This window comes from Epinephelus fuscoguttatus, linkage group LG11 (genome assembly GCF_011397635.1).
Source record: "Epinephelus fuscoguttatus linkage group LG11, E.fuscoguttatus.final_Chr_v1".
In the NCBI taxonomy this organism is placed as follows: Eukaryota; Metazoa; Chordata; class Actinopteri; order Perciformes; family Serranidae; genus Epinephelus; species Epinephelus fuscoguttatus.
In genome coordinates, this window is record NC_064762.1 from 10,747,681 (window position 1) to 10,819,769 (window position 72,089).

General features: G+C 42.0%; 2 protein-coding genes across 3 annotated transcripts; one reads left to right on the forward strand and one right to left on the reverse strand.

Annotated features, from left to right (window-relative positions):
- Nucleotides 1–532: 532 nt before the first annotated feature.
- On the reverse strand, nt 533–12,799 carry il20ra (interleukin 20 receptor, alpha). The gene is made up of 7 exons (XM_049589587.1): nt 12,199–12,799; nt 11,086–11,209; nt 9,005–9,213; nt 8,693–8,868; nt 8,464–8,608; nt 6,387–6,523; nt 533–5,265 (listed from the first exon to the last, which is right to left on the reverse strand). The coding sequence occupies exons 1-7, from the start codon at nt 12,245–12,247 to the stop codon at nt 4,156–4,158; spliced, it is 1,950 nt and encodes a 649-aa protein (XP_049445544.1). The 5' UTR covers nt 12,248–12,799; the 3' UTR covers nt 533–4,155.
- Nucleotides 12,800–16,434: 3,635 nt separating this feature from the next.
- Nucleotides 16,435–49,635, forward strand: med23 (mediator complex subunit 23). 2 transcript variants are annotated; one of them, XM_049589583.1, is made up of 31 exons: nt 16,435–16,606; nt 18,756–18,787; nt 19,269–19,356; nt 19,446–19,570; nt 21,567–21,678; nt 21,893–21,991; nt 22,102–22,203; nt 22,299–22,368; nt 22,717–22,829; nt 25,066–25,161; nt 25,928–25,945; nt 33,718–33,924; nt 34,723–34,866; nt 35,041–35,186; nt 35,317–35,562; nt 37,128–37,270; nt 37,580–37,754; nt 37,984–38,147; nt 38,264–38,388; nt 38,492–38,697; nt 39,984–40,164; nt 40,250–40,420; nt 41,696–41,912; nt 42,044–42,153; nt 42,304–42,430; nt 42,964–43,129; nt 43,216–43,288; nt 43,383–43,597; nt 43,713–43,833; nt 45,702–45,833; nt 48,294–49,635. In XM_049589583.1, exons 1-31 carry the CDS (start codon nt 16,556–16,558, stop codon nt 48,516–48,518), a joined length of 4,200 nt encoding a protein of 1,399 aa, XP_049445540.1. In that variant the 5' UTR covers nt 16,435–16,555; the 3' UTR covers nt 48,519–49,635. The 2 variants fall into 2 exon arrangements, with proteins under 2 accessions (XP_049445540.1, XP_049445541.1); XM_049589584.1 differs by lacking the exon at nt 25,928–25,945.
- The last annotated feature ends 22,454 nt before the right edge of the window (nt 49,636–72,089 follow it).

A 72,089-nucleotide genomic window follows, 5' to 3' on the forward strand; every position in this document is an offset into this window, starting at 1 on the left:
TTTATAATGTGGGTAGCACAAGTTTCACCTCGGCTTGCTACAACAGTAAAATGCTACTTAAACATGAATGTGTTATTGTTAAAGATGAATTAATGTGACATTTTACATATCATATAATACTCACGGGTATTTTTAAGCATAACAATTACTTTTACTTCTAAAACTTTGAGTATAAAATACTTGCAGACTTTTACTTAAGTAAGATTTTCATGCAGAGCTTTGCTTTTATAGTGTTGATCTCTATAGCAGTGATAACAATTACTCTGAGGCAGTCAGTATTGAATGAATTTTGATGTGAAAAGAAGCGTCCTTGCACTTGCCTTTACGGAAAATATAATGATAGCTGTTTAAACTTTGACCAGCAGATGTCTCTGTTCACCCTTTTGTTGCCTCTCATAGAAGTAGGTGTCAGGAATGAAAGTTAAAGTTTAACCTAGTGCTGTATACATTTCCTCAAATATATGAATGTTTTGAAGCTGTAGCTTCTGTTAAAGCTGGTAAGCACAGTACAAACCTTTGGTGAGAAAAGGAAAAGAGTCAACAAGTTGACTTTATTGTCGTTTGTTTGAATATACAACATTTCTGTCTTGCAACGTATAAAACTATAACAAAAATATCTCTGACTTCTCTCCCAGAGTAAAACCATTTAAAATGGGTTCAACTTCATGCACATCATCAAACTTATCTTCACATTGCAGATAACCTGAGTTGTGTAAATACATAAAACTGAAACTAAATGCATCTTTGGAGTTTCACAGCTCCCCCATACCTCTGGGTGCTTGCCAGTTAACAGGAAGAGATTTTATGATAATTAACTGCAGTAATTCCCCGGATTACACCATGACAGAGCACAGTGCCCGTAACTGCGTTGTGAAGACGATTAAAATCAAAGCGTCCTTCGTGTACAATTTAGAGTGTTTATACATTAATGCAGGTAGAACAACAAATAGAGAGATAAGAATGAGGGACAACACTGACAATTGATTTTCTCCATTATTACGTGATGAAACATGATTGACATGGTGTACTTCTGAATAACAAAGCTCATGTTAAAGGAATGCAGAAGTATTAGTCACATAACTTCTAGAAGAGACAGCATCTGATAGCATATCAGCATCTGATATGTTGAAAAGAAAGAAGATGATTGCAAATTAATGTTGATTTTCTTAGTAAAAAAAAAGCACAGATATGATAGACACGTACTGTGTGTCAGGCAGCTTCGTTATTTATAAAATCTCTGTATTAGGTAGAAAAAGAAAAAAGTTAAGTACTTTTGACTTCATCATATATGAACATATTCATCACAAAGATACACATCTTATTAATCAGAACAACAGTATTTCCTTCATATCATATATTCAGCATTGGTGGATTTGTGTTACAGTGATTCTGCAATCACTGACTGAGAAAATGGGGAATTACTTACATCATGATTCATCCCAATTTACCACAAACATTCAGTAAACAGATACCGTCCCAGGGTGTTTCAACGAGAACGGGTTAGTGCTTCACCTGGAACTAAAACAGGAACAAAGTAGTGCCATAAAAAACCTGAAACAACCCACAACTACCTCCGCTAGACAGCATTATCAAGTAAACATGAACATGTACAATTACAGAAGATCAACAGTTAACTGTTGTCACATAGAGTATCAAAACATACAGCTAAGTGAAAGGAAACACCAAAGTAGGGCTGGGTAGTATATCAATATTATATCAGTATCATCATATGAGACTAGATGTCGTCTCAGTGTTGGATATCATAATACAAGTGTCGTCTTTTCTTGGTTTTAAAGGCTTCATTACAGTAAGGGGATGTAATTTAATGAACTCACTAGACTGTTCTAGTAAGTCCACACTCAAGTAAATGATTTAGTCTATTTTGTCCGGTTTACATATTGAATTACGTATAAAAATTTCCATCTAACTGAGACAACTAAGTCTAACATATACCAAAGAATACCTTTTATATAATTAAATTAATTAAAACTGAGATGAATAGACTATGAGATTATGTAACCATATCTCATAGAATTTATTTTATTTACCGTAAAACAGTTTATATAATTACTGCTAATAATTTCTGTGTGCTTCAGATATTTTGATGTTCATCAACAAATTTGAAATACACAGAATTTATGAACGTTATTACATAAAATTTATTAAAGTAAATAAGGTTAATTCTATGATAAATAGTTACATAAATTCTCAAAGTCTCTTCATCTCAGTTTATTTGATTAAATTACATGAATAGTATTTTTTTGGTTTATGTTAGAATTACTTGACTCAATAGGATGGAAGTTTCTGAAATATGTAAACCTGACAAAAGACAGATAATCACATTACTGATGATTATTTATCAAAAAACGTATTGTGTTCTGTGAGAGTACCAATAGTCAATATTGTCGAAATATCAATATTGAGATATATGGTCAAAAACATTTTGAAATTTTATTTTCTACATATCGACCAGTACTACATTAAAGTGAGATTTGTTTATCAGGGTTTTTGTACTACCACTTAGTCACTGGAACTCACAAAGACTTTGCTGTCTGTCCACAAAAAAATCTGTAATTTATTTTTTGACGATGGTTTTGGAAGATCAATCTTTGTTGAGCTGAGATCTGATGAGAGTTGACCATGGTGTACATGGTTTACATTTGTATCACACAGTGTTTAATCAGGAAGAATACTTTGCCACAGGATGACAATTATCTGAGTAAGCCACATATGTACAGGTCACAAGCAAGTCTCAAGTCCTAAATTACTGTGGTAAGAATCAAGCAAGTCAAGTCAGGCAAGGACAAGTCAAGTCATAGAAGACTCTAATTATCTGGTCAAATGTTAGACTTCTAGCTAATGTCTGACCAGTCAATAAGCTAGTAAGTTAGCGAAAAAGCTTTCTTACCTTTTTACTACTGTCATCTACAACATAATATTTGAATTCTTATGGCCCTGACACATCAAGCCAATGGTTGGCTGGTAGTCAGTGTTGAGCCGTTGGTGAGCATCTGTCTGTTTTTGCGGTGTGTCCTGCGCTGTTGCCACTTGTCAGTTTTTTTTTTAGCCAATTCAACATGTTGAATGAAATAGAAACAACCTTGTAAGATTGTTTTTTTTAGCCATTGAGCTCTTTAGCAGAAACAGTTTGTAATTGTTTGTCTTATCGTTTACTAGCACACAGTAAATATGCTCTGTTCTTTCGACATTAGATTGTGTTGTTAATGTGCTATCTCGCTAACTAGCATCTTAAATCTGTCCTGTTGGTCTCCTGGTTTCCCATTTTGAATGACGAACACAGACTACCATTGCTTGCTAGCGTGGAGAGTCCTCTCTCACAAGTGTACAACGTACCTGCTAGTTGGCCATTGGCTGTAGTTTTTGTGATGTGTTCAGGTGCAACTTTTTGGCTGAGACAGGTAACGTTAGGGGACGCAACACTTGGCTTTCGTCACCACTAGTTCTTTGATGTCAGTTTGGTGTGTCTAGGCCTTTATATCCCAATTCATTTTTGACTAGCGCCCTCCATGATAGTCGCCCTGTGTGTTGGCCTCTGCTGGTCTGCCACGTCTTAGTAGATTGCTAGGTTTGCGAGCATTGCACTAGAAATCACCCAGTCATGTTTCAGAAACAAAATGTAACTACTCAGTATCTACAAAATGCAAATATTTAATTAAAAAAGTCTCAAGTCATGAATACCAAGTCAAAGTAAACGTCAAGTGTTTTATCAGTGTTGGTTGAGCAAATCTCAAGTCCTTGACTTTCTAACTCGAGTCAGACTCAAGTCATGTGACTCGATTCCCCCGTCTCTGGTTATCTCTAAGAACGTTGGTTCATATCAAGCACAAATATATACAGAAGATATTGATTAGTGTACTAAATTTTGATCAGAATCAAGGTGAGTACAGATAATTTCCTTCAGATCTGATCACAGTGTGATTTCTTCATAAGCATTCACATTGGTTAGTTCTGATAATATTAATAAAGCAGCACTATTCACAGGTATAAAAATACTCTGACTACAGTACTAAGTGCTCCTTGAAATTAGATTTTGTATAATGATACTTTCATTTCATGTTAAATTTAAGTGGACATTTTAAGTGCAGAGGAAGAGCTTTTTTGTAATAACGGGGTAAATATGTTGATGAATATCATCTACTCGTCCATCGAGATTACCAAGTTCCATCTAGTAAACAAATCATCCGCCTCCAACCCTGTTCCCCCACCTATCTCCTTCGCTCTCTCTGCCTCTGCCTTCTCCTCAGACCCTTGTCTTACAAACACATTTTCCAGCCTCAGCTTGCCCTTCATCGAATTCACCTCCTCCTCATCTCCTTCCATCCCGTTCTCCCTCCCTTTCTCTGCCTGCATCAACCTATCCAAACCGTCCCTCTTGCTGTACTCAAACGCCATCTCTGGCAACACTAGTTTCCTGGTCTGGGGATCCCAATCAACACAAATAGGTCCCTCCTCTTCCTCGTTATCATCTTGCTCTATTTCCTGTGCTGTAGCCAGTTTCACAGCACCATAGTCATCGGGTAAAGAAGCTGATTGGCCAGCGTAGGAGGAAGCCATGTTTGTGATATTCTGACAGGCATAAGCAGAAAGAAGGGGTAGTGCTTCACTCCCATTTCTTTCCTCCACACCTCCATCTATCTCTTCATCTGTTCTCACTCTCACCTTTGCATCCATCTCTTCCTCCACTCCTTCCTCATTTGTTTGTAGATTTAAAGGAATGCGGAAGAGGCCAGTTTGTGGGGTTGTGTTTAGAAATAAACCTGTAAACTCTCTTTCCTCCTCCTCCTCTCCATTCACCTCTAACGGAGGTGCTCCCTGAAAAGACAGTAATGGTGGTAACACCGGCTGTGACCATGCATGTGCTTGCAAAAGTGTGCTCGTCTCTGTCTGTGTGTGTCCGGGGAATAGGCTGTCTTCAACTTTCCAGTCTTTGTTCTCTGAATTTTCTCCTGCTGCGCATTTCTTGTGTTCACCTTTCAGATTATTCCCATTTTCTCGGCTGATTTCCATTTTAGGACCAACGCCAACAAACCCATAGTCGACGGACAAATCATCCCAGGGTTCCTCTGGGGCTGGTGGTGTTTCAGGCCTCTGGGAGGCGTATCCTGGTGGGGGTAGTGCACAGTGTTGTGGCCGCTTGGCTGATATGCTGCTTTCTGGTGGCAGCTCTTTGATGATGGTGATGAGGATGAGGTTGGGTTTCTCAGGTGGGAATGTCAGAGGGGGAGGATGAAAAGCAGGCAGGTCCTGGAGGTTGAAGGAAAATGAGTGTACTATTAGAAGATCGACCATTAACTTTTGAAACAATTTTTAAGTAAACTTCTGACATTTTGAGATGCCATACAATAGTCAAAACTGTTATTTAATTATCACATACCAATAAGTCACTCAAACAAAATGGACTGTTCCCCCCCAAAATCATAAATACACTTCCAAGCTCCCCTGTGCGCAATGATTAGAACTTCGATGTAGTCAAAAAAATCAGGCCTGACCCTACATGAACACACATAGTTTGTGTCCAAACCCAACCAGACGCCAAACCAGTGAAACACACAAGCAGTTTTGGGCCTGAGGCTCATTTCAAACACTTGAATTTTTACTGTAAAGAAAAACTACAATTACTGCTTTGTGGTTGTATGCCTCAGTGAACCAGTCAAGTTACACTTACAGTTCACATCCATGTCTGAAAACATGGATGCTTCACACACATCTTCCCTCCCAGCAGCACAGGAGATCTATACAATCAGCACAGCTTCAAGGTGGACACCCAAGATTAGTGTCACCAGTTCAGTATCTGACCAAATGTCTCCCTCTCTGTTCCTGAGATGTGACGTTGAGTAAGGGCTAGGATAGTGGGTTTTTTTTGCAGAACAATATGATGTCACAGTGAAGGTGACCTTTGACCTTTTAGACATAAAATGTCATAATTTTATCCTATTGGACATTTGTGTGAAATTTGGTCATAATTAGCGTATGAATTCTTGAGTTATGGCCAAAAACATGTTTTGTGAGGTCACAGTGACCTTGACGTTTGACCACCAAATTCTAATCAGCTCATGTACCAGATCTGAGGTAACTCCTTCAAGGTGTTCTTGAGATAGCATGTTCACAAGAATAGGATGATTGGACGGACCACCCAAAAACAAACAAATAAACAAAAAACAAAAAATTGTATTAAATTTGAATGCATATTCTGACATTCAGCAATTAAAGTACCAGCAATCAGTGAAAGTTCTACATCCTGCTGGTAGAACAGTGGGTGGTCAAAGGTTAAAAATCCAAGTCGACATGTTTTCACAACATTAAGGACAAAAAGTAGTTCAGTTGCTGGTGTGTGTTTTAAGTGTGTATGTGTGTGTTTGCATTACCAGTATATATGGGCTCTTCTGTCCTTTCCCCGACAGGTAGCAATAGAGAAGGTATCCAACCACCACCAGCACACAGATGCACACAGCTGGAACAACAATTCCCACAATCACCCACCGCAGCTGGCCAATCAAAGGGTCTAGAGGGAGACAAGGGTAAGAAACATCAAAGGGATAGTCCGGATTTTTTGAAGTGGGCTTGTATTAGGTATTTATGTAGCTTATGTTACTGACAGTTGATGACGGTCGGTGCACCCCTAATTTGGAGAAGTTACCAGAAGTGCCGACACGGAAGCTAAGCAATGTACTGCTTTAGATGGGTCACCAGCAAAACATATTTTAGCCATCTAAAACAGTCACAGCTAAAAAAGATCAATAATACATAAACTGTACACTATATTTAAAATATTTTCACTGCTTTACCTTGACACAGGCAGCCCCTTCCAACGAGGAGGCCATTAACGGCTTTAGTTCCCTATCTATGGTTTTGTCAAAGCCACCAGACTCAGACGCTTAACAAGGGAGCTGCTGGTCAACTGCTTCCTTGATCAGTTAGTGTGTTTGTGCTATTGTGTAACTCTGGTGAATCTGAACGAACCTTTTTAAACACCAAAGTTGCACAATTACATAAACAAACAAATCCATTGAGGCAGCGGCAGACCAGCAGCTCCTGTTTTAAGTGATGTTATATTACTGTTTTTCTCAGTGGAGTCTGGTGGCTTTGAGGGCATATATAATGACATATATAATGGCTTCAGTTCTTCATTGGAAATCACTTTGTGTGGTAAGGTAAAGCTGTGAACGTATTCTAAATAACTCACCATCCACTTAATTATGTACACCTGTTCAGCTGCCTGTTAGCTCATCATAGCACATCAGCCAATGACATGGCAGCAACTCAATACATGTAGGCATGTAGACATGGTCAAGACGACATGGTGAAGTTCAAACTGAGCATCAGAATGGGGAAGAAAGGTGATTTAAGTGACTTTGAACGTAGCATGGTTGTTGGTGCCAGACGGGCTGGTTTGAGTATTTACGGGGATTTTCACACACAACCATCTCTAGGGTTTACAGAGGATGGTCCCACAAAGAGAAAATATCCAGTGTTGATGCCAGAGGTCAGAGGAGAATGGCCAGACTGGTTCAAGATGATAGAAAGGCAACAGTAACTCAAATAAGCACTGGTTACAACCAGGGTCTGCAGAAGACCATCTCTGAACCAACAACACGTCCAACCTTGAAGCAGATGGGCTACAGCAGCAGAAGACCACACCAGGTGCCACTCCTGTCAGCTAACAACAGGAAACTGAGGCTACAGTTCACACAGGCTCACCAAAACTGGACAATAGAAGATTGGAAAAACGTTGCCTGGTCTGATGAGTCTGGATTTCTGATGCAACATTCAGATAGTAGGGTCAGAATTTGGTGTAAACAACATGAAAGCATGGATCCATCCTGCCTTGTATCACCGGTTCAGGCTGCTGGTGATGCTGCTTGGCACACTTTGGGCCCCTTAGTACCAACTGAGCATGGTTTAAACACCACAGCCTAACTGAGTATTGTTGCTGACCGTGTCCATCCCTTTATGATCACAGTGTACCCATCTTCTGATGGCTACTTCCAGCAGGATAATGCACCATGTCACAAAGCTCAAATCATCTCAAACTGGCTTCTGGAACATGACAATGAGTTCACTGTACTCCAGTGGCCTCCACAGTTACCAGATCTCACCAGTCACCAGGTGAGTGTACAGCATACACTTAAACAACTGATATTGTTTTTTTAAGGTAACTAAAATATGTTTTATTGCTGACCCCTCTCAAAGCAGCACACCAACTGATATCTACTGTATTAAATACACTGACAGTGGATAAGTACCTCATACAACCCCACTTCAAAAGATTTTTTTCCTTTAATACATACATACAGTACATATGCTTAAAGGTATTCACTGATAGAAGACGTCTCCAGCACAAACATCAGTCTCTCTTCTCTCGTCTGTATCATGTTTGGTCACATTCTGTTCTACCTGTCAAACGGAACAAAATATTCTCTTATACACACAGTATGGTTGTACCTTCAGGCGTCATTATGCACTGCCATCCTGAGGGCTGGCATATGGCAGGCATGGAGACGAAACTTGTCTTGGCAGAGAAGCAGTACTTTGTATTGTAGTCCATCAGGCGATATTTGTACGAACTGGAGACCACTGGGAAATGGTGCTACAAAAAAATAAACACATTTAGATTAATTAGTGCTATAGGAGAACTTGATGGGACAGTGCCAGAACTTTTAAATATACTCACCGTCTGGCCTTGACCGGTATTGTAGATGGAGAGGTTGTAAGTCATCTGGGGGTAAACTGTTGCCATGGAAACTGCTTTGGTGTGGTTATTAGGCGGATATCTCATTGGACCTTTCAGAGTGATGATGGCGTTGTTTTCCTCTAGTTCCACAGAAACCAGCGGAGGACCAAAATTCGCTATACAGACATACAAAATATGTTAGGTAGATTTTAAATACTTAGAGTTGAAATATCGTCTATGTCACCAAAGTTATCAGCCGTCCTCCGTGCGTGTCTGTTCGTATTAACGTCTCAGAATGTCACTTCAACTTACTGTCTGTCTTTGGATCGAATCTCCTCCCTGTCAAGGCCCATTTGGATGACGCTCTCCGGCTCACAGCACGCACCCTGGCATAGTATCCATGCTCTAGATCCCATGTCTCATTGCTCAGATCACACCAGCTCCGCACTATTTCTGTACACCGCCGCACCGGCCTCCACTGCACCCGTCTTCCTTTGCTGCCCTCAACACTGTCCCCGTAGCTGGGAAACACAGACGAGAAAAAAGTGAAGACGCGGACAGCACTCCAGTTTGACATTTTTAATATTGCCAGATGGATGTTTCGGGCAAGACACCCTTCTTCAGTGAATATTCTGGCAATACCACAAACAGTATACACTGGTGGGATTAACTATAGGTGACCTCAACAGGGTGGAAACCCAGACGAGACCACAAACTAGGACAGTAGAAATGGAGGGAGTGAGCTCAAAACACACTCCTTTTGTTGTGCAGCTTCCCCTTAAGCACAAAACTTCAGCTCACACAAGCTGTACGTTAGATCTAGTTACGTTTTTCTTTTGTGTCTGCATTCTTCTCTTTTCTCGGCTTCTAGTTGTTTCCTTTGAGACTTGCAGAAGAAAAGCTTATATAACTACATTAACCTCAGCTTCAACCAGGGGCGCCTTTACTCTCAAAACAGCGTGCACAGTTTTGCTAAGGTTTCCAGGTCCAGTGACAAGTTTCTTTTAAACGGTGTGCTGGGAAATGGGGTTCGAGGTATGTTTTTTCTCATTTGGTGGGTGTTACCTAATCAACAGCAACAATGCAAGTAAAGCCATTTGAATTGAAATGAATTAAACCCCACTGTACGAAAGGCAGTGCACTTGCATAACACAACAGGGTGTTCAACGCACCAACATTTTTGTTTGAATAAATGTTTTGCTACGTTTTGTCAGGGCTGACTGCATCCCAAGTAAAGTCCAAGGTAGTAACAGAACCAATGCACCTAAAAAGAAAGAACTATAGTGGCTTTCCAGTAGGTCACTACGTTGTTACTTGTCAATGGGATCTAATTTGCGCATGCTGTAGACATCAGCTGTTCTGCTCATTCATTGAGTCCACATGTCTCTCTTGCTTTTCGTGCTTTTATTACTTACATTCAACACAACTTGTATCCAGAGACCGTCAAGCAGAGTTAGGTCGCTAAATCGCATTGTTTACCACTTCACTATCTTCTTCCCTGATGCCGTGACCACGGTCTAGAAACTGTGTGCTTCCCAGGCATGCAACACACCTGGCTGCATTTCCCTGCCCACCTAAAGAATGCCCGATTTGTATGTGACAGTGTTCACAGGTGGTATTACAGGAAGACAAACAAAAGCAAACACAAGGAAAATTGTCTCTTACAGTTCCTTTAGTGTATAATCACCTGAAAATAAAAATCGTTACGTTAGAATGAGCCGTCTATGTCTAGATAGGGAGCAGATCCTCATCTATGCACATCACCATGTTGCCAAACCAAACACTGGCTCTGGATAGGGCCATTTACATTCTCACACTGGCCCCTCCACGACAACAGCATCATAAACACTTGCTTTATCCAGTGTTTTTATCTGTTTAAATCACCTGGTCTGTTGCTTTTGGAGAGGAGGAGACCTCTGTGAATAATTCAGCTCCTGGTTAAAACTGTCCTGAACGTCTGGATCTTATGTTATCAGAGAAAAAAGGTGAGCGCATAGTAGCAGATGCAAGGCTAACAGCCTGTCTCTGACATGCCAAACAGTGTTGGAGAAACACTGATTTGCAACATGAATCTGATTTATTCAGTGTTTTTACCTGCTTAAATCACTGAGTGTGTTTGTTTTGCAGGAGGAGACCTCTGCAAATAATTCGGCTCGTGGTAAAAACCTCCTGAACAAGGAACACTGAGGAGGTTATAACTGGGAGAAGTTTCAGCTGGTTGCATTCTGCAATCCTGACCCCTATATGCCACTAAAATCCCCTGAATCTTACACACTGGACCTTTATGTATTTGCAGCTTGAGGCCAATTACTTTGCTCCCGGGACCACTTAAGTTGAACAAACAAATTTGATTGTTCTCTTTTTTAAATCTAAAATTTAAAATCTTTACTTACATAGCATACTGCACTGTATAGTGCGTGTCATTCGGCGTGTCGTTTCCTGGAAGCCATTGCAACATATTCCTCAGGTTGACTGAGGTGAAGATCACATTGATGGGGCTGGGAGGAGAGGAGGAGACTGAGGGGAAAGAGAACAAGAATGACTAATGGCTCATTAAATATAAAGTCATGTTTGTTACTACATTTTCTTTAACCAGTTTCTGGTTGTGTTCATGTAGTGCAGTGTTGTTTTGGAGCAGATTTTTTTTGGCTCTGTTGTTGACTGACTCTTAATCTTCCTCTTGTATTTTATAGTATCACAAAAGTACCTGTTAATCCCTCACATTGTTGTGCAGCTGTTCTACAGGTGGCTGCTCATAAAACACAATAAAATACAACCAGAGTATCTGAATTGATTTAACTTCTCTATGTACATAACGTATTATAAAAAGGTGTGCATGGGTCACACACTGATGAAATCTGGTTTCATCCTGAGAACCAGTTTTGTAGGTTACAGACATCTGAATAAATTGAACTTAAATGCCACACTACATACTTTAATACCAAATATAGTACACACCCATATGACCCATTATTGGTCATACTTTACAAAGGCTGTGACACACAAGCACACAAACCGTACAGGAGAAGTTAATCATAGCCTTTACAACTGTGTGCGTAGTAACACTTACTGTTTGAGACTTTATATTTACTTTACATGAATAAATGACTTTTATGTGTAAAGCATGCAACAACACCTTTCCAGCACAGGTGCATAAAACACAATAAATGCACGTGTTTGCTGATAATATTTGCATGAAGCAGGTTGTAATGATGAAACAGTTTCATAGCCTATTTAATTTGGGTAAACACCATAAAACTACCTGGACAAAAAGAGAGCCAAGTAAATCAGATCTGCTCCACAGTTAGATTCAGATCAGTCTCTGATGTAATGAATCTGCACAATATCTCAACTTGTGCCCTATTAAAAGCCTAAAAAGTAACTTTATAATAGTTTAGTACACAGCTCATATAACGTTAGCTGTTACTTGTAGTCATGGGGATTGGTAAATAATTAATAAAGTAAGACAGAAAAGTACTCGTCATGTTAGTTGAATGCAGTCCTACCTGTGCAGTGTAGAGCCAACAGGTTCAGAAACAACACCACGGTCCACATATCTGTACGGAGCGCTCATGTTTTCACAAGTTCACATGAAACACCAACATCTCCGAACCTCCGGCACCGGCCTTTGGGCTCCGCTGGCTCCGTCACCTCCTCGGACAGATCACCTGTCAACGGGCCGATGTTTCCCCGTATGACTAAAATAAATCACCTGTTAAAGACACTCACGCTGGAGGAGGAAATAAACGAGAGTCGGAGTGATTGTATATCAGTGACAGAGGAGCGGTAAAGCCGAGACGACTTTAAAGTAAACAGCCCCTTGCGACAGGTTTCCGTGTAAGAGGGAAGGAATGTGACCTCACTTGTTTGTGCACATTACACCTGCGCAGGGGTGTGTGTGTGTGTGTTACGAGATATTACTAAGCCCTGCTCCCGCTGCTGTAGAGTGTAATCTAATTCTGTAATAAAGACAACACAGTGTATAAAACAAACAAAACTCTCAATTAAAATCACGCATTACAAAATATACTTAGGCTACTTAAAGGTACATCACCAAATCTCATCAAGTAAAATGACCCCTATATTGTTAGATTATTATTGAATTATAATCAATGTGTGATTATTACTGATTTTTACTCCCATTCTTCGTTATTTTTATTCAGTGTAGACACGTTTATCTCACCTTGAGCTTTTAGGGAGTGTTCGTTATTTATGAGGGGCGAAGGAGTGGTGCATAAAGGGGGAGGCATGTTCAACTTTTTTTTTTAAGTATTGGGGATGGTGTTTTGTTTTTTTGTTTTTAGCTGGGGGGGGGGCATACAATTTTAAATGTTTCTATTGCATATTTTTTTCAAAATGACCAAAATTACACCATTTGTCATAGCCTTAGAAATAAAATAAAAAAATAGAAATTATTTGTTGGATTTTCAAATTTCCAATGATCCTTGGACACATTGTGCGATGCATGTGCAAAAAACCCAAAAAAACAACAACCAACAACCAAAAAACAAAATCGAATCTTAGTTTAAAATATACATTTACATATTGTAGGAGCCATATGTGTGTGTGTCATGTTGGTAAGTCTGAATGTCTATGTGATGTGGGTGAGTACACGCCATTGGTGCTTGGGTGGTGGGCATGTCACTCTGTGGTGTCCTCTGTGATTGCGGATGATTATGCTCACCTGTTGTCAGTTCTGTGTTTGTCCACGAAGGAGGGTGAGTCAGGAGGGAAACTTTCTGTTGACCGTTAACGCTAGCGCTAACGCTTAAACCATCATGTTATTAATCCTGTTGCTTGTATCATGATCTAACCTTGCACTAGCGCATGTGTCAAATGCATAGCTTTGTGATATGCCATTAAAGAGAAATGAACCGAGTAAAGGTGAGAGTGTGAATCAGTTTGTGGGCGTGTCAAAGTTATCTCCCGTGCTTAGCCTCCTGCAGCGTGCCAGTTTTATAGTGATCGTCAGTCAGCCGCAATACATATACACTGAACAAAAATATAAACGCAACACTTTTGTTTTTGCTCCCATTTTTCATGAGCTGAACTCAAAGATCTAAAACATTTTCTATACACAAAAAAGACCATTTCCCTCAAATATTGTTCACAAATCTGTCTAAATCTGTGTTAGTGAGCACTTCTCCTTTGCCGCAATAATCCATCCCACCTCACAGGTGTGGCATATCAAGATGCTGATTAGACAGCATGAATATTGCACAGGTGTGCCTTAGGCTGGCCACAATAAAAGGCCACTCTAAAATATTCAGTTTAATCACACAGCACAATGCCACAGATGTCGGAAGTTTTGAGGGAGCGTGCGATTGGCATGCTGACTGCAGGAATGTCCACCAGAGCTGTTGCCTGTGAATTGAATGTTCATTTCTCTACCATAAGTCGTATCCAAAGGCGTTTCAGACAATTTGGCAGGACATCCAACCGGCCTCACAACCGCAGACTACGCGTAACCACACCAGCCCAGGACCTCCACATCCAGCATGTTCACCTCCAAGATCATCTGAGACCAGCCTCCCGGACAGCTGCTGCAACAATCGGTTTGCATAACCAAAGAATTTCTGCACAAACTGTCAGAAACCGTCTCAGGGAAGCTCATCTGCATGCTCGTCGTCCTCATCAGGGTCTCGACCTGACTGCAGTTCGTCATCGTAACCGACTTGAGTGGGCAAATGCTCACATTCGATGGTGTCTGGCACGTTGGAGAGATGTTCTCTTCACGGATGAATCCCAGTTTTCACTGTTCAGGGCAGATGGCAGACAGCGTGTGTGGCGTCGCTTGGGTGAGCGGTTTGCCGATATCAACGTTGTGGATCGAGTGGCCCATGGTGGCGGTGGGGTTATGGTATGGGCAGGCGTATGTTATGGACAACGAACACAGGTGCATTTTATTGATGGCATTTTGAATGCACAGAAATACCGTGACGAGATCCTGAGGCCCATTGTTGTGCCATTCATCCATGACCATCACCTCATGTTGCAGCATGATAATGCACGGCCCCATGTTGCAAGGATCTGTACACAATTCCTGGAAGCTGGAAACATCCCAGTTCTTGCATGGCCAGCATACTCACCGGACATGTCACCCACTGAGCATGTTTAGGATGCTCTGGATCGGCGTATACGACAGCGTGTTCCAGTTCCTGCCAATATCCAGCAACTTCACACAGCCATTGAAGAGGAGTGGACCAACATTCCACAGGCCACAATCAACAACCTGATCAACTCTATGCGAAGGAGATGCGTTGCACTGCGTGAGGCAAATGGTGGTCACACCAGATACTGACTGGTTTTCTGACCCCCCCAGACCCCACCCCAATAAAGCAAAACTGCACATTTCAGAGTGGCCTTTTATTGTGGCCAGCCTAAGGCACACCTGTGCAATATTCATGCTGTCTAATCAGCATCTTGATATGCCACACCTGTGAGGTGGGATGGATTATCTCGGCAAAGGAGAAGTGCTCACTAACACAGATTTAGACAGATTTGTGAACAATATTCGAGGGAAATGGTCTTTTGTGTATATAGAAAATGTTTTAGATCTTTGAGTTCAGCTCATGAAAAATGGGAGCAAAAACAAAAGTGTTGCATTTATATTTTTGTTCAGTGTATATGTATACATATACATATTTTGTCAAAATTGCTTTATTCTATGTCTCATTTAAAATGTGGCCAAAAATAAGCCATTTGCACAAACTGACCAGTATCAACTCTACGATTTCTTCTTCAACTTTCAATTTTTAACTTTAAAACATCAAAGGATATGTTTCAAAAATCTATAACTAATTTAGGGTCAAGGGAGGGTCATGTATTTTCCACCACTCACTCACTCACTCACTCACTCACTCACTCAGGGAGACCCAAGAAAAAATAAATGTAGCTTCAAGGAGAGAAAGAACAGTCCCATAGGATAAATCTTTGTGTAAGCTTTTAGCTTCCTACAACTCCAGCAGAAGGTTTTGTTTACTTTAAGTTAATGTATATCTGAGATAAGATAAGACAGACTTTATTGTCCTGAAAGAAATTTGTCTTGGATACATGTAGTTCTTGCCGTTAAAAGATACAAAAAAGTTCATACATACAGTTCCTACATATATACAGTCCATACACAGAGCTGTCGCTGTTCACAATCCCACACACTCAGTACACACAGTACATGTACAGACTGCCGTCAGCCAACAAATTGCACGCTTATGCAGCAGTTATGTTGAAAAAAAAATGTGTATCTATATGTATCTATCCATAGATATAGATATATACACACACGTATTTACATAGAAGTACACGTTGTATGGTTAAGCTACAGTTCCCATTTATGGTTTAATGGACAAGGGAACAAAAGAGTTTTTAAAGTGGTTAAACCTGCACTGGGCGACTCTAAAGCGTCTGCCTGAAAGGAGAAGTTGGCACCTATACTTGTACCTATATGTATATGTATATGTATAAGGGTGTGTCTGTATCATGGTCTGTGTACATCTGAATATCTTCTTCGTGTAGCCTGATTTTATTTTAAACATTCACATTCACTAGAGTAAGTACGCCAGGCATCGTTAAATATAGGTTATATAAAGTAATGTCGAGTGTAAGCGGTATGGTATATCTTTTTGAAAACGTATATTATTCTTATCGTAGGTTATAATTCCCGACGACAAACTGAAGCGGAACTGTGCATCTTGTATCTCCGGTGTGACTCCGGATTGTTTTTGCGGTTGCACGTCTCGCGGCGCTTTCATTCTAGTGCCTGTTAGCAGTTAGCTTGTTGGTAGCATTGTGTGCGGCTCCTGGAAGGAGGAACCTGACTGATTTGTGTGATGGTTCGCTAAAAAATTAACACTTTTTAAAGCAAACATGGCGCTGTCGATGGAGACGCAGCTCCAAAGCATCTTTGAGGATGTTGTGGTAATGTGCATCTTTATTAACCGAGTTTAAAGCTAACATTAGTTAGCATGTCACACAGCGTTAGCCTCTGCCGTTATGTGCTCACTCATGAACCTGCTGTGGAAATGAATGATTTCAGTAACATAGCTAGAAAGTATTTGCTTGTAAATGCAGTTAAGTTACAGCTAAGCATAAATATGTAAACCAACAGCTAAGATTTAAATGTTTTAATCGCTAACGTGACGTTTACATTGCTAAACAATTGGATGTGTAAGACTTTCTGCAATGTGTATTCAGTTTGTTAATTAGCTGCACTTTTGTGAATGCGCTTACTTGCATGTTCACCTTTACAATCTACCACGTAGAAATGGAGTATTACATGTGAAAATTTTGTTTCATTTTCAAAGCGCTTGAGATTTTTTTTTGTGGTGCGAAATTAATAGTATTGTTGCTTCAAAACTACAAGTTTGTTGGGGGTTAATTGCCAATATACGCTTTTTTCACCGCAGACATTTTAACGTTATGGTAGGAACAGCACAGGTGTGATCAATCACATTAATGATAGCTGCACTCCACTGAGGGGAGGTACTTGCATCGTGCATGCAGGCTCAGTGGCAGAGCTTACTGGGACACTAAATTGAACATGTTATCATTGTCATCTGTGTTCTCCCTAACATGACAAGTCAAACTGTTTGCTGTGAAAATAGTCCAGTAACAGTGATAAGAAGAATCAAGAGAGGGGAATAGTACTAGATAAAGGAAGTACGGTTTTCCCTACAAATATGTTTAAATAAAATACACTCACCCTAATCTCTACTAACATCAGTGTTACTCTGTAGCAAATTCTGACTTCCCCTGTAAAGAGGCAGCACAGCATTGTTATTGGGATAACTATGATCAATGATCATATTTATAATGATATTTGTATTGAAGGGTAACTGCAAATCATACAGATTTACAGTTGAAACAATACTGTTCCTTCCATTTTTTCTTTCTTAACAAACAACTAACATTGCTAGAAAGTGTTTGCTTGTAAATGCAGTTAAGTTATAGCTAAGCATAACTATGTAAACCAACAGCTAAGATTTAAATGTTTTAATCGCTAATGTGACGTTTAAATTGCTAAACAACTGGATGGTGTTAGACTTTCTGCAGTGTGTATTCAGCTTGTTAATTAGCTGCACCTTTGTGAATGCGTTTACTTGCATGTTCACCTTTACAATGTACCACATAGTCATGGACGTGAAAAATTTGTTTCATTTTCAAAGCAAGTGAGATTTTGGTATGATGGTAACATCAGCACAATAAGGACCAAACTAGTGAATGTGTTTGCTACCAGATTTGACCCAGACCTAGATGCAGAGACTTTATGTGTTTATCTTAAGGAGAAACTAGGGCACGAAGTGAATTGTCTAAACCGTAGATTCAGCTCATTCAGAGTTTCTGCTGAATGTAAGGAGGTAAATGAAATGTATAACCCAGATTTGTGGCCTGATGGAGCATAAATTTGGTGGTACTATGAGCTGCGTAAGATGACCATAGCTGCTCAAAATACTTATGATGCCGCTAAAGGTCTGGGTCTGCCTACATTTTTTTTAACAGGTTCCTAAAGCCATGAACAACGACTGTTCAGGTTCTGTCCTCCAGCTGTCGTGGCCTGCATTTGGGCCAGAGCGCAGGAGATCGAGCTTGCCGCAGAGATGTTGACAGTCTGCTAGAACACTGTGATACACTGTGTCGTCAGGAGACCTTTTTGTCAAAACAGGACCTCGGACAGTTGAGCTCCTTAAATCCTGACTTCCATGGAGCTGGGGAGTCTACAGTTGACCTCAGCACAGGAATAGTCAGGGGCAGGATACCCGGGGTTGTAGCTATTCTCTGGTGGAAATGGCTAGATCCGCTGATAGATGTGATCAGAGTTGGTGTCGATTGGTGCATTGCAATACGGTACACACAGAATAATAGAGAATTAGTGATTATGAATGTATACACACCCTATGAGTGTTATCAGAGTGAGGATGATTATTTGAATAAGCTGGTCTTTTGAGTAACAGTTTGTAAGAGTGAACAGCAATAATGTACAATTGCATAATATTTCTCTCCTGTTCAGGTGGGTATGTTTGAAGGCATAAATATTTTCTCATTTTCATTTTTCTCCTTCTCTCCTCAGAAAACTGAGATGATCGAAGAGGCGTTTGCTGGGTAAGATTCCTCCACACACAGGGTCCACACCATTACCATGCTGGCGTACACCTGCAGTGTGACGAGTAGGCTGAGTGCACACTATTTGACAGTTAACGAGCTGGTTTTTACACTGGATCCGCTGCTAAATTTCAGTGGCATTTATGTCACCACGACCCATACAGACACAAACAAGTCAGAGGACATTGATAAGACAGAGAACAGCTTTATGTCTTTCAGGCTTAAGCAATTTATATGACAACTAGAAAAGCTACTGTGGCTTTTGCCCTGTAGGCTGCCTTTTTTTGTCAACTGACAATTACTTGGTTGCTGCCGCTGTCTGACAGATCCATTACACAGCTTGTAGAGAAGAAGGTGTACAGAAGAAGGTGTAATGTTGATAAGTTACACACTTTATATCAATGAAGAAAACAATATGTTAACATGCACAGTGTAAAATGAGATGCTGCAGGCTAAAATATCAATTGTGTTGTTGTTTCAGGATGTTTATGGACACTCCAGAGGATGAGAGGACTAAACTGATCAGTTGTCTCGGAGCCTTCAGACAATACTGGGGGACACTACCACAGGTGTCTAAACACACAGAGACACACACACACGCCTGCACAGTAGATGATGAATGGATTGTGTTGTCAATTCCCTCCATGTCTTTCTGCAGGAGTCTCATGAACAGTGTGTGCAGTGGATAGTACGGTTCATACACAGCCAGCACAGTCCCAAAAGGATCTCCTTCCTCCACGACTGCCTAGCAATGGCTGTGGAAACCAGTCTGTTACCACCCAGGTACACACACACACACACACACACACACACACACACACACACACGCTCACACACACTTAACAAAGGCCTACAGTATGCATGAATTTACACTCTGTTATCCAGTTAATTTGTTTTATGTTTGCCAACCAACCAGACTCAATTTAAATCAACTGGAACATTGTCATTGTGAAACACACTTCATTCAAAGTTGATAGAAACAAAATAAAACTCACAAAAAAATGTCTTGGTTCCTCTTTCCACTATTCCAACAATCACCAGCTTTGGTTTGGTTGAAATAAACCTTTAAATGTGAAAATATGCTGGCTCTGTGCATGCCTAAATTACAGTTTAGTCTGGAGTCTGGTGAGTTTGGCGATGGTGATTTCGGGGCTGTTTCTGGTCAAACAAAAAGGTCAGTCTCTGTTGGGATCCTTTCCATAATGTTGTCAGACACTTACAGTAATAATGTGAGCCTGTCAGTAGGGATAGGAATCGTGAATCAAATTGTCCAGTCCATTGAAATCAAGCCTCCCAGTTTATCAGTTCCTTTTGTCAATGCTGGCATGTCTTTTTTAATAGTTGCACAAAACAATAACATCAAACTTATGCATCTACACTGCTGGAAACAAAGCAAAAACGAGTCATGGTGGAGAGGAGAAAACGTTCCAAAGCGTGGCTTCATTTGCTGAAGAAAGATGACAACAGGCTACCTGTTATATCTGTGAAATGATTCTTTCAAGTAAGAGCAGTTTACTGAAACAAATTTCTACGAAGCACAGGCTTAAATTCCAGGAAATTCAATGTTTTTGACTCTCTCTGCATGAGTGCCTCTTCTTCCCAACCGAGCAGCACGTCCGTTACAGAGAGTAAATGATTGATTGATGAATAATTAATCCAAAGTACATGTTATTTTACTGCTCAGTCCTCAAACAGAATACTCTGCCTTCTGTCCCAGGCCTGGCAAAGAAACAAGAAATGAACCTCATTCTCAACTTCATCTAAATTATACAACAAACAAATTCTGTCCTCATCTGGGGTGACGTTAACCCTTCCAGTCTCTGAGGCTAATGGTAACGTTCTTGAGCGCAATTGTGCACACAGGGATCTTTGTCTTTTGTTTAGATTATACTTCACATGAGGTTCCACATTGTTGCTAATATTCTATGTTATAGTAATAAGAGCACCATGCAGGCAGGCTGTGCTTGACTAAGAAAACCTCAATGAAAATGAACGCTGTACAAATATGTTTTTATTTAATCTATTTAGATCATGTTTAAAACATTTGTGCTGAAGCTGATACCAGTGCATGCCTTTTTTTTTTCCAAACAGAAAATTAATAAGGAATCGATGAAGAATCGGGCTGATAAACAGACTCGATAATGCCATTGGAAGCAATAAAAGCTTATCAATTCCCATCCCTACGCCACTACTAAAAACAAACACTTTTAGGGCCTGTACACCGTACGACGGTTGGAAAATGTGAGGTCGGGCGCTGGGCGCTACTCTTGTGCCTACTCTGTGCCAACTTTAAAGAGCGCGGAGGCAGTTTGTGCCTGACATTGCTGAGCAACCCTAATAAGCACCATATCACAGCCTACATCCCAGAAATCCTGAGTTCAGAGCTGATCATCTTCCAGGTTCTTAAGTGTGTATTACGCCTAAAATTTTGTCCGTGGAACAGATGTAAGGCTCTGGGCAGCTCTGCACTAGAATAATCAACTTCTCCATATTTCCTCACACACTTAATATTTACGGATGAAATGAAAGCCGTCTGCTGGCTGTGATTGGCTGTTCCTTTTACTTGACATACGGTAACGGTACTTGACATAAGTTTTTCCATTTACTCACTGAGACACAAAAACAATGACAAAATAGGGTTCAGGGTGAAAAATACTGAAATTATTCGACTCTTTAAAGTTGTGAAATAATACAAACACACTTTGTGTACTCTTATTTATGACTATGTCTGTCAGTCGTCTTAATCGTCCATCTAATGAATCTCTTTGTCTGTCTGAAGGATGGTGTGTGTAGCTCTGATAAGCTCGGACAGTTTGGAATGGGAGAGGACTCAGCTGTGGGCGTTAACTTTCAAACTGATTCGCAAGATCATTGGAGGGGTGGACTACAAGGTCTCACACAGACACACTCACACACACACACACACACACACACACTCACATAAGCACAGCTGAGACAAATTATTGACAAACTCAATGAGAAGAAGCTCTTGAATAAAACATTTTCAGATATCCATTGTCATAGGCATCCTTACAGATGTCAAATGCTATTTTCCATCACTGGATGTGTTTTCATTTAATGTGTGTATGTGTGTGTGTGTTTCAGGGTGTTCGAGACTTGTTAAAAGCCGTGCTGGATAAAATTCAAACCATTCCCACCACTGTCAGCTCAGCTATCGTCCAACAGCTTCTGGCTGCCAGAGAGGTCTGTCTTTAACTTATTAAATGCCATTATTTGTGATTTATCTTTTGCTCTGATGGCTTGTTGGCTTGTAGCACACCACATCTATGGATTTAATGCTGTGTGTGCTCCAGGTGGTAGAGTACATCCTGGACAGAAATGCCTGCCTCCTGCCAGCCTATTTCGCCGTCACAGAAATCAGAAAGCTGTATCCAGAGGGACAGCTGTCACACTGGGTAAGCTCATGTTTCGTGTGTATGTGTGCAGCTGTGTCATGTGTATCTAACAAATCTTTCAATTTCATTTTCTTTATTTCATTTGGTCTCTGCAGCTTCTTGGCAGTTTGATATCAGATTTTGTGGACAGTTTCAGACCCACTGCCAGAATCAACTCTATCTGTGGTAAGAGACACACAAACACACCCATGCCGGAAGCTGACAAAATATTGATCAAACAGATACCAAGTTTTCAGTTTAGCTGTGCTCAAGGGTTCTTGTGTTTGGCAAAGTCACTGTCATGCTTCGCCGAGGCTTTAATGAAGTCCAGTCCTCCTTGAAACCAAAGTGTCAACTGAAGGGGAAATCTGATCTGAAGGGGGAAAGCTGAAAATGTAGACACAAGACACACAAATAGAGCTGATTGATGCCACAGATTTATGATAAAGTCGTTGAGTGAAGTACACAGTTCAACTCGTTTACTGTATGTGCAGTGTGATTGTTCAGTAATTCATGGTGTTAATGTGTCCACAGGTCGGTGCAGCTTGTTACCAGTAGTAAATAACAGTGGGGCCATCTGTAACTCCTGGAAATTAGACCCCACCACTCTTCGCTTCCCTCTGAGAGGCATGCTGCCGTTTGACAAGGTATCATATCATCATGTGCACTACACAAACATTTACACACATGGTTATCATGACACAAGAATTAAAACTTTGATATACTAGTAGTTAGGGGTGTGCCATATCATCTCATTCATGATATTACCGGTATATTTTTTATAATTTGAAAAATTCATATCGTGATACTCGCGGTATTTCGGCTTGTCGATATATTGACGTCACTCGGTTACCCACGGCAACAACAAGCATGGCTGAAGGCGAAATTATTACGGACTCCGTGGTTCCTAAAAGAGGAGCAGCTTCAGTAGTGTGAAATAAACTGCGGCGTCCTGAATGTTTTATGAACAGCCCCGGACTTGTCAGACTCTTTTAGTGACTTGCAGCTCAGAGGGAACTCATTCAGCGGCTCCTCTGGCAGCAGCACAGCGTCTCTCCCTGTCCTCTCTCGCCAGCTTCTCCAAATCCACGATTCAATTTCATTTTCAATGTAAACCTTTTTTAATCAGCACTGTAGACTATGCTATTGTTAGATGTTCTAGTCGTGATGCGTAAAGATTAACAGATCATAGGTTTTGTTCCTTTACAGCTGTTTACAATATCATATTCTCCTTTATAAAGATAGGCTGCACGGTATCAAGTGAGATATAACCACCGTATTTTTTTTTTGGATGTATCACACTAAGGCCGTATGGTGAAATCTGAGAAATTTATTTAACCAGTCAACTGAGAACAAAAAGAACAGCCACCAGAAAGCAGAACTGTGCTCTACAGCAACAGGTTGAGTTTAACCAACCATATCCTTGCTTCACAAACTGCTGTTTGACTGTCAATGATGTGTTTCTTGTTTACATATTTCACTGAGAAGATGAATGTTGCCGCACCACTGATTTCCGTGAAGCAGGAGGATTTTCCAGTTCCATAATTGTTATTCTGTCACTTCCGACAGGAGCCATAGTGTCCCAAAAAGTACAGCTGCAGGCTAATAATAAACTACACTATGTCATCTTTTAAGTGTTTTTTTTTTTTTTTCTTTCTTAGGGCACGTGCAAGTAGGTGGTGGTTTTGATTGATTTTCGGTTTAGAGTTGAAATTGTTACACCCCTATAAGCCACAAAAAAGGGGATAATTTTTCACTCTATTTTTTAAATTACCCGCACACAGTGTTGGTACAGAACAAGTCACTGGGTGCATGCCTCCAGGCACGTTGTGGGTTTGCTGCTTTAGAGAATGTGGTAACAGCCCATACACTGTCTAAAATCACTATATATCACTTTAACTCACAGCATTCACTTGTCTTTATCTGGACACATTTTCCCCACAAATGCAACATACTAATGTTTTAAGCACGAGCCTATAGCATTTAACATTGTATAAATTAGCCTCGTAGATAGCGATCTTTTCCTCTTCTCATATAAAACCAGGGACAACAGCAACATTTAACAAAGGTAACGTTACATAATTCTGCTCCATAACAACTCACAAGGTTCACTGACAAAACAACTGTCTTACACTAAAAATGTTTTCCAAACAAATACAACATGCTAACGTTATTAGCACAAGCCTTTTACATTTTAGCCTGGTGAATAGTGAAAATTTCCTCTGCTCATATGAAGCGTATGAAGCCAGGATTCGTTTCCACTGAGGGAAATGGTTGCAGCTTACAAAAATAGACAGGAGGTCTGCGTCGCCACTACGTGTAGTTACATTCCTGGGGAGGTGCACGTCAAGCTACGGCACTAAAAAGTGTTGATGGAGAACTTGTGAGTGAGTGGGCCGGAGCTGTGCGGAGAGTGTGAGAGAGGAGAGATGCACACTGGTGTGTGTCACATAACGCAACTTGACCCTATATTGATATAAACAATGTTGTCTAATTTTCTATCGTTATATCGCCCACCCCTAGCAGGAACTCAGTACTGAAGCTTCACTTCTTGATCACTACTGTGCAGACTCTGGCTCCAAATGTTGAAGATGGCAGCGGCCTTATTTTGACTTCATTTTTGTACAGTGGGAGGAAATAGAGATGAGTTGTCCATCGTTATACACAGAGTATGGTACAGCCTTGGGTTGAAAATCTGATTGTAGATCTATTTTTTGTAACTTCGTACTTCCAATACTATCAAATGTATAAGTAAAGAAGATCGTATTGTTTTTAACTTGTGGTACTGAAGAAATATTCATACTTTTGACAACCTTATTAATCACACGCACACACAAAAACAGTAATAAAATGTTATGCTTTGTTGTGTTTTTCTGTATGTAGGACCTGTTCGAGCCACAGACGGGCCTGCTGCGCTATGTGTTAGAGCAGCCATACTCAAGAGAAATGGTGTGCAACATGTTAGGACTCAACAAGCAGGTATGACAACCTCTTCTACTTTTTGCTCCTTTGATTCTGAACCACCTGTCCTCACTTTTCCTGCCACTTTGACTCTCTTTATTGACTACCCCCTTTCTTTTTAATTTTTACCACCCACCTCTCTGCTCCCTTTTCCCCCTACCTGCTCCTGTTGTTCCTTTTTCCCGTTGTCCGTGTTTTTCCTTGTTGTTCTTTTTCTTTTTGACTTATTCCTCTACCTCGTCCTGTTACCCTCTTTCTGTTCGTTTTTACCTGGTTCTTTTCTTTATATTCCTTTCTGTTTTATTTCCTGTTCCTCCTCTCCACCCTCATCTCTTTTGACACCCCTCTCCTCCCTTGTTGCCCTGGTAACACAGCTATATAAGACCATATGTTAAGCAAGCCAATGCTGTGAGCTTGACCCATAATGCACTGGTGTTAGTTTTCCCTGTTGGGTTCATGCAGTTTCAACTCAGTCCAGCTCACTGAGCATCACAGACACAGTTTGACCAGCTAAGCAATAATCATAACCAGAAATCTGTGAACAAATTACCCAGAATCCAGTTTGTCTGTTTGAATTGGCTGAGTTGATGCTAACTGTGCTGAACGGACAGCGAACAGCCTAGCTCCTTAGTCACCACTTTCTCTCTCTGTCTCTCCTTTTTTCCCCTTTCTGTTTCTTTCTCCTTCTTTCTTTGTTTCTCCCTCTTCCCTCTCTCTGTCTATCTTTCTCTTGTCCTCTGGTTGTGTGTTGTGTTTGTCTGTCTCTCTGCCATGCGCTCTCTAGACTCTGAACATTGCCCAGGTATGTCGTTGTTCCTCTTCCTGGTCACCTGACCTGCCAACTAACCAGCCCATTGGACACTTAGCTTTTTTTTTTTTTTTTTGACAAAAAAAATGGGAAACTGGACAAAAAAGAAAGAAAACTTGAGATGGAGTGAAGAGAAATGCTACAGAGCTTGAGATTGTCACAGCAGGGCTTCATAGAGATTGCCAAATAAATACAGAGCAGGTGCACAGAGAGACAAGCCGGCAGATAAAGGATGATAGAGAGGCAGCAGCAGGCTGATCGATGGACAGGCAGGCAGTTTGTGTATGGATCATTAACCATGGATGGTTTGTTCAAATAATAAGGTTGTGTGCAAATTAAATTTTCTGTTTGCTTCCTTATCTCTGCGTTTATCAGGATGAGTATACAGTACAATACAATACAATAAAATTGTATTGTTTGAAGCCACAGATGGCGATGGCCAGCATTGAGTATCTGTATATCAGACAACATTCTGGGCAAAACAAGTAGTAAGTGATCCCTCCCTGAATAGAATTGCCTTCTTATGATAATGGTGCAGGATTTAATTAAAGAAAATAAGCCAAAACTAACTGGTCATCACAACAAATCCTTGCAGGGAGGGAATAGTAAGTCAGCTCTGTTAGTGTTTTACTGCTTGGATTTATGCTCTGTAATGCTTTAGAAACATTGGATTTGCTTGTTATGTTAATGTTTATTATCTCTACTTTATCTACTGATATTGTTATATGTGTAATTCTTTGTTCTTATGTAAATTTGCGGTGTTGTGGATCTTTTGAAATGGGGTTGTATGAGGCAGTTATCCATCAAAGAAGCAGAGAGGAGTACTATCACAGAAGCTAAGCAATGTACCACTGTGGACCTAATAAAATCAATAATAGTTTAAAAGTGTATGCTATATTTAGAGTATTGTCACTCCTTCACCTTGACGCCGACAGCCCGCTCCAACAGGGAAGCTGTCAATGCCTTCAGTTCCCAATCTGTGCTCTTGTCAAAGCCACCAGACTCCATTGACAAAAACAGTAATTTTAGCACTGACCACACGAACTGCTGCTGCCTCTATCAATTATTTTGTCTGTGTTATTATGTGACTTTGGTGAATCCAAACTAACCATTTAAAACAACAAAGTGACATCATAACACAAACAAACGAACTGATGGAGGCAGCGGTCGACCAGCACCTCTTGTGTTAAGTATGTTAAATTTGTGTTTTTCTAAATGGTGTCTGGCTTTGAAGAGAACAATATAAAGGCCACAGTTCCCTGTTCCCCGTGTCTGGCTGACAACAATGAAAAGTGCTGAAATTATTCTAAATATACTATACTCTTGAACCTGCTTCTGTGGCGATGCTTCTGTCTGTTTTTCAAAATTGGAGGCGCAACCACCGCCATCTACTGTATGTAACACACTGACTGTGGATAAATGCCTCATACAACCCCACATCAATAGATCCAAATTACCTCTTTAACGTCAACTGAGCTAACTGACACCCATCATACAGTTTTTATTCCAGATTGAGACCGTCAGAGTCTCTAAACTGTAGTTTTTGTCAACAGAAAACAGTGTATTCAGTCCCAGCCTGGTCTGTGGTTCCAAAGTTTTTCTGATTTAAACCCTGCTGTTGACATTTCAAGTTCTGCTGCACTGCATGTATGAATGTAGTCTGGTCCTTGCCTGTCGTTAGCAGGGTCCTCTTGTGTCTGACCTTTTGCTGCTTTCTGTTGTGCTGACCTGGGCAAAATCACTCGATTTAGACTGAACAGTGGTCTTGACTCGTCATTATGCTTTGCAATTGAAGTACACTACAATAGCCACAGGAAGACCAGCTCTACGTCCCTGTCAGCAAGTTTACAGTGTGTTTATTTTAAGTCAGGATCTCATTGATTTTCTGATTGTCATGTCTTCTACTTTGACTCTAAGCTAACTTTTTATGCAGCAGTAAATTAGTGAACTTTATTCCTACGTATGCAGCCTGTGCTGTCCATTTAATTAATTGCATTTAGAACATGATAAAGGGTCCTTAAATTAGCAGTGTGTAATTTGTTATGTTCATGCTCTGCTAACTTCATTTTTCATTCCTTTATAAACCTGTCCACTTTCTAAAGAGTACCTCTCTTGTCCTCTCTTTCCAAGTTATAGATGGAGTGATATTTTTGTAATTACAAAGTTTGAGCAGCAGCGCACAGGTTTAACTCATAAGTGCACAGGCAGCTTAAAAACTAGAAGACATGGCAAAGTGTGGATAACAAAGCTAAATGCTCCCTATGGCAATTCTTTGTTCTGTGTTTTTGGCGAGTGTTTTGCCCAGGTTGGCTGATTCTGATTGGCTGTGTGAGTGGATGACTGAACTCTGACCTGTGTTTTGTGATGTTCAGTGGTTGACACGTGGTTTCTTGTGATTTCTTTTTTCCCCCTCCGGTTTATACCTTATGCATTGTTTTTTTTGTAGCAACAGCTTCTCTGCCCATTTATTTTAAACTAGACTTTACTATGCGGATCAATTATAGACATGATTGAAGAGGTCCTAAATGGAAAGGTTAAACTGGTGTCACTTTGTCAAGCATCTATGCCGTTCAATCATTATAGTTCGTTAAAGGAGCTGTATGTTACATTCAAAGCATTAGTATGGCAGCAAATCAGTATTTCCTGGAGTAGTGGCAGAAAATGAAATCACGCCCCCTCTATGTGTGGTGTTACCTGAGATTCTCCATTCATTGTTTTATTTGATGCCCTGGCTGCGCATGCATGCGAGTCCCTTGTGCGTATAGCTAACTGCTGCTGCTCTGTACTGGGCTCATATGTTGGTTGCCTCTGATAACGGAACAGCGTCACCGGGGAATCATTGCGCCCACCCCTTGTTGCCCCCTCGTTAACACTGTTATCTCTGTCAGCACTGTTGCTGTTGTTAGCACTGGTAGCTGCTAGCTGCCAGCTCAGCCACCTCCATGTTAAGAGCCCTGTGTAGATGACCTGGGAATCCTAAATACTCGGCTTAGGTGGTATGTAACTGTTCATATCTTCACCAGGGTACACTGTATGATTTCCAGTTTAATAAGTACATGAAAGAAACTCGCAAAATGTCAAAAAACATATCTTTCTTTATCTATTTTCTTTATTAAACAGAGAAATACAACTTTTCAGATTCAAGTTTCTCTCAGTCACAGATCTACGCCATGCTTAATTGTCTCAAGTTACAATTAAACACTCTTAGTTTAGTTAGTCAGCCTATTGTTCCAACAACCACCAACTCTGGTTTGGTTGAAATAAAGCCTCAATTAACAGGTAAATGTGAAAATAAGATGTTTCCCTCCCTGTGGTCTCTCCGTCCCCTCTGCTGTTGCAGGCATGACACGGCTAGGTATTTACAATCGGTCCTGTTACAGTAAAATTTCAATTAGTAGCCGGAGCTATTATTTGCTTAAATCACTGAGAGCGTTATGACGATCTTTTTACAGCACTTGAGGATTACGACACCCGACATAGTGACCTAACACCACTTTATCTTGTTAAAACAATCCTCACAACTTGGATTTATTTTTATGAAAAACCCATTTGATTATTTTCACCAGTGGACTCTTACAGATTAAAGGAATACGAATAACTTGTCGGGTAATCGAGAAATGGACGCATTCTGATTTTATGACAGTTTCAGAGAAAGGGAGTCGCCTTTTTTTCCCCGTCATACCAGTAAATTTGAACGAATTACAATCTTCTATGATGCTCGTGGTTTCAGTAAAATAAACTGTGATTGAATTGTGGAGAATCTAACCAAGCTAACAATGTATAGCATCTCCATACTGACAGAGGTTTAACATTTATAATTGTATGCTCGATCTAAACAGCTAACTAACATCAGCTCCAGTGGGTAGCCAACAACCTGTTTTTATACATCCAAAGAACTTCTATAAAAATGAACTTGCAACCAAACCAGGCGTCTAATTAAGACAAGTTTTTATTTGTCAAAATGTGTAGCTGCACTGGGCTAGTTAAAGGGTATGGGCGTTAAACTGGGACTAGGCTTGTTACCTCCGCCAAGGAGGTTATGCATTCACCGGCGTTGGTCTGTTTGTCTGTTTGTTTGTTTGTCTGTCTGCAAAATAACTCAAAAAGTTATGAACGGATTTTGATGAAATTTTCACGAAAGGTGGATAATGGGACAAGGAACAGATGATAAAATTTTGGTGGTGATCGGTTGAAGCAAAGTGGATAAAATAATAAAAACATAACCTCCTTGGTGGAGGTAATAAAGTATCGTCTGACAGCCTCAGCAGCAATTTCAGTTTCTAAAGACGGTGAAAATAGCGCCATCTGGTGGCCGGAAATCACATCTAGTTCTCCTTGCTAAATATTATTGTAATTCTAAAGTTGAAATTAATGTTCTGTGTTGGAAAAAAAGAAAGTGAAAAATACAAAAAAACCATTATATTCTGTGTTGGTACAAAATAAAAACCAAACAAATACACCACAGTGTCACCATGGTGAAGGCATATATAACCTAATAATGATAGTGATGCACATAACTTAATTGTGATGCAGGCTGCAAAATCTGATGCAGAGTGGGAGGGAATATCACCTACTTGGCGGAGGTCTGCACTCTCTGAGTGCTTTTCTTTATCTCCACTACTGGCACTCAGCTCAGCTGCCTGTTGCACCACACTGACCTCTGGAGGTGCCTGATGAGCACTGCATACAAAATATTCACAGTACAGCCTCTCCGGTATGAGGTTAAAGATGAGCGTCTTTGTTTTTGACAGTATCAAACATAATACTGTCGGGAATTTTAAATACCCTGGTATACTGTAATGCCGTGATGCCGCTTAAGCCTAATACATATGCTCTGGATATCATATAGAGCTCTATTAAAACATTCTCAGCTCGTAGGATAAAAGGTTTACACAGATTAGTACTTATTAAGATAAAAACTACTACTGAAAGCGGCATCTCAAGCCACAACTAACAGTGTGACCCTGAAAAACACAGTCTGTAATGAGCTGTCAGTGGCAACAGTTGGTAACTTGTAGTGATCACAATGAGTTTGAGATAGATACTAATTTGGAAAAGAATGTATTTGCTTTTGGTTTGGTTAAAAACCAGCCGCTGGTGTGGTTTTACTGTTGCTAGGACACAGGCTTTGGGATGTAACTAGGTAAGCCACTGGGCTGATGTCTTTGTACAGTAGACGGATGGTTTGCCTGTGGATCCTTTCCTCTTTCTCTCTTCTTTCCTTTGTTTTTCTCTTGCCCTCTCTCTTTCTGTGTGAGCATGTGTGTGTGTGTGAGTGTGTGTTTGGTGGCAGAGGAAGAGAAGTGACGGTCAGCAGCTTCACAGCTCTTCTTCTTCCTCCCAATCACACCACCTCTCCACCTTCCTGAGACTGGTTAGCCTGCATGCAGGAATGTGTTGCACTGTTTGGTTTGGTGTGGTGTTTGATGCCGTGCTGTGTTGTTCTGTGTCATATTGTGCTGCTCTGTGCTGTGATGTGTAGTTTCCTGCTGTGCTGTGACCCAGTTGTGTGAAAAAGTCCTACAGTGGTAGCCACTGCAGAGATCCACACTCCTTCTGTCTGTCTGGTGGGTGAAGTTTCCCATCATGGGTTAATAGGAAGATGTCAGTAGTTTTTAATATTTCCAAATCTACGCCGACTCCTGCCTGTGCAGAAGAGTCCATGTGGCCCATGTTTGAACATTTTACTACATAGCCAGAGGTCAGGGTTTATATTGTGAGGCAGAAACCGTGCTGTTAATCATTCACCAATATGGGCTTTAAAGGGATAGTTCAGATTTTTTAAAGTGGGGTTGTATGAAGTACTTATCCACAGTCAGTGTATTACTTACAGTAGATGGTGGTCAACACACCCCCAGTTTAAAGAAGCAGGCAGGAGTACTGCCACAGAAGCTGAGCAATGTAACTGCTGTGGACAGGGGGCAGTAAAAACTCACTATCAGTTGAAGTGTGCACTATATTTTGAATATTTTCATTGCTTTATGTTGCCATCAGACAGCCCTCTCTGACAGGAAACTGAACTGAAAGTGACACGTATTTATGCTTTCTTCAATGCACAGCTGCCCCCTAATAGCCGACCAGAAAGGTCATTAGTTGGCAAGATTTCATTGGTTGCTTAGTCACAGAAAAATCAAACAATCAAGCTCCATCGCGTCAAAGTAAATCGAAACATCCTCTAATTTCCAGGGCTGGTACCTGCGGTTATTCCACAGGCTAGTTAATAACATGTCGGGCAGGAAATCCAAAGTGTGGGATCATTTTGAGAAGGTGAAGGACGAACCCAAGGTGATATGTAAACTCATCTTCATTGGTCGACTACAAACATGACGTATCATCTGAAACATGGAAGTAGCTACATGCCCATTAGCCCACAGCGTCATTAACAGGTGGCTCGCTCAGTGTGTGACGTGCACTTGGAGATAAAATATAGGCCTATATTAATGAAGCTTCATTAATATGGTTTTGTGTTTTTCTGTAATGTAGCACAGTGTTAACAATGTTACTGATACTATTCTTTCTCACACCTTCAACTCAAACCATTGTGTTGCCCCGCCCAAATTATAACATTTAATAATTAAGTTAATATCATAAACATGTGGGCGACTAGTCGACTAATGGCCCTAAATGACGACTGTTGGCCGAATAGGAAAATTCTACCGGTCGAGGCAGCAGTAGACCAGCAACTCCTGTGTTCAACAAGTTTTTGTCAAAGGATTCTGGCTTTGAAGAGAGCAATTTAAAAGCTTTAATTCCCTGTTGGAAAGTGCTGTCTGATGGCGATGTAAAGGCGTGAAAAGTCTCTAAGTACAGCATACACTTAAACTGATACTGATTATTTTAGGAAATTTTTGGGAGGCTAAAATAGATTTTGCTGCTGCCCTCCTGTCCACAGCAGTACATTGCCTAGCTGGCGTGTCAGTACTCTGCCTGCTCCTCCAAACTGAAAGCGTAGTGACCACCATCTACAGTAGGTAATACACTGACTATGGAGAAGTACCTCATACAACCCCACTTCATAAAATCCAAACTACCCCTTTAAAAAATAAAAACCTGCCTTCCCTTCCCTATCCGCCTCCCTCTGTCTCTGTACTCCCCCTCAGCCATTTTTTCTGACTTGATTCCCTTCCCTCCTTCCCTCTTTTCTCCCCTCGTTCATCAAAAGGTTCACATATTATGTACAGTTCAGTGCTAATTTGCCGTACCTAAAGCCTCAAATATCATAACTACCCATGAGTACATGAACCTTATTTTGTAAATGGTTCACTCACTTCATGTAAACCCTTGGTGGAAGATTGCAGGAACCTTTTGCGTGCACTGGAGCTGCAGCAGAAGATTTGTCAAAAAGGTTTAAATTACAACCTGGCATATTGCAAGAGCTATTTGGACACTTAAATTTAGCAGCTGTTCGTGCATAATAACATCAAAATAAAATGACCAGGACATTTGCAGATAAAGGTAAATGGTTTGCCCAGCTGACAGAGGCAGGAAGGAGGTGCTGTGCTGCATGGAGGTGATGGGAGAAGTTAATTTGTAGAAACTGTGTCAATTAACATGAAAATGTGTATGTGAAGTAATTAAACTGTGATCTTCTACACATTCTCTCCCTCCCTCTGTCTGTCTCCTCCCTTCCTTTCCTTCTGTCTTTTCACGTTTCCTTCACCCCTTTTCTTTTTCTCTCTTTCCATCTTTCCTGTCTCTGTTTAACCTCCTCTCTCTCCTGCCCACTTTTTTCTTTATCCTTTAACACTCCCATCCTCCCCCGTCAGCATAAGCAGCGTTGCCCGGTGCTGGAAGAGCAGCTGGTGGACCTGGTGGTGTACGCCATGGAGCGCTCCGAGACCGAGGAACACTTTGACGCCGACATCGGAGGAACCAGCCAGCTGTTGTGGCAGCACCTCTCGTCACAGCTCATCTTCTTTGTGTTGTTTCAGTTTGCGAGCTTCCCTCACATGGTGCTGTCGTTACATCAGAAGGTAAGAGGAAGGAGAGGGGCAGAGGAAGGAAGGGTTAATGATCCTTATAATTTGTAACTGGATTTTGGTACTTACATATATTTCGAAAATACAACATGTGAAATGTTTTTGTCAGAAAGCACACAAATTAAAAATGATTGTAGACACCTATAGAAGACAAAAAAACAAATGCCCTCTGGAACATATTTTCTCTGAGAGGTGCTGCACAGCATAAATGTGTGTGTATGATTATATAGGTGCACATGCTGACAGGAGCTACAGAAAGACTGCTGTGATGTACGTAGATGAATGATTCCATCAGCCGTTTGGGCCAAAGAATGTGCGCTCCCTCTCCGTGGACTACATGTGCCAAAATTTCTAAGATTTCATTTTGAATGGTGTCAGACATGCAGTTGTCTCTTTGCCAAAGTCATTCACATCCCCTGGGCAAATCATACGTCTGCTCGTCACCAACTCTGTCATAACCTGCCATAAAACTACATCTGACGGCTGCACCCCGCATTGGAAGTCCTTCATGTCCAAGATATTTTATGGATCTAAAAAGAAGCGCCAAAACTGTCAAAATGGGAATTTTAGGGCCTTTCTTGGCCTGTTCAGCCGCTCCACACCATTGATTAGCTTCCCCTACTGCACATGTCTCCTCAAGTGTAGCTGATCCAAACCCCTTGCCCTTACCACCTCTGAAAATTGTAGATGAAAACTAATTTAAGTCAGATTTTCAGTGGGTGTTTAATGATCAAACAGGTATCAGCTGATGTACCGATCTTTGTTGAGTTTTTTTTCTCTCTTTCTTTGTAGCTTGCAGGTCGAGGTCTCATTAAAGGCAGAGACCACCTGATGTGGGTTTTGCTGCAGTTCATATCAGGAAGCATCCAGAAGAACGCTCTGGCCGACTTCCTGCCTGTAATGAAGCTCTTTGACCTGCTTTACCCAGAAAAAGAGGTACGCTTCTGCCAAGAAGCTGTGTTGGTTTACTACGATCATTATTACTCGTGCCCCATTGTGTGCCCACGAGTGTTTTTACTGTCTGTAGTAATGGTAGAAGTTTTTTTTCTGTAAGTAACAATTTAAGAGGCAGTACCATCAGACTCATCAGTGTTTTCTCTCCCACAACAGTGCATCCCAGTTCCAGACATTAACAAGCCCCAGTCGACTCATTCTTTCGCCATGACCTGCATCTGGATCCACCTGAATCGCAAAGCTCAGAACGACAACTCCAAACTACAGATACCCATACCACACTCTCTGAAACTACATCATGAGTACGTACCTTTGAAATATTGGACCCTGATATACATACTTTACATCAATAACTACTTCATGTGTACACCAAAAAAACAGCACCCAGTTAACAGTTGAATAAAACCTGCTGCCCTCCGTCTTATCTGTCAGGTTTCTCCAGCAGTCGCTGCGCAACAAGACTCTGGGCATGTCCGACTACAAGATCGCCCTGCTGTGTAACGCCTACAGCACCAACTCAGAGTGCTTCACTCTGCCGATGGGCGTTCTGGTCGAGACGATCTATGGAAACGGATCAATGAGGATAAACCTACCTGGTACCAACTGTATGGCGTCAGGCTCTGTCACACCGCTGCCCATGAACCTGCTGGATTCACTCACAGTGCATGCAAAGATGAGGTAACAGAAGCAAAGGATGTAGAGATGTGTTAAAGGGTAAATTCAGTGTTTTTCAACCTGGACCCATTTTTCCAATGTTTTTGTGTCTAAGTGACTAATGGGAACAGTTTGGTCCAGTATTGAGCGAGAGGGCTGCAGCCGACAGCGGCAAAACGTCCATTAAATGTCCAGTATGTAGGATTTAGAGGACTCTATCGCCACAGTTGATATATAATATTCATAACTATGTTTTCATCAGCTTACAGTCTCCTTCAAATAAGAATTTTTCGTTTAATTTACTTAGAATGAGACGTTTATCTACATATGGAGTGTGTCCTCTTCCATGGGTCTTGTCATGTTGCGCTACAGTAGCCCAGTATGGACAAATCAAACACTGGCTGTAGAGGGGCTATTCGCATTTGGCCACCATAGTTCTACTGCACACTTGGCACATGGGCAGGTTTTCAGTTCTGCAACCTCATCGCAAGATGCTACTAAATCCTCCACACTGCACCTTTATAAGTGCTTGTTTTTGCCACTGATGGGCTCAGATTGTTATTATCCCTACAGAGAAAGACCTCTTTGTTCACGATTAGGATCCTTCTTGTTTTACCAGAAACACACCCAATGTAAAGTCTACAGAAACATATAAAGTTCAGAAGTGTCTTGGTTTGTCTTTCCACTGCTCCAGCAATCACCATCTCTGGTTTGGCTAAAATTAGGGTTGGGCGATATGGACAAAAATCCATATCTCGGTATTTACAGGCTGACTGGCAATACACGATATATATCTTGGTATTTTCTACGAGAAAATTGTCTGCGTTATATACCTTACTATGATCCACCTCACACAGCAACTAGCAGTGCAGTGCTGTACTGCATCTGTGCTGCTGCGGTAACTTCATTCATCTCAGAGTGATTTAGCGTAGCACGTGCAACATACACGCCAATGTCACACTGTAGACTAATGAACAGACAGGTTAAACAGAGGAGCAGCTCTGTGTCTCTCTGAATGTTGATGGAGAACTTGTAAATTAATAAGCTGAGAGGAGAGATGCGCACTGGCCCCTGTATCAATATAAACGGTGTTGTCTAAATTTATATCTTGCTTAAAATGATGCTGGCTCTATCCATGCTAAAATGACTGTTTATGTAAACGGAGGCTGATGGTGATTGTGATTTCGGGGGCTGTTTCTGGTTAAACAAAAATGATCTTACTCTCAAACTAAAAGGTCTGTCTGTGTAGGGATGCTTTCCATAATGTTGTCAGACACTTCGAACAACAATCTGAGCCTGTCGGTGGCAAAAACAAGCACCTTTACTGGACGTCTATTGACGGTGTACAAATGCCCCGAGTGGTTAAATTATAGCCTGTTTCTGCTGCTGCCTGCTGCAGCCTTCTCGCTCAGTACTGAACCACTTTCAAAAAAATGTTGCTCCCATTAGTCTGAGACAGAAACAAGGGAAAATAGGCTCCAGGCTGAAAAATATTGAAGTTAACCTTTAAAAATAAGGCTGAATGAATGAGTGATACAGAGATTAAAATGCATTTAACTGTCTCCTTGTCCCTCTCTGCCTGCCTCCAGTCTGATCCACAGCATTGCCACGCGGGTAATAAAGCTGGCCCACGCCAAATCCAGCATTGCCTTGGCCCCTGCACTGGTAGAAACGTACAGCAGACTGCTGGTCTACATGGAGATTGAGTCGCTGGGCATCAAAGGATTCATCAGTGAGTTATAGAAACATTTAAATTCAGCACCATGTTGAAAAGTTCAGATGCAAAGACCGTGCTCTGCATACCTCACTTCAGTATGGCATCATTATGTTCCCTGAAGACAAACTGTTTAGAGTCACAGGACAGAATATGTAGGAGTGTTTCAACTCCTCCAGCATGTCCCCGTCTCATCTGTATTCAGCCGTCACTGCTCGTCCACTGGGCATCATTTTGATCAGACTGGCTCTGAACATCCGTGTCTGACACTCGTCTCCTGGGGCGGCAGACACACGGTGAATAATGTGACACACTCTATCTGTTCAGGCCAGTTGCTGCCGAACGTGTTCAAGTCTCACGCGTGGGGAATCCTTCACACCTTGCTGGAGATGTTCAGCTACAGGATGCATCACATCCAGCCACACTACAGAGTCCAGCTTCTGAGTCATCTGCACAGTCTGGCTGCTGTGCCGCAGACCAACCAGAACCAGCTGCATCTCTGGTAATGTGGGCTCAACATAATTCTCTACAAGATCACTCATACTGTCTCTGCTGTCGCTGCTAGGCATGTGATGATATGAACATATCATGTCACACTTATCCTGGACAAAGTAATTGTGATTCAGGATATTATTAATGAAAATATGCTTAAATCTCTTAAAATGGCACCAAAACCGTCATTAAGAAACACTTGGAAATGATGAAAATGGTCTCTGTGTCTCTGTCCTCAGTGTTGAGAGCACAGCTCTGCGGTTGATCACGGCCTTGGGGAGTTCAGAGGTGCAGCCTCAGTTCACTCGCTTCCTCAACGACCCAAAGACGGTTCTGTCAGCTGAGTCTGAAGAGCTGAACCGAGCCTTGATCCTCACTCTGGCCAGAGCCACACACGTCACAGGTAACACTCACTCTGCTTTTACTCCTTTTAATTCTTCTTTTCTTCAGGTCTGTTTCCCACATCCTCCTAATTATATTACTTAAGTTTCTGCTTTGTGTGTCTGTCTGTGTGTGTAGATTTTTTCACAGGGTCCGACTCCATCCACGGGACATGGTGTAAAGACATCCTCCAGACCATCATGAACTTCACGCCTCATAACTGGGCCTCACACACACTGTCCTGCTTCCCTGCTCCACTACAGGTGCACTCGCAATGACTGACACTGACAAATTATCTCAAGTCTCGAGTCAAGTCATTATTACAGGTGTAATGACCTCCACCTTCTTTCTCTCTCCTCCTCTCAGGCGTTCTTCAAACAGAACAATGTTCCTCAGGAGTCTCGATTCAACCTGAAGAAGAACGTGGAAGAGGAGTACAGGAAGTGGAAGTCCATGGCCAACGAGAATGACATCATTACCCACTTCTCCATGCAGGGCTCACCCCCGCTGTTCCTCTGTCTGCTGTGGAAGATGCTGCTGGAGACGGACCACATCAACCAGATAGGCTTCAGGTTTGGTGCCATTTTATATCTCTACAGATGCACTTTTACAGAATCCACACCACTGTATGAAAATTGACAGTTATCGTACCGTACACATTCGGTATTGAACCCCCCCCCCACACACACACACACACACACTCATGCAGTGGAGAAAATGTCAGAGAGAAGCAGGGCTCATGTCACCAGTCTCCATCCCCTGCTGAAAAACAAATTAAAATCAGCAGCGTGGGATTACTCTGGATAGCCAAAAAATGAATAGAGCTTGTCCTCGAGGACGGATATCCAGTTTGCAAAGTATATGTCTCACATAAGTCTGATCCCTTAGGGAAAAAATACGTGAACGTTCATAAAATCCGGCATCAAAGTCATTTTCCACATCATCTTTTTTCCCTGTTTGAGTTTTTCCCTTATCTGCTGTGAGGGTCCAAGGACAGAGGGATGCTGTACGCTCTAAAGCCCTCTCAGACAAATTGTTTTTTGGGATATTGGGCTTTATAACTAAAATTGAATTGAAATCCTGCCTTGTTTTCTCACGGCAGCATTTACAAGCGGACCAGATAAAATGCTTGCGTGAGAAAGCGGCTCTTGATTGGTCAGAATTTCCATGTAGGAAAAATCCAGGAAGTAAACAAAACGTTGAAGAAGAGTACATTTGCAAGATAAATGTGACACTTTCTAATGTCCAGGTTGGAACACGTTCTCACCACAAACGAATCGCACCAAAGTTCATTTGTAACCGGGCTGAGACCACCTCTTCAACAGGGTCTCGGCTCGGTTGTTTTGGTGCACCTGAGTGTGATTGCTGTGTTCACACCTGCCCAAACGACCAGCACTTAGGGGGCAAACGAACAGACAGTTACCATATTGTGAAAATGTCACACTGTCACAGCCCTGTTTTCACACAAACATCCAGTAACAGACACACGAAAATTAAAACTTTTCCATGTTTAATTTTGGAGCACCAGATGAAGTAATTAGAGTTGATTCTGATCAGCAAAAAAAATATATTAAAATGTCAAATTAAAAACAAATCTCAGTGAACTGACTTAAATTAATTACAGCACGTTCCCATCATTACCACATTCTTCCACGTTACAGCGTCCCTGACACCACAGAGCGTGTTTTGATGAAGCATGTGGTAATGATGCGTCTCACCACTGATGTTCTGGCATTTTTAATGTACACTAATTGGTCCCAAGTCTCTAAACAACATCTGTGACTAATTAATCCAGTGGGAGTACACAGTGTTGTTTTAGGATGATGTTCTAACTGCAGCCTGATTTTGTGTCCCTCAGGGTCCTGGAGCGTATTGGTGCTCGTGCACTGGTGGCTCACGTGCGAACATTCGCAGACTTCCTCGTCTACGAGTTCTCAACATCAGCTGGCGGACAGCAGCTCAACAAGTGTATTGAAATACTGAACGACATGGTGTGGAAGTACAACATCGTCACCCTGGACAGACTCATTCTGTGTCTGGTGAGGAGACACGTGCATACAGACAAATATAATATACTATAAAACAAGGTCTGTGTGTCTTACCTTTCTTCTTCTCTTTGTCCAGGCGATGCGCAGCCACGAGGGCAACGAGGCTCAGGTGTGTTACTTCATCATCCAACTGCTGCTGCTGAAGCCCAACGACTTCAGGAACAGGGTCAACGATTTTGTCAAGGAGAACGCTCCCGAGCACTGGCTGCAGAGCGACTGGCACAACAAGCACATGAGCTACCACAAGGTACAAAGAAAAAAACACCTCAGTATAAAGTTCCTCTTGATAAGCAGTGGTGCAGTGTGTATGTCTAGGACCTTTATTGTGAAAGTTCGTTTGCAGGCCTTGGTTCAGACAACAGAGCCTCCATGTTAATATTTTCTTACCCTCAGAAGTATTGGTGCAACTCAATCCTCAGCTATACATTAGCCTAACAGGAGCCAACAGCAGACTGGCGGCAAGTGATATTTTAGCAGGTCAGCTGATGTCTCACACCATAAACGGTGCCGCAAAGCTAGGATCCCTCAAGATGATCAGCTCATGGCTCCATTTAGATACACAAAAAAACATCTGTAGTGTGTGTCTGTGAAACTCCGACACTGACAGGAGAGGAGCAGCAGAGCAGAGCGCCCCTGAATAACACCAAAACATAGCATTTTATGACATGACTATTTTGGTACAAACATTTACCCACCAGTGTGGCGGGTAGCCCGCTGAGATTTACTCGCCAAACGGAAAATCTACCTGCATTTTGTGCTTGACAGGTGTTTTTTTGGACCCTGCTGAGGGGCTTACGTAACTGTAAGAGGGTTTGAATTTTTATGACTCACCTATTTGAACTTTATTCAGGCTTAAAGTTATGAATAATTAAGGGTGTTGCCACTTTGAGTGACTGGTCGCTACCTTGGTAACAACTCCATGGAGGTCCGCGCGGACTAAAAGCGAATGTCCGCAAGCCCTGTGTGCGCAAAGCTCAGATTTTACGACCGCACGGACTCCGCTCCGCGCACCAGTGTACACAAAAGACTGCTCGGTATGTATTTTTCACATCGCCATGACAGAAACGTGCAAGAATTGGGGGTAATGTAGTGTTTCACGGACATTTTTGCAGGAAACTACAATGCGATCGACCATGCGGACATTCCTCGCGGAGTCCGCTACGCTTATAGTGCACCCAAGTCTGTGAGCACCTTAAATTAAAACCCTTGGCGCACACTGCAGCACAATCAAACAGATGCACATGTTCAAAAGCTTCTGAAACTGACACACATATTTGACCACACTAACAGACTGTAAATGCACCATGCTAACCAAGCTAGCAGCTAGTGTTGGGGTTATCTCCACCTTCTTGTCCAAATATTGACACTTTTGGCTCCAAAAATCCAAGATATAAAGGTCAGAACCCCAAACTCAAGGCTTCAGAACAGGAGTCCACAAACCAGTGGGTGACGTCACGGTGTCTTTGTTCCTTATTTTTATACAACTTGTGGTCTGCAGTCATAAATGTTTGTTGTTCTCCAGAAATACCCAGAGAAGCTGTACTTTGAGGGACTCGCGGACCAAGTCAACCCTCCCATGCAGCTCCAGCCTCAGTACCTGCCCATCTACTTTGGCAACGTTTGCCTGCGCTTCCTGCCCGTCTTTGACATCGTCATCCACCGCTTCCTGGAGCTACTTCCTGTCTCCAAGTCTCTGGAAACACTGCTGGACCATCTGGGGGGGCTGTACAAGTTCCACGGTGAGTAAAGGTGTCTTAAAACTATGAGGACCGTGTGGATGAAAGAAAAACAGCGATAAATCACATGTGAATGAGATGCATCGACGGTGGTTTGTGCACACTGATGTGTATTTCCTGCTGTTTGTGTGCAGACCGCCCAGTCACCTACCTGTACAACACACTCCACTACTACGAGCGACACCTGAGAGACAGAACCAACCTGAAGAGAAAACTGGTGCACGCCATCATGTCTTCACTGAAGGTAGGCAGAGGGACATCAAGGACAACTTATTGTTTATTAAAACCGTTCATCTGCAGTCGTCTTTTGTTGGTCTCAAGGTTTATACGTGTCATTACGAGTCTTATTTCATTTTATAGGCACCAGTTATATTTAAGGTATATTGTTTTATAGGACAATCGCACCCCAGGTTGGTGCCTGAGTGAAACCTACCTGAAGTTCGGCATGAACCCCCGAGAGGACAACCCGTGGATCCCTGATGACACCTACTACTGCAAGCTGATTGGACGCCTGGTGGACAATATCCTTCATTAGCCTCCGTCTGTATGTAGATGGATCTGTCACTGCTGTCTCCAGTCGACCCTGAGTCTGGCTAATGAAAAGTCCCAGGCTTCTGGGGCTCCTCAATAATATATTTACCTCAGCGCCAGTACTTCTAGTGTCCCTTAACACCTCTTAGCTTTAAAGACAGATAGAAAGTACTTTTCAAAATGTAGTTAACTTGATCTCTGGTCATTTTATTGCAGCCAGTGTAGCTGTTACACTGAGTGCCTTCTGTATTTATGCCCCTGAGGTGTGGAACTCACTGCCTCTAGATATTAGAAGCCCTTTTGGTATTTCACATTGCAAGTAGTTGCCTGTTTGACCTCGTTTGGGCTGCCTGTTTGTATGAACGGTGCTGTATACATTAAGTTCAGGTGGAGAAGACAACAGGATAACAGCGGCTGTTAGATTGTTATGAGCGTGTAATAAAACAGGGAAACATCACACATTCATGCCCCTGTTGAATCTTGTTTCCTCCAGTCATCGTTAGCCTCCTTAACTCCTTCTCACCCATGGCTGGAAAGTCACCTGGTCCCTTCCCCAACTGTGACTGGAGGTTCAATGAGTTCCCCAACCCTGCGGCCCACGCCCTGCACGTCACCTGCGTGGAGCTGATGGCTTTGGCCGTGCCGGGAAAAGATGTCGGCAACGCTCTGCTCAACGTTGTGTTGAAAAGGTACGACAGGCTTTATGTTGACTTTATGTGTTACTGCAGTATGTTCTGTATGAAGAGTCTGATAAGAATTATTGATTATGTTTTAGCCAACCTCTGGTTCCCAGAGAGAACATCACAGCTTGGATGAACGCCATTGGACTTGTGATAACCGCACTTCCTGTAAGAACACTCACAAAATATCGCAATTGTTTATGATTTGATGAATTCACTTAAAGTTTATTCAACATGACCACCTCCATCTCCTCTCCTCCAGGAGCCCTACTGGATCGTCCTCCACGACCGCATTGTGTCCGTGATCAGCTCTCCAGCGCTGACGTCAGAGACAGAGTGGGCGGGGTATCCCTTCGCCTTGCTGGACTTCACAGCCTGCCACCAGAGCTACAGCGAAATGAACTGCAGTTACGTGCTGGCATTAGCACACGCTGTGTGGCATCACTCATCCATCGGACAACTGTCTCTGATCCCCAAGTAAGGAAGTCTTCCTCACTCTGTCTTTATACTCTCCCTTCACATTATCATGTCCTTTTTTGTGCCCTCTAGGCCATGTTTAATTAATGGTTGTCATAATAATTTGTGTCTGTAGGTTCCTGTCAGAGACTCTGAAGCCTGTCGTCCAGACAGAGTTCCAGTTGCTGTACGTGTATCATCTGGTGGGGCCGTTCCTGCAGCGCTTCCAGCAAGAGAGGACACGATGCATGTTGGAGGTACACAAACGTTTGACCATAGATTCCAAGTGTAATAATTATAATTAAAACACATAAAAAAATGAACACTAATGTTCCCTCTAAAGGGCCAGTGTGTAATATTTGGCCTGGTTTATTGTCAAATCTGAATCTGAATATTCTACCCATTAATATGTTATACAAGTGTATAATCGCTATAAAATAAAATTCGGGTCCCCACTTGATACTGTAAACGAGAATGTGTGTACGGCGTGTGTGTGTGTTACGCTAGAAGAGTCAGCGTTTGGGACAGAGTCTTTTACCCCCTGGAGTGTTACCGGAGTTTTTGGAGTGCTCAAATAAACTGGCCTTTTTCCCGAACGCTCCTCTGGTCTCCTGCTCGTGAGGGATTCATTACACTATCGTAACATGGTTTAGATTTCTAAATAAACATTCACCTCGTCGCTAGATAGACCTACTCCTGGAAAACTCGTGTCTACGCAAGGCTTTTTGTCCCTACGAGGCCACCGTCATTTACCCGACGGGAGGGGTGAGCGAGTGAGCCCTGCAATCTAGAATTTGACCACTGATGTCACTGTTTTCAACCCATTCTACACACTGGCCCTTTAACTAAAGTTTAATGCTTTCCTTACACCAAACAACTTTTCAGTCAATTAACTGTCGCAGATAAAATCAGACATGTTTAATATTATTTTAAGTTTTGCTCTTGGCTCATGCAAATAGTTAAGTTCAGTGACTTGAACATGAGCCCTTCACACACACACGCACGCACGCACGCACACACACACGCAGATCCCACGTCAGGGCCACAACGATTTCCTTTAGTTTGCTGGCTTTGTTTTTATACAGAACAAAACTATGCAACCATAACAACGTTCCAGTGTGATTTTAGATAGCACGCTGGCCTTCCTGAAGCCAAAGAGGTGTGACGTGTAACGTACGCATAGGGCAGCGCTTTTTTAACAATTACTATCATTTACAATCATTTACCGCCCCTGTTATACGGAGGTTGATCTCATCTTCTGCTCGGAGGGTAAGGAGCTCCTGGACCTCATTGTCTCCCCAATTTGCAGACATTTTTGGTTACTATTCTTGTTGAGTTAGCTGCTAACTGCTGCTAGCTGCTTTTTAAATCTCCCCATGGTTGATCGTACACAACACATCGTCAAAATGTCACACCCATCCTGTCCTGCTGGCTGTCCCATTTACACAGACGTTAATCCAGCACTGTTACTACCCTTTGCTGCTGGCTTCTGCAGCTGTACCTTTTATACTGAATGGCGCGGTGGAATAATGGCATTATATTCCTGGGTTGAACAGGTGATGCAAAAGGGCTACAATTAACAGCTGCACTCTCTTTGGCACCAAACAAACAAAAATTAGCAAAGAGTAGACTGGGTAGACTGTAAACATGGAGGGGGCTCTATGGATGTGAACAAGTGTCAGTTCTCTTGTACTGAGGAGAAACTGGTGGAGCTGCAGAGCAACTGACTAGCAATTAATTTTTGAAACTGTTAGCCTCTAATTCCCACGGTCACCTCCCATTAAAATAGTGCAGCAAACCAACAGAGGCTGGTAACAAATTGAGGAGACAAAATCCAAAATGTAGAGTTTGTACACGAAGACAGTTTTATCTTTATAGATTATATTGATGCTGAATTGACAAGAACACTGTTGACATGACGTCTCTTATCTACTGTTTCTAGAGTCATGTGCTTTTCTGGACACATAAGGAATTCTTGATTTGTCATATTTCCTAAAGGGAGTTTGGCGTAATATTTCCCACCAGGAGCAGAACAGGAAATAATCTTGAAACTAGTGAATCTGCAACATCTCTAGTCTTCACCTGTGAGAGGGTGTCAGATTTAGCGTGTATTTGTGTGTTTCAGATTGGTGTGGCCTTCTATGAGATGCTCCAGGCGGTGGACCAAAGCTGCCAACATCTCAGCTACATGGACCCCATCTGTGACTTCCTCTATCACATCAAATACATGTACACAGGAGACAGCGTGAAGGAGCAGGTAAGAGTCTTTTATTAAAACAGAAAATTAACCATAAATCTGACCGTACAGCATTTAAAAGCTTTTTTTTAAACAGCAGCAGACAATAACAAACTGACAGAAAAACTAAAAATGGAGGTTTTTGTCACCGAACCTTTAACTAAGATGACATCTGTGAACTCGCAGCTGCTCAGAAGACAGTTTGGCGTTTTTATTTTCCATTTATAGCTTGAATCTGTCACCTCCTGAACAGCAAGACAGCTCCCCGCCAGTGTCCAGACCTGACACCAGAGTTAATTAGAGGAGATGAAACTGTACTTCTATTTGTGCTCCAGGCTCAGACAAGTGTACTTGAATTGACTTTACAAGTAATTAAGTTAATAGAAAAAGCTGCCACTGAATACTGAGAGCAGTTTTAAAGGGACAGTTCACCCCAAAATCAAACAGTCTAGATTGTTTTGGTGTGAGTTGCTGAGTGTTGGAGATATCAGCTGTAGAGATGTCTGCCTTCTCTCAAAAACAATAAAACTAGATGGCACTCAACATCAGTGTCTCTTTTCAGAAACCATGACCTGGTTACTCAATTGTGAGCAGTTTCACATAGGAACAGGGTGGGCGCATGTCCTTTAAATGTCTTAAATATACATTCAAAAAAGGCCTTAAAGTATTATATTCTGATTGGATGGGTCTTACATGTTCTTTTTAGTCATGTAACCGCAACATTTTACCTGGAGGGAAACACTATTTTCAACCTCTCTACGCATTTAGATCATGCTAGCCAGCCTGCTTGTTAGTTTATTTTTCCTGTGCTTACAGAGAGTATCGTTAGTGTTAATTAATCTGGCTGTTCGTTTTTAACTGACATTACTTATTATTTTATTTGGAGTATATTTCCAATGAAGTTTGGTGTTAAATTACAGGTAAAGTGGTCTTTAAAAAGTCCTACATTTAATTTGTTAATACCCAAAGACACCCCGAGGAACTATTTTCTTTCGCAAACATAATTAATGTTTACATCTTGTCCATGAGAAGATGCACGTGTCCTTTTGTCCACTGATATGGTTAGCAGGCGTAGTTTCGTAGAGAGAAAGAGAAATGAAACTGCTCACAACAAGGTCTGTGGATTATCTCGAGTAACCAGGTCATGATTTCTGGAAAGAGACATTGCTGTTCGAGTTTTTCCAAATGTATTTTTTGGCACTTTGAGCACCACAAGCTGAGTGCCATCTAGTTCCATTATATTGGAGAGAAGGCAGACATCTCTACAGCTGATATCTCCAACACTCTGCAACTCACACCAAAACAACTGAGATTGGTAACAGCACTACAGGTAAGAGGAGAAATATTTTCAATTTTGGGGTGAACTGTGCCTTTAAAGCTACAGGCAGCAACTTCAGTGACTAACAATAGGTATGTTTCCATCCAAAAGTGATTCAGATCATTGGGAAATGCGCATTAAAGGAAATACAAATCCTGTGTGTTTCCATTAAATGTACGGACTTTGGTGAAAACTACGAACTCGCATGAGTTTTCCACAGAACCGGAAACAAAACAAGCCTCGCATTCTTCTACGTTTTCTGGCGGTTGGCAACCAGCTTGTAAATGCAAAACCAGGCTAAAGCGAGCGTATTTTAGTTTGTGCAAATCAGGGGATTGTAATTTGAATTTTGGCGTTTCCATCATGTTCCTCCTACTGCCTCTGATGGAATTTGCTAGAGTCAGACCACAGCATGGTCAGCAACAACCAATCAGGGGTGAGGAGCCTTTAACCCAGCTGTCAGTCATGTTGATCACTGCTCATTAACTGGTCTAACTAGGCAGCGCTGATCAAAGATTCTGTCACTACATTACCTACTCCTCCCCTCAAATGCTTTTAGAAACATGTTTTAGTGTTAAGCTTTAAAATAAAAGTTGGTGTGGCTAGTGGGCGGTGCTTGGTACTCCTGTTTAACTGAATCCAACGTGGCGGCCAGGTCACAAACTCTCATTTCACAGCTAAACAGTTCACCCAGCAGGACAGTGCACCATACCACACCACAAACACAGCTCACCCTCCAGAGGTCCTGTGTCCATGCCTTGACAGGTCAGAGCCAAGTCTGGTCCAAGGAAGGAGTATCATTAAGTCCCTCAGATGTTCGATCACATTGGGATCTAGGGTCTTTGAAGCCCAAGTTAATGCCTTGAGCTCTTTGTCCCATCCCTGGGGTCATTCCTGAGCAGCTTTTGTGGTGTGGCATGGTGCACTGTCCTGCTGAGGGGCCACTGCCATTGACCAGTGTTGTTGCCATGACGGGGTTTACTTTGCCTACAATGGTTTTCCATGTGGGTGGAGCACATCAAGTAGCATCTTAATGAATGCCAGGATCTAAGGTTTCCCAACAGAACACTTCACTGTAACAAGATGATCAATGTTAAGTATCGCTGCCTTTCTATCAGTTTACATGTGTTCCTAATGTTACCTCTCTCTCTCTCTGTCTGTAGGTGGAGAAAATCATCATGACTCTGCGTCCAGCCATGATGCTGAGACTGCGCTTCATCACTCACAGCAGCAAGGTAGAAACTTCATCATCAGCTGCAGCAGCAGCCGCCGCCTCCACATCCGCTGCCTCGTCCTCCTCCACTCCTCAGCCCCCTGCCTCCTCGCTGTCATCGTCCTCCGCTGCTGCCTCCCCCTCCTCATCACAGCACACACACACACCTATGTAGGTGGCCTGGGTAAACAAAAGCCCACAGTTACAAACATGACAGTGGACTCTGGAACATAAACACATCATAGATGTTAATATTTTGCCTCTGAGTTTTTTTGTTCTCTTTGGGGTGGATTTTGGTCAAAGTAAGGATTAAAACCACACTTTTATAAACCAGAGCTGTGGAAATCTGATTGTGTTTCTTGTGTGGGAATCTTGTAATCAGTTTCCAAAATCTCACTGTGTCACAAAGAGGAAAATCCTGGCTGTTGTCTCAGAAATGCACATAATGAACACTGGCAGAATTCAGAGGTACTGATTTATATGGGCCCTGTCTACACATACAGATATTTCCTCTACATCTTGTCCACATGCAAACAGTTTTTAAGGTCACTAAAACTCTTTGTATCCGTGTGGACTTGGAAAATGATGATGTAATGAGCATGAGCTAAACACAACAACAGCGGACCACCAGTTTGTTCACATTTTGGTCGCACTGCTTGGTCTAATCACTACTTGATATTTACACTTGGCGTTTTCACACCACTTCACAGACGAATGGAGGCGCCTGCAACGCCCAGTTAAATTGGTCCACCTCAGTATCCGCGGTTTAAAGGCTGACAGAAATGACGGTTTTGGCTCAGGGCTGGTCGAACTAGCAGATGGTGGGACACTTGGAAGGAAAACTTTGGCATATACAGAGCATCACTTGTATCTTTGATTGAATGGAAATAAAGTGATGAGAGATCTCCGGTATGTGTTTTGGAAAAAGGTAACGTTAACCTGTACGCTTTACTACCTTTGTGATGAGGGGAGACTGCGGTAAGTGGCGAACGTTTGCATTCTAGTGTGTACGGAGACATTTTGTAAAACAAAAGGTCAGGTGGACAGAGGTTGTTTTTCAAAACGGAGGTGAAAAATATCTATTCGTGTAGACATGGCCTTTAAAAAGGTACCTCAAAGTGAATAATCTCAGGCAAAAACTGTCGTGAATCAAGTTAATGGGCGTCTCTGTCAACACACTGTTCGATAATGTGCATCTCTGTATCCACGACAACCAGGTCTCATTTCTTGTTAATATCATGTCTTTTTTTATTTGTCTGTTTGTAATCAATTTTTATACTGTACATTATTATTCCTTCAATAAAAAAGATTTTGGTAATCTGAGTCGAGCCTTTTATTGATGCATCTTTCTACCACCAGTGTGTGTGGCTCGTTACACATGCAAAGTGAATTTACATTTAATATCATTTCATGCTGGTATTTTGTAAAACACCTGTCACATCTTTGAATTAATCCACCTAAAATCTATTTATATTTTTTAACACGGTTGTCTTTTCTTGGCCTAGCATGTCTTTTAAAAATGTTACTCTGCTTGTGTTGCCCTGGACTCATAACTTTGCCTTCACACCTCTGCTTTAGGTGAGTCACGCTCAGACAAGTTGTGATCTAGACGACCCAGTTTCTGGTCGCACTGAGCTGAGTGACTGTGTCATACAAATAATAGAAACAGTAGCCTGACACCAGCAGGGGGAGACCAACATTTACTGTTGGCTTCAGTCTACCATTTGTGGCTCTAACAGAGAGAGAGAGACATCATTAGATGGTTTCCCTGTCTGTGTGCCAGAGGGCTATCTGTAAAACATCTGAACAGATATGCATTGAGTTTGGTGGAAAGCGCAGCTCGGAGCCAAGAACACTTAGGACTTTGGCGGTGAGTTGGATCTGGGATTTTTGCCATTTGACAATTGGCAATGAAACTAAGGGTGAGAGAAAGACTTGATTCCAAATCCTGGGGGGATATTTGTTGGGTCAGTAAATCAAATTATAATTAAAGTGGTGCCTTGGGGTGTTGCAGCACGCAGAACTCAGAATGAGAATGAAAATCATCATCAGTGTCTGAGTGTCAGACGTTGTGGATAGAGAGGGAACATTTTTGCTCGAGCAGCGAGAATCAAAGTTTGTATTTAACTAATTGAGAGATGCCAGTTTAACCCATTTGTACCCACCTGCCTCAGCACAAAGATGTACTGCTGGATACTTGACCAAAATATGTCTGTAACAGATCTCGAGAATTTAGACTAATCACAACAGATGTGGCATATTACATTACCATATATTAAATAGTGTTTGGGTACAAGTGGGTTGAGTTATACCTTAATACCAGAGTAACCAAACATGCTGATGCTCAGCAGGGTAGATCTTTATAATTTCCATCTTCTAACAACCAAAATAAATACATGGGGCACAGATGTGGGGTGAGTAATAAGCTGAAGGTGCTACACTGACCACAGAAGCTAAGCATACGCTATTATGGCAGGGCTTAACTATACAGACCAGTGAGCAGTGATAACTAACACATCTTTGGGGTCATCAGGTGGGAACCTCCTTTCACCAGTGTTTCATCTAGTCTCACGACACCTCCGGGAGGTCAGACAGTGATTTCTGGTGTCCCAGAGACACTCCTCTAATGCCAGCTCTCACTGCTCCCTGCACCAACCCAACAACCTCCTTTACCTAACCTATATTACCACATGGCTTTCTCAGCCCAAACAGCACTGCTACCTTCATCAAACCCAGGCTCCGTTTGCTAATATATCCAACTTTACAGCAGAAATAAACATGTTTAAAGCCTCGTACGACAAAAAGGTTTTGGTCGTTATAGCCAATTTCTCTGTTCATGACGACTGTACAAGGTGAGTTTTAATATAACTCAACTGTTAACATGCTAAAGTCACTCATTTATAGGGCTGTAGCGCCAAAGCAGTTTTATATACTGTGATATTAAAAACATACTGTGTACATTTGCTCATCTACAATATTGGGGAAAAAAATGCAACTGGACGGAGAATCTCAACTCTATTTTAGTTATTTTCAAAAGGGAGACTTTCACACAAACTTGAAGGACAACTTCGGTATTTTTCAACCTGGGCCCTATTTCCCCATGTGTATGTGTGCGTATGATTCATAGGCACAACTCATACTAAAATTGGTTCAGTATTGAGGGAGGTGGATGCAGCCACGGAATGAGCTAAAACGGTAATGGGGGCAAACGCGTCCAGTATAAGTTTGCGCATTAAAAGTGCTTTTTTTTTTTTTGCCACTGACCGGTTCAGATCACCAGTGCTATCTCTGTAGATAGCATACTAAGCGTTTCGAACATTGTTTATATAACATTACCTCCACTGTGTCTGTAGCTCTCTCTACTTGTGGGGCAGCCGTTTTCTTGAGGAAGAGGTGTTTCGGGATTGGATGTCTTCTCTTCTTCGGCTGGCAGTAATCGTCTTGGGAGAAGTGAGCACTGCAGAGCCGATGGTCTGCACGGCACAGTGTCTGGACAGGAGTGTTAGCATCCATTTGTAGCACAACTAGCCACAACTTCAGCATCTCGCTTTTAGTACGAGTTGTACCTATGAATCATACGCACACATACACATGGGGAAATAGGGCCCAGGTTGAAAAATACCGAAGTTGTCCTTTAAATTTAAAAAAAGTTTTTAAGTTTCAATTATAGTAACGAGGGCGGCACGGTGGTGTGGTGGTTAGCACTGTCGCCTCACAGCAAGAGAGTTGCTGGTTCAATCCCAAGTGTGGGAGCCCTTCTGTGCGGAGTTTGCATGTTCTCCCCGTGTCAGCGTGGGTTTCCTCCGGGCACTCCAGCTTCCTCCCACAGTCCAAAGACATGCAGGTTAACTGATAACTCTAAATTGCCCGTAGGTGTGAATGTGAGCGTGAATGGTTGTCTGTCTCTATGTGTCAGCCCTGCGATAGTCTGGTGACCTGTCCAGGGTGAACCCTGCCTCTTGCCCGATGTAGCTGGGATAGGCTCCAGCCCCCCTGCGACCCTCAAGAGGATGAAGCGGTTAGAAGATGAATGAATGAATTATAGTAACGAAACATTTGTTCAACCAGAAATAATCAATCAATCTTTAAAGGGTAATTTTGACTTGAAATACTAATAATTCTGTATCACCTCTATACTGTGAAACAGCAATATCTTCGGAGACATCGTACTGTGAAAATCTCATACTGTTGCAACCCTACTTGTATATAAAGACAGGGCTTCTTGAGTGACAGGCTGTCTGTGAGGTGTTGCTTCAGTCTATGAGCCAGATCCACCCTTCACTCCCCACAACTTCACCCTCTCATCCAAATGTTTGCTTCTGATGGCGACAGCCAAAATGCTAAATGCTCGAGGCTTCATAACAGCAGCCCACAAACCAGCAGGTGGTGTCACGAGAGCTACCTATTATTAAATACAATTAATTCAGTACCAGTTAATACAGCCTACACTTCCAAACCCTGCATAACCAACTGTATTATCACCTGGCAAAGCTCAACACACACACAGGCAGCACACAACAACAGAGCCTGTGTAGACAGAAAAAAAACAAAACCTGCTCCAATGTGTGCTCCATGTATACTGACCATTATTTAGCGTGTTAGCGTGCTAAAATGTGCTCATTTGGGAAGATGCTCTCCATAAAAATTCCAGTTATGTTTAGCTAAGCATCTGCAGCACAGCCAAATACAGTGCAGCAGTGATGTCACAGAGAGCTGACACACCCTGATGTACACTGTTACATCACTGCAGCGAGGAGAGTAGTTTAACCACTGGAGGTCAATGGTGTTAAAGGAGCTATATGTAAGAAATCTAAAGCAAATAGTCATAAAATCATCCTAATATGTCACAGAGACTAAGGAATAATGTTCATATAACATACTGATCTCACTGACAATAGCACAGCCAGAATATTCACATTTAAAAAATTTTACGGTCCGCAAATCATGTTTATGTTTTGAATTTGTGTTTTGGCCTGTTGCGCCACCCACCGCCGTCTACCAGTCACACAGTCAGCAGAGTCTCAGCATCAGTTACAGTAACGACTGAGCTACAATGGCTGACAGTGCGACTAAACCCAAACGACCTCGTTATAATTCCCAAAAATGCCAAGACAAAACTCGAGGCAAAGCGAGGGTCTATACAGGAGATGCTTTTGAACGGTGGAGACGGTTGAAAGCAGAGAAGAATTTGAAATCGGATGTCGAAGTGGCTACTCTTCTCCTCGACAGGTAAGCTTTAGCCAAAGTTGGCTAACTAGCATCATAGCTAGACGGGGATGGACATTTCGAATACTTTCAACTGTTATTCATTTTCGATCATACATTTAGCCCATGTGTAGGTGGGTCATCGACCCGACTGATAGGATTCAGTTCTAGTCAATGTGTGTGTTTCCACCGGCTGCGGCTGTGCTGCGTTCCAGCTCCGTCACAGCTGCAGCACTCCGGAGCCCTCCGCAACAGATACGCAGGACTTCTATTTTTTCCAAATGCCGGAGCACAACGCAGCAATTCAGCACAGAACAGCAACCTCGAATCTGTAGGGGAGGGGGGGCAGACACGACTCGCGGCAGTATTTTGAATTTGAGTGCAGTAACCGTTTTGGCCACAGTCTTACATACAGCGCCTTTAAGTTGCTGTTTAAGCAGCTTGTGACAATGTGAAAGGGGTCACAGCAAGACAGACAATTAGCTGGTGAACGCAGTGGAGCATTTAACATCTAAAGAGATACTGACTGCCTCTAGGTTGCCAGAATGAGACTAATTTCACTGAAGTCTTACCTGCAGATCCTCAGAGGGGCTGAAGTCTCTGTGAGCCCGTCATTGTCTGATGTCAAAGGCTGTTCTTGTTCCCCTCTGCACAGTATGTGAATCCTGATGAAACTCCGCGTAGAAGAAAAACAATAAGGTTAAAACCAATAATCAATCACTCCTACTTATCCTCTTTCAATTACATTACATCTTCACCAGGTCATCTGTAAGTGAATTACATGAACATTATGCAAGCTGTTCCTTAAGTACATTAGAGACCTGAACATCTCTGGTGGTTTCCATCGTGATGACAGTGCACATTTAACTCTTAGTCGTCCTTGCTCGTGGCTTCAGAGTGGAGCAGCTTTATGTTGAGACGTATTGATTCTAGTTTTCAGGACGTGAAGCTTAATATCATTATTCCTCTTCATTAAAGTTTCAGGTCAACTGTGACTTAATCGCATCTCTACTAATGCCATGTACTCTGGGCGTTTAATCCCATTCTTCTTTCTATGTGTGTGAGTCATCGCATGATGTCTCTATAAGGCCCGGCTCAAATGTAGGTCACCTCATGTGCTGCTGGGCCTGTGGCTCACACATTAAACTCTGGCCCTAAATGTAATGTGGCAACACGTAGGCCCTGTGGGATGCAGATGCACGGGGAGTTTTTGGATCGCAGTATGGTCGAGTAAAGCTGTCAGTCCATATGTGTGTTTCTGTTTCAGCTCTGCTGGCGTTGTGTGGGAAGCCCCATGTTTATATATAGCATGGCAGTATAGAAGTCCTATGAGCTGTAGACGGACGGGTATATGGTGCGAATGTGTCATCGTGGATTGATCATAGACTCAGAAGTCACTTTTGCTCCACTCCTCTAACTTGAATCTCCTCGTCCTCATGGTTAGTTTTTATTTAGAAACACTGATCAGCCACTACACTACAACCATCTGCAGGGGAAGTGAGTAACACTGATCATCTCTTTATACTGCAGTGTTCTGCTGAGAAACCTTCGACCCTGGTAGGCCTGGGTGATATGGCCTATAAATAATACTGTGGTAATTTTAGACTAAAATACTTAAGTATTGCTGTAATAAAATAAACAGAACCACTGATGCTTTTATTCTGAAGCACGCGGCTCGTCTTGGGCTGAACTTTTTGTTTTTGCTGTGAACTACTCATCACAGTAAGAAGTAAACAGAAAGATAAACTGTTAATGCAGCACCTTTAAATGTGAGGATTTATTCACTGTGAGCTGAAAACAAACTAACAGCTCTGTAGTTCATATAATATTTATGTTTGCAAGTTGCAGAGGTGCGCAGTGGTCATGAAATACGACTAAACAGTCACAGTTTAGAGCCCTGCAGAAACAAAAACAGATGCCTTGTCCTAGTACGACTCTTGCAACCCAATGGACTCAAAAGATTCACCACCAACGCCCTGGTACCAGACACCTCAGGACAACACAAGGAGTCCTGTATCTGTGCCTCGACAGGACAGATTCCTCACCGTGGATCGGCCTCGGCTCTGACCTGTGGATGCATGGACACAGGATCTCTGAGGTACCAGCATGTCCCACAAATGCTCAATCAGATCTGGAAAATTTGGAGGCCAGGTCGACGCTTTGAGCTCTTTCTTAGGCTGCTTTCAGACATAGTCGTCTCCTTTGGTCTGAATCAGGGACTCATTTTGTCACAAAGTTGTGTAATTGCCTACAATTTCTTTGTGTTCTCACGGCAGCATTTAGCTGCTCTTGATTGGTCAGAATTTCCATGTTGGAAAAATCCAGGAAGTAAAGCAAACGTTGAAGAAGAGTACACTTGCAAGATAAATGTGACACTTTCTAATGTCACAATGGAGGGACAACTACGCAGGTTGATTTTAGCGCTGCTCATCGTGGACTATATTGCTGTCATTGTTCATTTTAGTCAAACCATACAGTTTGAAAACGAGGCGCGGCTCCAACTAGAAAACAATGTTTTGATGCATTGGATGTGCTGAATGTGCATATTAAGGCAGTACAGGAGGAGGTGCACATTAATAATCCTCCAGGACTGTAACATGCTCATGTTTAACCCAAACAATGTGTCATGTGACTGCAGGTGGTTCACATCCAGGTCGAAACACATTCTCACCACAAACAAACCGTACCAGAGTTCATTTGTAACCGGACTGAGACCACCTCTTCAAGAAGGTCTCAGTCCGGTTGTTTTGGTGCACACCTGAGTGTGATTGCTGTGTTCACACCTGTCCAAGTGAACTGCACTTAGGTGGCAAACAGACTTGAGTTCAATTGAACCAAACCAAACAGGGCAGGTGTGAAAGCACCCTTAAGTTCCTCAGGCGACTCCTGAACAGTTTTTGCACGGCACATTGTCCTGCTGGGAGGGCCACTGCCATCAGACAGTGCCGCTGCAATGTTATTTTGCTGGGCAGTGCGTGTCAACTGACATCCACACGTGCCAGGACTAGGGATGCACCGAAATGAAAATTTGTGGCCGAATACCGAGTACCGAATATTGTTGTTTAGTTTTTCATTAGTTTTTGCAGATGAACCCCCTCCAGATTAGTGTTGTCACTGTACCAAAACTGGATCCCACTGTACGATACCAATGAAAATATCATGGTTCTGAGTAGTATCACGGTACCACAGCGAAAATGAGGCAGATGTTCCTTTTGTCATTTATGAAAAGATTTTCTATAATACATCAACGATATTTCAATGGAATAAATTACTTATTGACTTATTCATACTTCAAAAACAGCATCAATAAGTGATTAACATAGGGGGGATCAAAATAAAATAAATAAATGAAATAAAAATCAACCAGCCACCCTGCGGTGAGGTTTGTGGGCCTTGAACGGCTCGTGTCTCCTCTGACACGTCACATACCTGTGTTCGGCTGGCTTGGCTGTTCAGGTACTTCTGGGCAGTACGCACACCAAGAAGAGGATATTATTGGAGCTGACTTTTCCGTTGCCTGTAAGCCAATGGCCGCTGTATTTGACAGGAATACATTACTGTCTGTGTCTGTGACCCCCGTTCAACCCACAACCGGTGGGATTCGCCTTTCGTTTCTGCTGCTGGTTGTAATCTGTAGGCTGTTCGCACAGCGTGCTGAATGATTTAAGCCTATTTTGCTCGCTCAAAACTATTTTTAGTGGCAAATGCGAGTGCGGTGACGGACGATCGCCACTGCCGACATTTTACTCCGCCTGTCACGGCATGCTGTTTGATTGCATTATCAAAACACGCCGCTATTATTTGGCCTTGCTTTTAACTTATTCCACCGAATACCAAATGTGTTTTTTTGCAATATTCAGCGGAATATATTCAGTTACCGAATATTCCGTGCATCCCTAGGCAGGACCTAAAGTTTGCCTACAGAACGCTGTAGCACGATGTACATATGTATGGGATAATGTCAAGCATGCAGGTCATAATTGCCAATTAAACCCCAACATGGTGATGCAGGGCCACAAATTCCTTTGCATATACTTCATATACAGCATATATACACAAAACAGACAACAAAAGTACTTCTACACCCACGATCCCAGCCAACCATTACTCAACAAAAAAGGACCATGCAGTGGGGGTTGTTAGAGAAAATATTTGGTGAGCTGAATGAGCTCCATCTCTTCCAGTAAAAGATTATTGCTTCCCACTCACAACCAAAATACATGCGAGGAGAGGACATTTCTTTCAGAAACTCTTCCAAGTTTCTTGCCAAACATTAGATAATCTCTCACACTGAAAGGAAGGAAGCGCAAATACTCAAAAGCTGCAACCACGTACGCACTGCCCCCTTTATTCCACTGGCATGAACACAAACACACACCTTCACACACACAGGTGAATGTCAAGTCTTGATGACAAATTTCAACCTCCTAGGGTGAAAACTGTGGTCGCTGAAGGGTGCTGAAATGTTGTGGACTGACCGCCGACCAACTAAGCAAGTTACAGAGCTGCTGGTCACAGCAAAAAATCAATAGTTAAGTATCAAGTAAAGCTGGTTGACAGACGTAGAGTCAAACATGCAGGATCAAAAGACGTGAAAAAAAAATAACCTTTATGTTGAGACTGCAAAATGAGCAATACACAGACTGATGGTCCCCGTGGCTAAGAGTTATGGGGGAGGCATGGAGCTAGGCAGGCTTGGGGAAATGTGTGCATTTCAACAAACGAATGGCAACTTGTAGAAAGCTACTGGCTGCATGGCAAAGAGTGGCAGAGTATCGTGGGAATTAGATTCTGTCATCAATGCTAGTGCTGTTAGCTATCGATTTCAGCGGACAACTCTGCAGTTTTAATGTGGAAGTGTTAAAAAGCCACCACGGAAACATCACTGGTGAAGGAGAAAAGATGGTGGATCAACTCAGGGGGCAGATGAAGTGACCTGACTTAGGTGAATTCAGTGCCCAAGGAATTTCATGTTCAACACCATTCTACGACCAATCACAAATCCTACAACAAGTAATGGTTGAGGGGCGCAAACGCGGGTTGAACAGGTTCAACAAGAGTCATCTGCCCATCAGAAGTGAAGGTGTAATAAAGGGAAGCTACGTATGTGTTATCTAAATTCCTAAGCGTATAAGAAGTTCAGTGATGCAGAGTTCGTGCAAGACTGCTTGTAAGTGTGGCTGACATCGTATGCCCTGAACCTGTTGATATGCTTTGAGAACCCCTGATTTAAAGTTTACGGTGGCCTTATCAATAAGCATTGGTCATATATGTCCAGCAGGTCACCACTTCCTTAAAAAGACTTATCAGAATATTTATCTTTGTTACTTGTAAAATGTATTGATCATTGTTAAAAAGCTTGGTTTCCTGCCTCAGTTTCAGTGGTTAGATTTCTCTGTATAAAGAGATACCATCTGTTCCCTTTGTTATTAATTTCCCCCTTAAACAGACACAAAAAGCCACACACATGCAAACACACACAGCCTTGCAAAGTCAATGCCACAGTCTCAAACAGTATGCATACTCAACTCTTTCCTCCGACCTTCCTTCACATTGAATTATTGCTGAATGGGAAGCTCTGAGCTAAACACGTATGCACAAACACAGAGCACTTCATATCCTCATCTGGGGTTGCCATGGTAACCGGGTGCATCTGGGGTGGGGGTGCTGGGGTGGATGAGCGAGTCCCTGGTGTTTGCCTGCCTCTCTGACTTAAAGTATATCAGTGTGTGCGAGCGTGATGATCTCTAACCTTATCATTCTGAATCTTGTGTGATGATCTTATTTCTCCGACAAGGAGCAGAGAGAGACCGAGGAAGAGGATGGGAGGGTGATTAGGGAGTAACAGGTGAGAAGGAAGGAGGAGAGCAGATGACAGGAGTGATAAACTGGCATATGTGACAGATGAAGGTGTTGTCCCTGGTGTTGGGTGTTGATTGTTTTCCTTCCTGGCACACAACTGAGAGAACACACCTGTTCCACGTTGGAGATGCTCTCAAGTCAGACAGAAATCAGGTTAAGATGGGTTTCATCTCAAAAACCAAGCAAACAAGTGTGTGTGTGTGTGTGTGTGTGTGTGTGTGTGTGTGTGTGTGTGTGTGTGTCGTGTGAGTGTGTGTGCTTGGAGAGTCCAGTTTGGAGTTAACGACGCCAAAGAGGAAGCAATTACTGACATAATTGTCGTTCACCGCACAGTAATTAGGATTACTGGAGGACAGAGACAGATGGACAAGGACAAAGAGAGCAGCATCAGGTTGCTGAAGTTGTTTCACTGCACTCAAACGGCGTAAATACAGAGACATTATCCTCACAGGGAGAAGAATCAGAATAAATACATGGATAATAATGAAGTTATATGCTGCAAGGCATCAGGCTAATAAAGCTCCAGGGGCTGAAGGAAGCGGCTGGAAGATTTTATTCAGAGGAAAAATGTTAACTCTTCCAGGAGTGCTGCATTTTTACAGAGAGTGCTCAGAGCACATTAGAAAGATAATCAAGGAGTGAAGATAATTGAAAGTGACTGCAGAACCTAATGAAAGGAAGAGAGAGTAGATTTTTTTTTTACATAGAATGACACCATTGTTGTATTTTTGTTTTTTTGTTGTTGCATGAAACCCCCTGAAAACTACTGGCTTTATCTAAACAATCTATCGCTCATGGTCATGGTGCGCCCAACTCCAGTTCTGCTAGTTAAACAGCACATAATCTGGGCACAAAGTAAAGGCCTAGACACACCAAACAAACAGGCCAATGGCAACAAAGGCAGACTGTTGTGTCGCCTCACGTTGCCCTTGTATCAGCCAAAAAGTTGCACTCAACACCAGAGGTTGCAGTAGACTTTTTCGTCACTGGTCATTTTGACCGACAGGGTCGTAAAAATCCGGTCATAATCTATTTTTACCGGTCATTTTAATTTTCGTTTTTAAATGATAATAAAAATATTCAAAGACATTTAGTTTTCATTCGTTTGTTTTTAATAAATCCAACAAGCAAGTTATAAAGTGTGCATTAATAAGGACATGAACGAAAAGAACAGACATCCACACACCCGTGCCACGAGCGCTTCTGTCAAGCTGGATAGAGCAGATCGTACCAAACATGAAGTCGGACACAGAAAAGACGAGAGAATCCGGCCAATTTTCAAAATAAAATAACAGCTCGCACTGAGGAGAAAATACCATGTTTATAATTGAAAATAACACAACAGTGCATAACCGAACACATTTTTCAATACCCTAATCACTTCATTGCAATTTTAAATTTGTGTCACCGAGCCTACAGGCATAACTAGGGCCTACATTAATAAAATGGTCAGAACAATATGCCCTATTCATTCAGTGTTTATCCAACACACTCAATATATGGACATTCAATGACAAATTGTCATTAACTCATTACGTTATAAAAAACGACTGAAATATGGACTTACCCATGTTTAAAATGACCTGTTGAAGTGAAAAAGCGATTACTGACGGGAACAGACGAGTGTAGTCGAGCGCACGAGAAATGTGCTGCCTGTGGTGTGGACAGTCAAGCGCCTGCGAGTACACTGGCAGGACTTCCGTGGCACTAACACGTCCGGTGTGTCCAGGCCGTTACGTCAACAACGCTACATGAAGCAGATGAATGACTTTTTCTCTGCAGTGTGAAAACAGCAGCCACTTACTTAAACCACTGACTGTGCACTCTGCCGCCAAGTGGGCAGGGGTGGTAATTGCAACCGGTCAAAATGACGGACGGCCTTCAGATTTTCTGGTCATTGTTGTAAAAAACGGTCAATGACCGAAAATATCCGGTTAACGCGACCCCTGCTCAACACACCACAAAGACTACAGCCAACAACCAACTAGCATGTACGTTCTGCGCCTGTGTGAGAGGAATTAATGCCTGTATTTATCAATCAGAAACAAAAACTGAAAGACCAACAGGACAGAATCAAGAGTCCACCAGTTAGCACATTAACGTTACAACCTGTAGCTAAAAACGTAATGTTATCCAATATAACAAGTTTGTTTCCATCTCAATACCTCTTGATTTTAAGTTTTGTTTACGTTCCTCACTTCTTTTTCTTTTCCCCTGCACTGAGCTGAACTGCCATCACAGTGAATTCATTCACCAACAGGCTCTGCTGTCTCAGACACTGATTCAACAAGCTGAATTGGCAAGAAAAAAGCTGACAAGGGCCGACTGGAGCCAATAGTGTGGAACACACCACAAAAAATAGGATGACAGATGCTCACTGCTGGCCCGACATTGACCAACCGCTGACTGTAAGCTTGGTATGTCAGCACCCTAAGACACAAGGAGCAAAGGGGTTGTATTTAGTCCCTTAATTGATCATAGGTGTTTTTTGGGCATAATGTGAACTTAATCAGAGCATCATCTCCCATTCTCTTTAAAAGCCAAGTGCACCTGCACCTTGTACACTCCTGTTTACATGGCAGATTTAGCAAATTGGAAAAGTGAGCGGTTTTCTGCACAGAGTAATGCAGCGAGAACTATAATGTCACTGCAGCAAGTACTGTGGGACATTTATGCAGCAAATAAAAACTGTAGGTATAAACTTGACAGAGGAAACAGAACCAGACTTGTTGCTTCTTAAATAATCAATAAAGTAACACTGCTCCTCGTGTGTAAAGGTGCACAGCGTCTTGCTTAATGGGGAGCCGACAACAGCTCTACAGCTCTGCTCTCTGATATGTTCACAATTTAGAGACAGTCATTAATATTTTCCTAAGAGAGAGAGGGGGGATGACATGCAGCAAAGGGCCACAAGCTGGATTCGAACCTGAGCCGCTGCGGCAACAGCCTTGTACATGGGGCGTCTGCTTTAACCAATAATCCACCGACACTCCATATTTTCCTAATAAATGATGTATTATTTCACCCAGTTGTGACCCATCTGCTTGTCCCTGTGTGTGCAACAACCAAGAGTGTACAGGCGTGAACCCGCTTATGTAGGCACATCTTACTATCTGAATAATGTGCCCTTAAAGGTAGGATCTGGAGGATTTTCAAAAAGAACAAAATATAGACATATACAAATGAAATCCTGCTTAATCATCACCTATGGGCTTCTACTCATGTGTGGTGGTGACTCTGTTTGCAGAGCTCCTGCCCTTTAACTGTATTTTGATGTTTTTGTGAGCTCGGACCGCTTCTGGCCGGAGATTTCCCCAGCCAATGAGAGAGCGCAGATGCCGTGCCCGAGCGTGTCCGAGCGTGCACCAGCGCGAGCCTTGCCTGAACCTCTTCTGTGAAGCCTTCTTCCATACCTCCGAGCTCCGTACACCCGGGAGAGTTGAGCCTGATAGGAGGGGCCGAATTTGAATGTGTGTTTACAAACAGCAACTGGAAAATCCTCCAGACCCTACCTTTAAAATAGCAGGATACTGCACCAGTCTAATATTAGACCAGGTTTTTGTTGGTCAATGGTACAGTCGCTTTTTTGCTGCCACAAAATAGTAATAGCCCAACAATGCACCTGAGCACACCTCATTTTAAGACTTACACACCCATAGGGACACAGATGAGTCAAAGCTACTTACAATGTGGGCACTGGCCGTGAAAATGAACCAAGTATGACAGTTGTGCTGTGTTGTGTGCCACTTTGCGCCAGTGTTGTATCGGGTTTATTGTTCCAAATCACTTCAAATATTCACGATTAAATAAACAACATTCATACTGTTCAAGAAGAAAATGCATCTATATAATCTTTCAGAGTTAACCCCTCAAAAACTCAGTGCCGGCAACACAATCAAACAACACCACAGCTGTCATCACACTTTGAGTTAAACGTTGCTAAATCCTAACTGGTGCATGAGGTAGACGACTCTCCTTTTTCAAACTGAGTCCTGCCCACCTCAAACCAACAAGAGATGGAAAACACAAAATACAGAAATCTCGCATGTGAAACTGGTCAATACTTCATCCAAATAAATTGTTTTCATGTAGAACCACATCGCTCATAGTAAGACGCTGTGTGTCCTTTAATGTTTTACTAAATGCAAAAGGAACACTGTAAGGTTTTAAAATTTGGTCTCAATTTTAAGAAATCTCAAGCTGCACTATTTCAGATTTCATTTTACAGTCTTTGTCTGTGTAAACTGTAAACATTCAAAACAAAGCAGCGACAAAAATCTATCACTTCCATGCAAATGAGCTTTGCAGCTGTATTCAAGCTGAAACTGTTCTGTCTGCTGGAGACTGCCAGCAGTGTGTTTCCAGCTGATTACAGCTGCTGTTTTCAAAAACTTTAAACCCATTACACACAGAATAACTTTGTGCAGTTATCAGTGAACTGATGCCGCTGGAGATGACGCTCCCAATTAGGAATCTGACAGGCGAACACAGCAGCACAGAGATTCAACAACAAAAGGAGAGCTTTATTTTTTGTAATAGACTGAGACAGTGACCAGAGCCTTAATCATTATACTGCATCATTCTATCTTCACACACACACACACACACACACACACACACACACACACACACACACACAGCTGAGCAGATACCAAAAGTGAATTACTGTATTTTCAGTGCTTGGTCAGGGCTCACAGGATTTAGTGCTGGTGACTAATTTCTGTGACTGCAACCCATTTTTAATTCACTTTGAAGGAGTCCCACCTGCTAATCAGTGCATGTGTGGGTGTGTGTGTGACCAGATGTTACTCTGTAATGTACAATGAAGGGAGTGGAGACCTCATCTTCATCACTGACTATGTTTACATGCACAAAATATTCCAGCCTTTGTCCTTATTCCAAAAAAGCCAATATTCTCACTAAGCTGTTTACACTGCCAATGAAGATGAATGTTCCACTGATACTCCCATTTACATGCAGCCGTGCATGCTGCTAACATGTAGTTAATCACCTCAAAATATAGTAAAGTGGAACAGCTGGAGCCGCTTGTGCCACTTTGCTTCTCTGCATCCAAATAGCATTTTTGATAAGTTTTCAATCAGTGACAAACTCGTTGGACCGTGCGAACAGAGCCTCCCTCTTTCTTTCCTTCAACCACCTTCTTAAAAAGGTTGGCGTTGCGATATTTGCTCACATCCAAGTCTTTCATGATGATTAAAAGCAGGTGTGTTTCTCTTTCTGATCATCAGAAATATGGGCTTTTGGGAGCATCTCCACCCCAGCCTTGAAACCTGTTCGCTACTTGGTTTGTGTACCATTAAGCCCTTCAGGAACACCACTGCTCTTTGATGCCAATTTCACTGGTGGCCACACAGAGGTACATCACATGATGCCTCTGGGCCCAAAAAGACTTTTTTCCATAGACTAACATTGTGAAAAAGACGACTAAATCAGTGGATAATTTTTTTTTGGAGTGTTACAACCCCTGCAAAATAGAAAGTCTAGAAGAGCAGCAAGACTGAATCATTTTATTCCCATTTAAGTTAGCAGCGGAGTAAACCGGAAGTTAGCTGCTCGGCCAGTGGAAGTCTCTCTTGAGCTTGCTCTATGGGCCCAACGATGCAGGAGATCAAAGTAAGTTTTAGGCTTTGTGCGCAAATTTCATAGGGATGAACAGCACCTGCCTCAAATTCTGTATCCAGTTCTCTCACAGGCAAGAAGCCGCGTGTAACAAACTGCCGTAACAACCCAAATTAAGACGCATATTCCAAATGTGCTGTATACATGTCCAAAGAATGCTCCTAAAATCTTAATATTACCAGCATACCCCACACTTGGGTCAGTCTAATCGGTTTTGGCTGTTCAATATGAATACTTGACTATTCGTTCCTTTTTTTCCCCCATATGGGTTTCAGACAGTGGCGGTTCAAGGCCACTTTCAATGGGGGGCCAAGCTAGGGCCAGTCCTTTTGATACAGGGGCACATACAAGTACGGTCAAATATCTAAGTCTGAACAAAAAGATATATATATATATGTGTAAGGGGGTCCGGGGGCATGCTCCCCCGGGAGAAAATTTTGCATTTGATTTAAAGGCATCAAGCTGGTGCATTCTGAGAGCAAAGTTATGATGGCAGAATATGCCTAGATTTCAACATCTTTGTGCTATTTATGTGTGAAAAATGTTCCATTTTTACTGATAAAAACACTAGTTGTATGTTATGGTGAAGGGTTACACTTAAAATACGGCTAAGTATTAGTGGTTAAACATTTCAGTAATCAAAAGAAAAATGACTGACGTACTGATCTGCCTCTGGAGGGCTATTTTAATATTTAAAATCATGTGCAGACAAAATATTCTTTTAAAATTCTCACACTCACAAGTACAGTTCCAGATACGCAAAACAATACAAAATACGCAAAACGAAAGGAAAACAAAAGGTGAGATTCAAATAAATTACATACAAACAGGCACAAATTACTGCTTTCCTCCCTCCCTCTCAATTTGCAAGTACAGCACCCTGAATCAGAGCATTTCAAAAGCCCTCTGGTAGTTGAATGCCTCTGGGACAGGCCCATTTATAGCAACCCATTGGATCCGTGGCGTGCGCGATCCGGCCGAGGCGCGGTGCTGGAGCTAATAGCAGCCATTCAAGAAGCTGCTCCACCAGCCGCAGCCTAGAAGCGGCTCGGCGCTCCGCTCCGCTAAAATTACGCAGGTCTATTTCTGACGTGTCAATTTGCACAGACCAAATGAGTCAAACAGGAAGTCAGGCGCAGAAAAGACGAGAGTATCCAGTTGATTTTCAAAATAAAAGACCCATGAAAACTCCGGATCGTATTTCACATCACTACATAAACATGATGTGACAGGCATGAGTCAAATGAAAAGGAAAAAGTTTTCAGAGCTTACCTCAATGGTGCTGTATGTTGCCGTGCAGGCTCAGAGTTGTCTTAAATACAGCCACACAATTCTCTACTGATGTGTTCTGGGTGTTTTCAAGAATGCTCACGAAGTGGATGTCAGTATTCCTCAATATTCCGCTTAGAAATGCGGTCTGCTCTATCAACTCAGGCTCACATTAGCGCTAGGAGAGCGACGTCTGTGGTGAGGCTGGGGAGGGTGAGGGGGAGGGAGGGGGGAGCCGAAGAATTCCCAGTAGGAGCTCCAGCCGGTGCGCTACAGAGTGACGTTTATTTACCGGAGGCATTTTGACAGGATTCAGCAGAACGCTCAGGGTGACAGTGATGTTCATGTAATATAGTAAACAAGCCAAGTTAGTCATCTTACCTAATGCATGCTAACCAGGGGTATAGTGCTATTTGTAGATGTACGTTCGACACGTGCGCATGGTTAGGTTGCTCCTTTCAAAGGTTATGTAACCACTGTTCTTATGGTGGGAGGTTTACATACATTTGTCAACTATTTAATGAGAGGATGTTTTGCTTCCTATTCATCTTTACTAGTCAACAGTTAGCAGCTACAGACCGAGAAAAAAAAGAAATTCCCTGTGCAGCTCTAATGCTACAGCTGGCAGCTACCAGCAACTTCTAAGGCAAACTGTTTTCTTTGATGTTACTAAATGCTCAAGTTGACGTCCTTAAATCAATCAACACACCTTAAATGTCAATATGACCATCCCATTTGTTTTTACTGTCTCTCTTGGATGAAACGCTTTAGTGATGATTGGATCTTCATGTATGTGCATTTCAATGGGATTATGTGAACAGCAAATATTCAACTTCCTCATTTGGAGGAAAAATTGGCGGAGTGTGTTCTGGTGCTTATTACGGGAAGGACAAATCGAAAATGTGCACATTTTTTGCCGACACTAGATCTCAACAAAAGCAAGAGATTTTGTCATATTAAGTTGCTGTTAGCAGTATATTCACCACTTCTAAGCAGAGAGAGGAAGATAACATTATCCCAGAACCTGACAGGGCAAAGCCTCTCCTCCTACAGACAGCTGCCTTTGTATCACTCAGACTCACTGTGGGTCTGAGTTCGCAGCTGCCTGTACCATCACTCTGCAGCCAAATCTGGGGACCAAAACATCAAATTGAAATTTTTTACAATGAAAATTAGTAGAAATGACTCCCTCGCACTGTCTCACTTACAAAAATAATGCTTTTAATGCTGCAATGTTTCGATGACTAGACCTTTATCAGGTTTGTCATCATAAGGTTTGCCTGATGAAGGCCTAGTCACTGAAATGGTGCGGCATTAAAATCATTATTTTTGCAAGTTAGACAGTGTGCGAGAGTCTTTTCTACAAGTTTTATTCTTCTCTTCCCTGTTTGTAAATAGATGTGCGAAGTATTCCTTTGTTTATGATGAAAATTAGCAATACTGGTCTGAAGAAATAATGATTTGAGTAATTAGGAGACAGACTGTACAATGGGAAATGAATGCAAAACATCATGATGTGACAAAATCCCCTCCTCATCTCTTTACTGAGGGTCTTATCGTCTTTGGTGCAGAGCCACTCGCTGGTCAAAACAAAGCATGAACATATTCCACCGCCTGTTTGTCTGTTCAGAAGAGGTTTGGGTGGAGTCTCGGTGCAGCTGGTGTCTGTCAGTGTGTGAAGCTGCCTGGTCTGTGGTAAACACTTCTTGGTGGGTGCGCTCTGCCCATTTGTGGCTTTGGAAGTTTCTTCCACAGAGTCAACAGCCAGACAGCAGCTGATATTTGCTGATACTTTATGTGCGTGCGCTGCGTGGGTGGGAATGTTTGGGTACATTTGCAAGTGTGTGTCTCACTAATAGGGGCAAAATCTTTGAGCAGCTTTTTATAAATCGGTGCCTTTTTTTCCTGATTGAGGCAAAGCAGAGCGAGGAAGGATTATTATTTCACATCCGATCTTTCATGCCTGCGTTACAGTGAAGAAAACAAAACATGGCTCAAATTGCTTTAAAGGCTGCATACATGTACACAGAGCAACCAAACATCTTTGAACTCTTAACAGGATTGTTGCTTTCAGTATGTTTCTGCTGCTTATTCACACATGAACTAATACACAATACACCCAGTCACACACACACATGCTTGGTCAGATGTTCAGAGCAATTTGCTAGTGACATTTCCCTGCAGTGTAAATTGCAGCAGTTATTAACACAGAGTCAATGTAAATCTCCGCTTCCTCTTCATATGTCACTGGCTCCTAATGACTGTGCACAAGCCTCAATCAAAGTGCATCATTTATGGCACATCTCAGGCTCTGAACAAACAACTCGTTTCTCAGCTAATCCACTATAAATCATTCATACTTTATGTTACTACCAAACATTTCCCAAAGCATAGCACAGGTTTTTGATTACATTTCTATCTTCCAGGCAGAGATGTGAAAATTACCCTGCAAAGTTTTTGGGACTTGCTTCTAATAAGCAATCAATCACAGTGAACATGCGTCCTTTTAAATGTTTAATCGCTGTTACATTATCATGATTTGTTGCTGTGGCTGCAGGGATCATTTTAAAAGAAAAAGTCACACCAACAAAAAGTGTTTTCAAACAGTTTCTTGTATTAATTTGGAGTAAAAACAGGCAGTTAACGTTCACTTTGATGGATTATATCTAAGGATTGATCTTAATGTAACTACTGCCATGAACTGAAAAGAGGCTGCCCTGAAGAAAGTCAATAGAGAGATGTTAAGTTTACTCAATTTGTAGTTAATGGGCTAAAACAAACCTTCTGTTCTGTTCCTGTGGCTCGATAACAAACTGCATGGAGTCTGGTTTTTCCCACTGTGTTTACATGCACACTAATTATCCACTTTAAATTTTCCTCAGTAAACATAGATTAATTTAAAAAAAGGCAATAATTGGAGTAAATTGTACAACTTGTATGTAGATGTCAATAGTTCATTTTAGCATTTTCTGCCTTTAGGAACACAAACAATAACTTTTTTTCCATCTATAATCCTTCAGATTTCAGTCCTGCAGCGTGATCTGGCACCTCTCCAGCTACCAGTCCACACTCTATACTTGGTCTGTACAGGGACTTGAACCTGCAACCCTCTGGTTGCCAGGCCAAGTCCATATGGACTGTGCTTATGCCGCCCCCGGACTGCTCTTTTGACCACTGAGAGAAGCAAACACCCCTTCAGTAGCTACACAATCAACAATGCAACAGAGGAGGCAACTTGTTTATCTATTTCCAGTGAAGCCAGGCCAACCAGGTTATTAGAACCATTGTTTCAATAAGGAGCCTTAAAAGGACTGTCAGAAAAATGGGGAACAGTTTATTTTCACTATTTAATTCACTATAAAAGTGAGCCAAATATGAGTAAGAGTCATAAGAGAGACTGTTCTGACCATAGGTTTCACTTCCTCCACTATTATCTCCTCAATTGTAGTTAACAACCACAGAATTCTGGTCTTAATCATATTAACCAACCAACATCTCTTCAGACTGAGGTCTCTGGCGCAAAATCCTATCAATTTAGGGGTCATTGACATGAAAAAGGTTTAGATCCACCAAGGTGTCTTACAGATTAGGTGAAATATGTGTATGCATTCGTTGTGAGGCAACGTCATGCATGCACAATTCTCTGTGAATCCCTTGTACCTAGTGTAAGCAATTTGAATTCAGTGTGGCAAGAGAGGCGGACTCCGCCAGTAGCAATGTAAACTACTAGAGACATAAAGAGACAATTACAACATGCTAATACCTTGAATAGCTGTTGGGAAAACAAATGCAGGCCATAAATAGCCTTGAAAAATGACTTTAAGACAATAAAACTTTTAAAGGAAACTTCATTTTTTTTCAGCCTGGACCCTGTTTTCCAATGTTTTTTGTGTCTAAGTGACTAATGGAGACAACAGTTTATTTAATTGGTCCAGTATTGAGCAAGAGGGCTGCTGCTAGCAGTCACGAATCAGGCTGCAATGTAATCACTCTGGGCATGTTTGCACCGTCACTCTACGTCCATTAAAGTGCTCGTTTTTGACACTGACAGGCTCAAATTGTTACTGTAGGTGTCTGACAACATTATAGAGAGGATCCTTAAAGATATAGACCTTTTCATTAAACCAGAAACACCCCAAAATTACTATTACCATACCCACCAGACTCCATTTAAATAAATAAACACTAATTAAAACCCATCATCATGAAACACATTTCACTCAAAGCCAACAGAGACAAATAAGCTCGAAAAATGTCTTTACCCAGTTTACCAGTTAGAGGTGAAACTATGCTGGATTTTTACATGCTAAAATTACTGCATATTTAAATGGAGTCTGGTGACTTTTGTGATAATGATTTTGGGGCTATTTCTGGTTAAACAAAAGGATCTTAATATTTAAGAAAAGGGTCTCTCTCTGTCGGGATTCTTCTATAATGTTGATAGACAAAAGCAACTTCAGCGGACATACATTGACGGTGTGAACATGCCCCGAGTAGTTACACTACAGTTGGCTGCACCACTCTCCCTCAACACTGGACCAGTGTCAAAAAATCGTTGTTCCCATCGGTCACTTAGACACAGAATTGTACCCACATTTTCCTTTGAAGACTATAAATTTGACAAGTTGCAGAAGCTTATCAGTGTAATCTGCCCAAATGCATCAGCACTTCAGATCCTGATACAACTGTGGGCTGGATCCTTCTGTCAAATGTCCTGCTGAGTAAACAAATAAAGAAAATCTACTGTATGCAACTGCCTCTAAGTGTCATGTGCATGTATACCCAGACAGAAAAATCAATATTTATTCATCCATATAAAACAAATAACCACCACACATTTCACACACACACAAAAACAACTCGCTCACTGTTAACACCCATCACGCCTCAGGAAAAGCCTCTCAAACACTTTCCTCAGACAGGAAAAAAAAGTCAAAACCTCCTCCTCCTCTTCCTGTTACACATCCATCAGTGTGAGCATCCTCTCATCCTCTGTAACATTTTCAAACAGCTCAGGCACAAAGACAAGCGCCTGAAACCTCTCACCCTGCGCTCTCCTTTATTCACATAACCTGCTTCAAAAAACAGCCTTCTCCCACTGCAGGATGGAAATTCTATTCATTAAAATGGACACTGCTTGTCGATACCCACGTTTATGCACTTCGACCAACTGATGTACTTTTTTTATGCTTAATTTATTGAACGCATACATATAATGGACTGCGGACATGTCTAATTTGTGTTGTTCCACTGAGAATGAACTGATGAAGGCTGAACATGGAGAAAACTGCACCAGCTATGTTGGTGCCATCACTAAAATTGAACTTAAATTGTGGTTCTGATTGAAACCACAGTCGCCTCTCGTTTTCTGGGTGGTAAGTTGCAGCTTAACAACATATAGCCACTCCAAAGTCTGATAGACCTCTGCTGGGATAGGAAAACCAGATAGAGCCATTAACCAACTTCAGGGAATTCCTATAGGAAAAATATAGTTGGAGGTGACATGCACAGCTATGTCTTCTCCTTTTTTGGCCTCCCTAACCGTCTTCCCAGATACATTAGCTACCTATAGTATGAATTACAAACCATTTATCAGGGCTTGGCTTTCAGCCCCAGCTGACAGCAGGTGTTGATCACAGCAAATTATCAGAAAATGGCTTTTGAGGTAATTTAGAGAGTGTTATTACAGTTTGTCAAACACAGTCTGTGGTTTAACAATGCTGTGCAGCATGTGAGGTGACAAAGTAGTTTATCACAGCTGCAGGCCGCG

Excerpts from the sequence above, each read along its gene's own strand:
- med23 (XM_049589583.1), top strand. The coding sequence starts at position 16,556 with ATGGCGCTGTCGATGGAGACGCAGCTCCAAAGCATCTTTGAGGATGTT. Across the intron at positions 18,788-19,268 it reads ATCGAAGAGGCGTTTGCTGG|GATGTTTATGGACACTCCAG; the intron begins GTAAGATTCCTC and ends TTGTTGTTTCAG. Across the intron at positions 38,698-39,983 it reads ATCAACCAGATAGGCTTCAG|GGTCCTGGAGCGTATTGGTG; the intron begins GTTTGGTGCCAT and ends TGTGTCCCTCAG.
- il20ra (XM_049589587.1), bottom strand. The coding sequence starts at position 12,247 with ATGTGGACCGTGGTGTTGTTTCTGAACCTGTTGGCTCTACACTGCACA. Across the intron at positions 11,210-12,198 it reads GTTGGCTCTACACTGCACAG|TCTCCTCCTCTCCTCCCAGC; the intron begins GTAGGACTGCAT and ends CTTTCCCCTCAG. Across the intron at positions 9,214-11,085 it reads TATACAGTGCAGTATGCTAT|CTACGGGGACAGTGTTGAGG; the intron begins GTAAGTAAAGAT and ends TGTGTTTCCCAG.